Source organism: Aegilops tauschii, chromosome 1, assembly GCF_002575655.3.
Source record: "Aegilops tauschii subsp. strangulata cultivar AL8/78 chromosome 1, Aet v6.0, whole genome shotgun sequence".
NCBI classification, from domain to species: Eukaryota; Viridiplantae; Streptophyta; class Magnoliopsida; order Poales; family Poaceae; genus Aegilops; species Aegilops tauschii.
The window spans coordinates 501,443,275-501,515,363 of NC_053035.3; the positions used below are offsets into that span (position 1 = coordinate 501,443,275).

Consider the following 72,089-nt stretch of genomic DNA (forward strand, 5'->3'; position numbering starts at 1 on the left):
ATCGAGATGGGCTTGCAAACTCTCTGGTTCCTGTTGCAATTATTTCGGTCCTACCGAGATTTGTAATCGGCCTCACCGAGTTTGCTTGACCCACTCTCTGGTTAGCTTATTACCAAAATCGGTTCCACCGAGTTTGTGTAATCGGTCAAACCGAGATGAGGCTTTACCCTAACCCTAGCACATCGGTCCCATCGAGTTGATCATGTCGGTCCCACCGAAATGCCTAATGGTCACATTATGAACTAAATCGGTCTGACCGAGTTTTCTAATTCGGTCCCACCGAGTTTGGTAAATTGTGTGTAACAGTTAGATTTGTTGTGGAGGCTATATATACCCCTCCACCCACTCTTCATTCATGAGGAAAGCCATCAGAATGTGCCTACACTTCCAGCATACATTTTCTGAGAGAGAACCACCTACTCATGTGTTGAGATCAAGATATTCCATTCCAACCACATAAATCTTGATCTCTAGCCTTCCCCAAGTTGCTTTCCACTCAAATCATCTTTCCACCAAATCCAAATCTATGAGAGAGAGTTGAGTGTTGGGGAGACTATCAGTTGAAGCACAAGAGCAAGGAGTTCATCATCAACACACCATCTATTACCTTTTGGAGAGTGGTGTCACCTAGATTGGTTAGGTGTCACTTGGGAGCCTCTGTCAAGATTGTGGAGTTGAACCGAGGAGTTTGTACGGGCAAGGAGATCGCCTACTTCGTGAAGGTCTACCCTAGTGAGGCAAGTCCTTCGTGGGCAATGGCCATGGTGGGATAGACAAGGTTGCTTCTTCGTGGACCCTTCGTGGAATCATGCAACCGTTACCCTTCGTGGGTTGAAGTCTCCATCAACGTGGATGTGCGATAGCACCACCTATCGGAACCACGGAAAAAATCCTCGTGTCTCCAATTGCGTTTGCACACTCCAATCCCATCCCTTTACATTCTCGCAAATTGCATGCTTTACTTTTCGCTGCTCATATACTCTTGTCATGCTTGCTTAATATGTATTGTGAATGTTTAAACTTGTGCTAAAACTCCACCTTAACTTGAAGAAATTAAAAACTGCTACTTTTCTTTGCTAAGAGTCTATTCACCCCCCTCTAGACACCTCTTCTCGATCCTTTTAATTGGTATCAGAGCATTGGTCTCCATTGCTTTGGTTTAATCACCATTGGAGGAAGATGGATGAGTCTACATTGGGGAGTCTTAGACATAGAGTGCCTATACTTGATGGAGAGTACTTTCATGAGTGGAAAAATGAGATGCTTGTGATTTTCAATGAATATCATTTGAGCAAGTATATTACTAGACCTTGTGCACCTCATGTTGATCCTTTGCATCCTACCCTTGATGAGTCCATTGACATGATCCGCAACCTTAGAACTGTTAATCTTATCACTAGAGGTTTGCCTAGAAACTTGATTGGTTGCTTCCATACTCTTGATTGTGCTTACACTATATGGAGATTTCTTGAGGAACGATTTCCAAAGTATTCCTTGTAAACTTAGATGAAATTCTTCATAAGTCTATTGCTTTAAGTAAGATGAATTCCAATGATCCTAAGTTTGGTGATTGTCTATTTGAGCTTACTAATCTTATGTGTGCCAAAGGAGATGTTGGAATCATTAGCAATATCATCTCCGAAGCCATTAGAATTTATAAAGATGATTATTGTGATGATCATTTATCTAATGAATCGCTCTCTCTAGGAATTGATCCATCACAAGACGATGTTGAACATGGATACTATGATGAGGATGATGATAGTAACTTTGATCTCGATGAGTCGATGAGACACTTTGGTCTTATGGAAAATCTTCGCGGCTACATGGCTGGAGGAAAGGAATGGGTCCTTGATAGTGGATGTACCGATCACATGACCGGAGATAAGGATATGTTTCATGAGCTTGCTGAAAACGACGGCCCTCGAAAGTATGTCACTTTTGGTGATAACTCAAAGGGTAAGGTGGTTGGCCTTGGTAAGGTGGCCATCTCACATGATAGCTCCATACAAAATGTTATGCTCGTTGAATCTCTTGGGCACAATCTACTTTTCGTATCTAGACTTGCTAACTTTGGATTCAATGTCCTATTCACTGAAGTACATTGCCAAGTGTTTTGTAGAGATAATCATAATATGGTCTTTACCGGTATTCGTAGAGGTGATCTTTACATTGTTGATTTCACTAAAAAGGCTCAACCTAGAACTTGCTTAATTGCTAAATCTTCTAAAGGATGGTTGTGGCATAGAAGGTTAGGTCATGTGGGCATGCGAAATCTTGATAAGCTAATTAAAGGTGATCATATCCTTGGAGTAAAAGATTTTATATTTGACAAGGATAGATTGTGCAATGCTTGTCAAGCAGGAAAACATGTTGGAGGAAGTCACCCCGTGAAGAACATCATGACCACGAGAAAACTGCTCGAGCTACTTCATATGGATCTTTTTGGTCCCAATGCCTACAAGAGTCTCGGTGGAAACTCATTTGGTCTAGTCATAGTCGAGATTTTCAAGATTTACGTGGGTGTTCTTTCTTGATGATAAATCGCAGGTCCAAAAGATCTTCAAGAACTTCGCTAGGAGGGCCCAAAATAAATTTGAAGTGAAGATCAAGAAGGTTCGCAGCGACAATGGAACGGAGTTCAAGAACGCAAATGTGGATACCTTTCTTGACGAAGAGGGGATTTCACATGAGTTCTCGGCTACGTACACACCTCAACAAAATGGAGTTGTTGAGAGGAAGAACCGGACTCTTATTGAGATGGCGAGAACGATGCTTGATGAGTACAAAACTCCAAAACACTTTTAGGCAGAAGCGGTTGAGATGGCTTGTCATGCAACAAATCGCTTGTATCTTCACAAGCTACTCGGCAAGACGGCATACGAGCTCCTCACCAGTAACAAACCCCAAGTTGGATACCTTCAGGTATTCGGCTCAAAGTGCTACATTCTTGATAAGCATCATCGTTCTAAATTTGCTCCTAAATCTCATGAAGGTTTCCTACTTGGTTATGGCTCAAACTCTCACACTTACCGTGTCTACAACAATTTCACCCTAAAGGTTGAAGAGACGGTAGATGTGAAGTTTGATGAATCTAACGGCTCGCAAGTAGAGCAATTGCCAATTGATGTAGGAGACAAAGACCCTTCGGAAGCAATCCAGGACTTGTCTATTGGCAAGATTCGTCCAACGGAGGTGAAGGAGAGTACCTCGTCCGTCCAAGTGGAAGCTTCTACCTCACGACAAGGTGAACCAAGAGTTGACATGGAAGCATCCACAAGTGGGACACACCAAGATGAAGAAAACGAGGAAGTACACCAAGATGAACCTCATCAACCTCCTTCTCCACCACGACAAGAGAACGACAACATCAACAATGAAGAAGGCCAAGAAGAACAAGATGATGAAGAATATGTTCCACCCCGACCCAAGCAAAAGCGTTCACGAGTTCGAGCAAGAGTTTCAAGAGACCATCCCGTCGAACAAATCTTCAATGATATCCAAACCGAGAGAATCACTCGCTCTAAAACTCGTTTGGCTAATTTTTGTGAAAATTATTTCATCTCTAGCATTGAACCTATCAAGGTTGAAGAAGCATTGGAAGATCCGGATTGGATAAACGCCATGCATGAAGAGCTACACAACTTTGAGAGAAACCAAGTGTGGACATTGGTCGAGAAGCCCGACAACAACCACAACATCATCGGTACCAAATGGATGTTTCGCAACAAGCAAGACGAAGATGGACAAGTCGTTCGCAACAAAGCACGTCTCGTCGCCCAAATCTACACTCAAGTCGAAGGTATGGACTATGGTGAGACATATGCCCCCGTTGCTAGACTTGAGTCCATCCGCATCTTACTTGCCTATGCTAATCACCATGATATCACCTTGTACCAAATGGACATTAAAAGTGCCTTTTTAAATGGTGAAATTGAGGAGGAAGTTTATGTCAAACAACCTCCCGGCTTTGTTAATCCTAAGAAACCCGATCATGTTTACAAACTTCACAAAGCTCTTTATGGTCTTAAACAAGCTCCTAGAGCGTGGTATAAATGCTTGACCAAGTTCCTTATTGAGAAAGGCTTTGAGATTGGAAAGATTGATTCTACTCTTTTTACAAAAAGGGTTAATGGTGAATTATTTGTGTGCCAAATTTATGTTGATGATATCATATTTGGTTCGACTACCCTCATTTTAGTGAAAAGTTTGGAAAGCTAATGTCGAAGAAGTTTGAGATGTCTATGATGAGTGAACTCAAGTTCTTTCTTGGTTTGAAAATCAAGCAAACTAAGGAAGGCACCTTTGTTTCTCAAACAAAGTATACCAAGGACTTATTCAAGAAGTTCAACATGCAAGAAAGCAAAGGTATGAAAACACACATGCCTACTAGTGGACATCTTGACTTGACTAAGGATGGCAAATCAGTTGACCAAAAGGTTTACCGATCTATGATTGGTTCATTGTTATATCTATGTGCCTCCCGTCCCGATATTATGCTAAGTGTCTGCATGTGTGCACGATATCAAGCGGCCCCCAAAGAATGTCATCTTAAGGCTGTAAAAATGATAGTGAGATACTTAATCCATACACCAAATTTTGGCATTTGGTATCCTAAGAGGTCTTCTTTTGATCTTGTTGGCTACTCCGATTCGGACTATGACGGTGACAAGGTTGATAGAAAGTCCACTTCGGGTACTTGTCAATTTCTTGGTAGATCTCTTGTGTCTTGGTCCTCCAAGAAACAAAACTCGCTATCCTTATCCACCGTCGAAGCAGAATACATTGCCGCCGGTTCATGTTGTGCTCAATTACTTTGGATGACCCAAACTCTTAAGGATTATGGGATCAATGTGAAACATGTTCCATTGCTTTGTGACAATGAAAGTGCTATTAAGATTGCTCATAATCCCGTGCAACATTCTCGAACTAAGCATATTGAAGTTCGTCATCATTTCATTCGAGATCATGTTGCTAAAGGGGACATTGATCTTAAGCTTGTTCGTACCGATAAGCAATTGGCGGATATATTCACCAAACCGCTTGATGAGAAAGTATTTTGCCGTTTGAGAGGTGAATTGAACATCATTGATGCTTCAAACTTGGAGTAGAAACTCCATTTGGATACATGCAAGGCATGAGCCTTTGACTAATCCTTGATACTTCTCTTATGATGATGATCATATGTTTTGGATATATTTGCACCCTTGCATGCTATCTAACCCTTATAGGCACTTGGGTGAATCTAAATCTATGAGATTGCAACTCACTCACATCTTGAGCAATCTCTACATCACCAAGTCTCTACACCATGGTGGTTGAAGACAAGGAAGCATAAAATCCTTCAACATATCCTTTGACGATTTCATTTGGTATCAAATTTCATGATTGTCATTTTGGATACACAAGTGCTCTTCCTTGCAAGACTAACCCATTTAGGTAGAGGAACTCAAACTACAAGTGATGCTCCCAATTCTTGATGATCTACCTCACCCTTGAGCATCCCACACAAGTTCAACTACATGATCAAGTTCAACACCACCACCCAAGGTATGTTGTTCCATCTTAGAGAAGCTTTACCCCAAGTCATGGGTCAAAGCAGCTCAACAAGATGAGAATACATCAAATGCTTAAACGAAAAATGGTAACCCCATTTTGAGCTTAAACGATGAGTATGACCTATGATCAAGTGTTCTCACTTGACTCCTAAGTCAATATACTCTAACATAGGTGACTTGTCGCCGACCAATTCTAGATGAAGTTCTCTAGTGTTTCTCTATGTTCTTGCATTTGTCTCTTGCATACTTGTTTCCCTTCTTATATAAAAAAACTTCATCAAGATTTCTTTTCTTTGTTATGTTCTGCATTCCCTGCATCTAATTCATTGCAAATCCTTCAGTTAATTCCTTGCAAATCTTTGTCAGATCTTATTTGCCTAGTGAGATGAGGTGACAAAATGTTGTCTCTGTGTTGAACTCGGACACACCGGATTGCTACTTTCGGTCAAACCGAACCATCTCGGTGCCACCGAAGTAAACAACTCGGTGTTACCGATTTCAATGTTGAGAAGACTCTTTGCCACTTGCATCCTGCATATTTGTTCCAACTCCACTCGATGATTCTTGTCCTCTACCAGCATCACATTCTATATGCTGCTTTGCTCTATGACTCAAGGACCAAACCTATTTTGACTCACAATCCAGAAGATCCCTTCTTGGAAATTGATGTCAAAGGGGGAGAGAGAGATCACATCAAAGCTTAATCACTTCAAAAGGGGAGAGTAATTCAAAGGGGGAGAATGTTTATCAAACGGAGAAAGAGCCCCAGATGCTTGTTATTCAAGAGGAGAGAAGTCACATGTCTTTAGAGGGGAAAGACATGTTAGTTTGTGTTATGTTTTTGTGCTCTGATTTTGTTTTCCCTATATTCTCCCATTATCCAATATAAGATTCAGGGGGAGAAAGACTTCTAGGGAAGGAAATCTTTGAATTCTTTGCATATCTTTACCTTTGGGGACATGTCTATATTCAATAGGAGTACCTAGTACTCACTCTCTATATGTCATCCCAATCTTGGTACTCTTGTGGTTTGCAGTTCTTGCTCTGTTCAATAGATGTATCTGTGTTATCTAACCTTGTTTACTCATGTTCATCTCCTCCTAAGCCAGCTTAAGACCACAAGGTAAGTATATGCATCACATTCATGTGCATGATGACCTCTTGCTGATGTACATATTGTTTGCAAGAAGGAATCATGAACATGAAGTTACAATTTTTATATTAACATCATTTGCTCTGATGCATATAGCCAAGATACATTTAACTCATTGCTTTCTCTGTCATGCTTATGCACTCACCTGCTCTTATACTCTATATTTACATGATTGCATACATGTAGGGGGAGCCTATGCATGTTACATGTCTTTCCAAAGCTTTACCTGCTATTCTTTATATATCTATCTAAAGCTTTGATGTATGTTGTCATCAATTACCAAAAAGGGGGAGATTGAAAGCACAAGTGCTCCCTAGGTGATTTTGGTAATTAATGTCAACATATCTCTTGTTGGACTAACGTTTTCATCTAGTATATTTCAGATAAGTTCAACAAATGGAGTGGCGTGGACAAGAGGATGTGGAACCCCTGCAAGAGGCTAAGAACAAAGGATTGGCAAAAGCTCAAAAGCTCAAGACTCTACATTTTCATTTTAGTGATCCAAGATCACATTGAGTCCTTAAGAAAGCCAATACTATTAAAAGGGGATGAGGTGTTGCCTAATGGCTTGCTTGCTCAAAGTGCTTAGTGATATGCTCCAAAGCCCTCAACCACTTTCTCATTTCCACATATGTCCCAAACCAAAAGTCAAACCCGGCCCTACCGATTTGATCTATCCGGCGCCACCGAGTTCATTTGACATAGCCACTGCCAGAAATCCTAATCAGTTTGGTCTCACCGATGGGATCTCGGTCTCACTGAGATGGGCTTGCAAACTCTCTGGTTCCTGTTGCAATTATTTCAGTCTTACCGAGATTTGTAATCGGCCTCACCGAGTTTGCTTGACCAACTCTCTGGTTAGCTTATTACCAAAATCGGTCCCACCGAGTTTGTGTAATTGGTCAAACCGAGATGAGGTTTTACCCTAACCCTAGCACATCGGTCCCACCAAGTTGATCATGTCGGTCCCACCGAAATGCCTAACGGTCACATTATGAACTAAATCGGTCTGACCGAGTTTTCTGATTCGGTCCCACCGAGTTTGGTAAATTGTGTGTAACGGTTAGATTTGTTGTGGAGGCTATATATACCCCTCCACCCACTCTTCATTCGTGAGGAAAGCCATCAGAACGTGCCTACACTTCCAGCATACATTTTCTGAGAGAGAACCACCTACTCATGTGTTGAGATCAAGATATTCCATTCCAACCACATAAATCTTGATCTCTAGCCTTCCCCAAGTTGCTTTCCACTCAAATCATCTTTCCACCAAATCCAAATCTATGAGAGAGAGTTGAGTGTTGGGGAGACTATCAGTTGAAGCACAAGAGCAAGGAGTTCATCATCAACACACCATCTATTACCTTTTGGAGAGTGGTGTCACCTAGATTGGTTAGGTGTCACTTGGGAGCCTCCGTCGAGATTGTGGAGTTGAACCAAGGAGTTTCTACGGGCAAGGAGATCGCCTACTTCGTGAAGATCTACCCTAGTGAGGCAAGTCCTTCGTGGGCAATGGCCATGGTGGGATAGACAAGGTTGCTTCTTCATGGACCCTTCGTGGGTGGAGCCCTCCGTGGAATCATGCAACCGTTACCCTTCGTGGGTTGAAGTCTCCATCAACGTGGATGTATGATAGCACCACCTATCGGAACCACGGAAAAAATCCTTGTGTCTCCAATTGCGTTTGCACACTCCAATCCCATCCCTTTACATTCTCGCAAATTGCATGCTTTACTTTCCGCTGCTCATATACTCTTGTCATGCTTGCTTGATATGTATTGTGAATGTTTAAACTTGTGCTAGAACTCCACCTTAACTTGAAGAAATTAAAAACTGCTGCTTTTCTTTGCAAAGAGTCTATTCACCCCCTCTAGACACCTCTTCTCGATCCTTTCAGGACTCCTCTCCGATATCTTTTCATTCTAGTATTTTTTTATTTTCCAAAAATATTCTCCGTAAATTTTCAGGTCAATTGGACTCCGTTTGATATTCCATTTCTGCGAAACTCAAAAACAAGGAAAAAACAGAAACTGGCACTGGGATCTAGGTTAATAGGTTAGTCCCAAAAATCATAAAAAATAGCATATAAATGCATATAAAACATCCTAGATGGATAATATAATAGCATGGAATAATAATAAAATATAGATATGTTGGAGACGTATCAAAGATACCCCGAACAAACCCCTCAAAGGATGATTTTCCATAATGACAAGTGATAGTAAATTTCAGCACACTATAGAATTTTTTTCCTTACAAAGTTCCACTTACCAAAGGCAGTTCACTCCCCGGCAATGGCACCAGAAAAGAGTCTTGATGACCCACAAGTATAGGGGATCTATCGTAGTCCTTTCGATAAGTAAGAGTGTCGAACCCCACGAGGAGCAGAAGGAGATGACAAGCGGTTTTTAGCAAGGTATTCTCTGCAAGCACTGAAATTATCGATAACAGATAGTTTTGTGATAACATAATTCGTAATGGGTAACAAGTAACAAGTGTAAACAAGGTGCACCAAGGTGGCCCAATCCTTTTTGTAGCAAAGGACAAGCCTGGACAAACTCTTATATAAAGCAAAGCGCTCCCGAGGACACATGTGAATTGTTGTCAAGTTAGTTTTCATCATGCTCATATGATTCGCGTTTGTTACTTTGATAATTTGATATGTGGGTGGACCAGTGCTTGGGTGCTGTCCTTACTTGGACTAGCCTCCCACTTATGATTAACCACTCTCGCAAGTATCCGCAACTACGAAAGAAGAATTAAGATAAATCTAACCATAGCATGAAACATATGGATCCAAATCAGCCCCTTACAAAGCAACACATAAACTAGGGTTTAAGTTTCTGTCACTCTAGCAACCCATCATCTACTTATTACTTCCCAATGCCTTCCCTAGGCCCAAATCATGGTGAAGTGACATGTAGTCGATGTTCATATAACACCACTAGAGGAAAGACAACATACATCTCTTCAAAAATATCGAACGAATACTAAATTCACATGGTTAGTTATAACAAGACTTCTCCCATGTCCTCAGGAACAAACGTAACTACTCACAAAGCATGTCCATGTTCATAATCAGAGGGGTAATACATATCATTAAGTATCTGAACATATGATCTTCCACCGGATAAACCAACTAGCATCAACTACAAGGAGTAATCAACACTACTAGCAACCCACATGTACCAATCTGAGGTTTTGAGACAAAGATCGGATACAAGAGATGAACTAGGGTTTGACAGGAGATGGTGCCGGTGAAGATGTTGATGGAGATTGACCCCCTCTCGATGAGAGGATCGTTGGTGATGACGATGGCTTCGATTTCCCCCTCCCGGAGGGAAGTTTCCCCGGCAGAACAGCTCCGCCGGAGCCCTAGATTGCTTCTGCCCAGGTTCCGCCTCGAGACGGCGACGCTTCGTCCCAAAAGCTCTCTTCTGATTTTTTTTTCCAGGTCAAAAGCCACCATATAGTAGAAGATGGGCACCAGAGACCTACCAGGGGGCCCACAAGCCCTAGGGGCGCGCCCAGGGGGTAGGGCGCGCCCCCCAGGCTTGTGGCCACCTGGTGGGTCCCCTCTGGTATTTCTTCACCCAATATTTTTTATATATTCCAAAATAATTCTCCGCAAATTTTCAGGACTTTTGGAGTTGTGCAGAATAGGTCTCTCATATTTACTCCTTTCCGGTCCAGAATTCCAGCTGCCGGCATTCTCCCTCTTTGTGTAAACCTTGTAAAATAAAAGAGAAAAGGCATAACTATTGTACCATAATGTGTAATAGCAGCCCATAATGCAATAAATATCAATATAAAAGCATGATGCAAAATGGGCGTACCAGGGAAGTATCTCATGATCTCTTCATCATAAATCCTGAAGGTTACCTTCCCTTTTGCACAATCCAAAGTTGCACCTTCGGTATTAAAAAAATGATCTCTCAAGAATAATAGATTAGTTTTCGTCTACAGGCATACCAAGTATAATAAAGTCGGTAGGTATAATATGCCAAACCAATCTTAGAAGTACATCTTCGGCCAGTCCAATTGGCCTCTTCGTAGATTTGTCGGCCATCTGCAAAGTTATACCCGTAGGAACACATTCTCTCAAATTCAAATCGTGATAGAGAGTTAGGGGCATCGCACTGACCCATGCTCCAATATCGCAAAGAGCATTATTTATATCGATATTACCAATTGAACAAGAGATGGTAGGTATACCCGGGTCTCCTAATTTTGCCGGTATCTGATCCTCAAATGGGCATTCTGTTATCATAGCCACATGTTTCTTAAGATTGACACTTCTCTTATTGTTAACAATATCACACATGAACTTGGCAAAAGTGGGAATCTTCCATATATCAGTCACATGCAAAGGAGCTCTCAGATTTGCAATAGCTTGCAAGAAGGGCGAATAGAGTGCATCGTTTGAAGGTGGTCTAACAAATTTAGGGTAAGGAAGTTTTTTTGTTTTACCTTTATATTTAGTTTTTTCTTGATTTCTCGAAGTTTGACCATTTTCTCCACTGGTTGGATAGGGTGGTCTGGTTTCTTTCTCAACCCTTAGTTCTTTGGTTCTATCACCTGCTACTTGTGATAGTGTTGGGCTTTCCCTGAATAGGAAGGAATGAAATAGTATAGTAAATGATAGTATTTCTCTTTGTTAAGAACCAAGGTTTATCGAACCAATAGAAGACACCACACAAACAAGATAAACGGTACCTGCACATACACACAAAACAAATGCTTGGACCCAACGACATTAAGAGGGTTGTCAATCCCCTAGTTCTCGCCAATTGTAAGGATAAAATCCGGTAGTGGTTGATAGATAAAATAAAAAGGAAATAAAATTAAATAAAGTACAACAAGTATTTTTAGGGTTTTAGTAAATATAAAGTGAATGTACCTAGGGGCCATAGGTTCGCCAGAGGCATCTCTCTCATGAGCATAGCAATGGCGGGTGACACATTACTGTTGGGCAATTGATAGAAAAGCACATAGTTATGATGATTCTTCATGGCATGATCAATATATATGCATTACGTCCGAGACAAGTAGACCGAAAACTGTCAGCATCTACTACTATTACTTCACCCCTCGACCGTTATCCAGCATGCATCCTACGGTATTAAGTTCATAACAAACAGAGTAATGCTTGAAGCAAGATGACATAATGTAGACAAAGCAAGATCAACAATATGTTCGAGCCCCATCGTTTCACCCCTAGTAGCAACAATACAAAGACGTGCCTTGCAACTCCTCCTGTCACAGAGTAAGGACACCAAAAGATTGAACCTACCACCAAGCACCTCTCCCACTGAAGATAAATCAATCTAATTGGCCAAAAGAGATAGATAGATCAGAGAGAAATACAAGGCTATAAAACAACACATATATAAATACCATAAAAGAATCAAATACTTTTAATAATAATCTGACCATAAACCCACAATTCAACGGATCCCAACAAGCACACAACAAAAGGTACATCAAATAGGTCTCCGAAGAGATCATTGTATTGAAGATCAAAGAGAGAGAGAGAGAGAGAGATAGAGCCATCTAGCTACTACTATGGACCCGTAGGTCATGTAGGAACTATTCACACATCATCTTTGAGGCAACAAGGTTGATGAAGATGGCCTCCATGCTGGATTCCCCCCGATAAGTACCGTCGGAGGCCTCCAGATGGGATCGTGGAAGAATAGAGGCTTGAGGCAGCTATAAAATTGTTTGGGTCTCACTCTGGGGGTTTCTAGAATTTAGGGAATTTATAGCGCTGGAATTAGGTCAAACGGAGTCCCATGGGACCCACAAGCTCAGGCGGCGCCCCCACTGAGGGACGTGCCCCTTGAGCTTGTGGCCCACGAGCAGGTCTTCTGGCCTCCCCGAGGCTTCTAGGGTCTCTTCTAGTCCATAAAAATTCATCGTAAAGTTTCATCGTGTTTGGACTTTGTTCGGTATTTTTTTCTGCGAAACAAAGAAATAGGCAAAAAACAGGAAGTGGCACTTGGCACTAAGTTAATAGGTTAGTTCCCAAAAATGATATAAAATGGGATCTAAAGCATACACGGTTGATAATATAATAGCGTGAAACAATAAAAAACTATAGATACGTTGGAGACGTATCATCACCTTGGGGCACTGCTTCCTCTTCATTATTATCACCATCAACGGTTTCTGCATCAGGATCAACTTCTTTGTCAACCTCTTTTTCGGCTTCATTGTCTTGTGCATCTTGTTGGACCGGTTCTTCTTGTTCTTCTTCGCCAAATAGGAGTTCTTTGTCTTCTTGAGTTTGGCTCCGGCTTTCTCTTCTCTTTTTTTGCTCGTTCATTCTCATACCATGCAGGTCCTTCCAGGTCCTGCATTCTTTTACCACTACGGGTTTCAATTTAGTTAAAGGAAATAAGATTATCTTTATCTAATTGAAAAAGAATTAAAGATTGAGTTTCAGAAATTTGAGAGCATTGGGTTTCTATCGTGCAAGAGTGTCTATCGAGGTTCTTCAAATCATGAGACTCAACCCATCTACCTCTTCACAAACATAAATGATATGTCTCCGGTGTATCTATAATTTTTTTATTGTTTCATGCTATTGTATTATCAATCTTGGATGCTTTATATGCATTTATATGATATTTTATATCATTTTTTGGACTAACCTATTAACCCAGTGCCCGGTGCCAGTTCCTGTTGTTTTGCTTGTTTTTTTACTTTTAAGAAAATCAATACCAAACGAAGTCCAAACACGTTGAAACTTTATGGTGATTTTTTCTAGACTAGAAGGGACCCTAGAAGCTTTGGGAGGAGGCTAGAAGACTTACGGGAGAGTCACGAGCTCACCAGGCGCGCCCTGGGGGGGCTGAGCTCGTGACTCCCACGCAACTTTGTTTGACTTAATTACAGCTTTATAAATTATCAAATATTCCCAAACCAACAGAGAGCCACCCGAAACACTTTTTTCGCCACTGCAAGCTTCTTTTCTTCCGAGATCCCATCCGGAGGCCTTTTTTGGTACTCTGCCGGAGGGGGGAATCGATCACGAAGGGCTTCTATATAATCCTTGCTGCCTTCCAATGATGCATGAGTAGTTCACCACAGACCTACGGGTCCATAGCTAGTAGCTAGATGACTTCTTCTCTCTCTTTGATCTTCAATACGTTGTTCCCCTCGATCTTCTTGGAATTCATGTTTGTTGGGATCCGATGAATTGAGGGTTTATCATTGGAATATTCATTGAAAGTAATTGAGTATTTTTTGAACTTTATTATGCATGATTGTATAGCTTTGTATTTCTCTCTGATCTATCTGTTTGGTTTGGCCAACTAGATTGATTTATCTTTAGTGAGAGAGGTGCTTTGCGATGCTCTATATCCCAGTGACAGAAGGGGACAAGACACGTATTTGTATTGTTGCCATTAAGGGTAAAACGATAGGGTTTATTCATATTGATTGGGTTTACTTTGTCTACGTCATGTCATCTTGCTTGAAGCATTACTCTGTTTTTATGAACTTAATACCATAGATGCATGCTGGATAGCGATTGATTGGTGGAGTAATAGTAGTAGATGCAGGCAGGAGTCGTTCTACTTGTCTCGGACGTGATGCCTATATACATGATCATTGTCGTGAATACGCCATAACTATGCGCTTTTCTATCAATTGCCCAACAGTAATTTGTTTACTCACCGTAAGCTATGTGTTCGAGAGAGAAGCCTCTGGTGAAAACTATGACCCACCGGGTCTACTTTAATCATATTATAAAAACCAAAAATACCTTGATGCAATTTATTTACCTTTATTTCATTTTGCAATTTATGTATATACCTATACAAGATTTGATCCTTGCAAGTAACGAGTTCAAGGGGATTGACTGCCCGCGTTGGGTGCAAGTATTTGCTTTTGTGTGTGCAGGTGGTGTTCATGAGGCTTTATGTGATTCTCTTATTGGTTCGATAAACCTTGGTTCTCACTGAGGGAAATGTTTATCTCTACTGTACTGCATCTCCCTCCTCTTCGAGGAAAATCCCAACGCAGCCCACAAGTAGCAGGAAGAATTTCTGGCGCAGTTGCCGGGGAGACATCATCGAAACCTATAAAGTACCTTCACACAAACTATAATCTACTTGCTCTACTTTTTATTTGCCTTTGCCTCTCTTTTTCATCTCCCCCACTTCTCTTAAAAAAAATAAAAAACATAAAAATATTTTGTTTGCTTGCTTCTATTGTTTTCATGTCATGACACAAGAACATGAAGTAAAAGCAAAAATTAAAGATAACTACGAATCCAGTTAAAGTTTTATACTTGGATCATCTTTTTGTGCTCGTGCTGAAACCCCAACTAGTTTAGTTGAGGGAAAATCACGAGATGAGCATGCTTATTTTGCGCGTCACCATTTATCTCAAAAAGGGAAACTCTTGTAAAATCAATTAAATCGTTTGCTATGCTATGCTTGGAATCTATCTGAAATTTATGATTTTACTTGTTGCTCTAAGAATCCTAAAAACACCTTCCCTACCTATGTGAGTTTAATGATAATGAAATATTATCTTTTTATGCCAAGGGTGTTTATAGTTACTATGATATCGAATAAATTGAAGAATTTGTTGGTTTTAAGGGTGCTTATGATTCCTATTTGGAAATAATCCTATTCGACCCTTCTTTTAGTACAAACATTAACATATCATAGTATTATATTCCCTATATAAATTATTTGAATGAAGAAAAGGTAAATCTAAAAAAGAATTCACGAATTAAAAAAATGTTCATCGATTTGAAAAAGTTCATCAAAATTTAAAAAATTTGGTCAATTTTAAAAAAAATCATCGAGTTTGAATAAAAGTTCAGATTTGAAAAAAGTTCATCGAATTTGAAAAACATTCATCGGTTTAAAAAATCATCTTAAAATAAAAAATATTCATCAAAATGAAAAAAGTTCATTGAGTTAAAAACAATTTCATCAAATTTTCAAAAAAGTTCATCGAAAAATAAAAAAAGTTCATCAAATTCGATGAAAAAGGAAAAACCAAAAAATAGAAAAAAAATGAGAAAAAAAAATAAAAACACGAACAGAAAAATAATCTTTATATCTTTATACTATTTAAAAAAGAACGCAAGATTCCCATTTCACCTCTCTTTCGTCTAACCTTCCTTATATATGTCCCACTCTTTCCTTCTCTTTGATTTTTCACTCATCTTTGATTTTTCTCCCATCCACTCTCCCTAAAATAGAATCTATTGTCTCATGTTGTATTAACTTACCAAAAGTACACATTTTGTTTAGTAAGTAATTAAATTCTTACCAAAGTGCGTAACAATAAAATGGCAGGTAAATCAAGGCAATTGCATACAAAAATTTGCTAAGATTTTAGCGCATCAATATAATAATAGACGCACAGTCACGAGCTAATCTATTAGAATGTTTATATTCCAGCTGCAATGCGCGGGCAATTGTCTAGTAATAGGAAAAAAAAAGTAGTAGTGGTTACTGCTATTCTCACTTAACCGACAGGTCCTATGTTCGAATCCATCATGCGCTCACTTTTTTCCGGTTTTATCATACTCCCTCCGTTTCAAAATAGATGACCCAACTTTGTACTAAAATTAGTACAAAGTTGGGTCATCTATTTTCGAACGGAGGGAGTAGAAAACAAAACAAAATAGGTCGGCCAAGCATGGAGACAGGGGTGTGCGACCGATTGGAGAAACACTACAAACAGGCGCCTGAAGCGCTGTTTAGGAAATGCATGTTTCTCGCCGCTGCAGGTGCAAGCCCCGTGGGCGATCTAATTGAGTGTTTTTCTCTCGGTGCGTGGCCACTGGAACCCTAGCCACCGCCAAGAGAGCCCAGTCTTCAGGCATCGTCCCTCGGCGGCTCCCCCTGCAGACGACCTCTCTATCGTTGTATCAGGTAGGTTTAGTTTTAAGGGCCTAGTATCTTAAGCTTTGGGTTGTTCGACGTCTTGGTTTCAGTGGCAACCGCGAGGTAGTCGAGGAGCAGATGCAGGTGGTGATTTGCATCGAGACATTTGGAAGACGGCTCGTGTGGTGGGTTCATGGTTGGTTGCAGGCAGGTATGGTTTCCTCCTATGGGGTCTTAGTCGTGCAGGGGTGTCAGATCTGAAGTTTGATGGCGTGTCCGGTGTGTTGCCCGGTCTGATTCATTCAACAGCAATGGCTTCTCCTTTGGTGAACCATCTTGGAGGTCCGCAAAACTGCATATCAATGATGGAGCCGTGTTGAGCTCGGGGCAGGTGACCTGTCATTTTTTTTTCCTTTGGTGACTGCTGCTGTGGAGCCGAGGGCGGGTGACGACCGTTGGTGTCAAACTTAGGAGATTATTGGGTCTTGATTGTATTTTTCCTTTTTGACTGATGGTTCTTTATGCAAAGACTAGCGTTCCGTTGTCTTTTCAGTCTTGTAAGATCGGTGTCTACGTGGCTTATGCTATGATTTTTATAACATGAATGAGACATGTATTACCGCAAAAAAAAAAGTGCAAGCCCCGTCTTGGTGTCCCCACACCGCACTATACACCACAACAGAGGGTTACCAAAGGAGGACAACGCCATGAAAGCTGTATCCATCTGCCTATTACAGCTCCAGTTTGCTTGTGGTGATAGCAGGTGCACATCCTGTTGATGTGGAAGGTGCCGTTGTGGTTGCTACCGGCAGCGCAACCCGCTGCTCAAGGCTGGGATGTCATTTTTGAGATACCTTTGCTGCTCAAAGTTCAAAACTCCTATGACGTCGATGCGACCAGTGTGTTGGTGCCTACTCCTATGACAGTGGTTTCTGTAGTCGATGATGTCGTGTCGGTGGTCCCTCTGGTTGAGGACGTCGATGCGACCAGTGTGTTGGTGCCTGAGCGTCTTGGTTGACGATAGCTACACCAAGAAATTCAACGAGTTTTATGATTTCCTTGACAAATGGGTGGCTGATCAACCCCCAACTGGCAAGACAAGTGGTTGTCCCCTAAAGAAGAATCGAAGCAAGGAGAAATCAAGAAGGAACAAAAGTAAGAAGGGTAGCGCCATCCGAAAGGCGTCCACGATTCTATGATGGAGGATGCCCAATTCTTGTCATTGTCGGTGAGCTTGTCAGGAGTTCCGTTGAGTTGTGCAAGTGTCAAGGATTGTGATTGTTGTGTGTTTGATGTGTCACTTGGACGATTACAGTGTTTCATTCTTTGCGAGTAGTCCGCATTGGGTTGTTTGTATCGGTTTTCGCCCGGTTTTCCGTAAATTAACTGGGCAACTCTCTTCTTCTTAATTAATCGATGAGGCAAATGTTTTGCCTCCGTTTCAAAAAAAAAAGTTCAAAACTTGGGAGGCATAATTGGATGGATGTATAGACTTTGTGATGTACTCCATGAACAGATTTATGATCTTTGCATCTGAAGAACATGGATCTATCTGTACAAAATATGACTTCTTGTTAGGACTGGATGGAGGGAGCTTGGGTGCGTTGGCCAACTGTAGCCTCTGTTCTCTCCTCGAAGTCTCTGTTACCTGAGGGAACAGATGAGGAAACTTTGTGTACTCTGTTTCTGAAACTTGGTGATCTCGCTGTCAGGCTGATAGCTGGAATTAGTGGTGTTGGAAACACTACTCTGGCCTATAGAAATTTATCTAATGTGTGTCTCAATCCAGCCGTATCGATTACAGAAGCAGCAATCTTTCTGCATTTCTGATTTAAGGAGAAACGCAACATTTCTTGGTAATCATGCATATATCTGATCTTTTGCTCAGTTGTCTTCACTATGATCAAACATTAACCTCCTCTCAAAAGCAAAAATTCAAGATCACCTGTAGTTTCAGATTTCTTATCAACCTTTTCCCCATCAGGTCGATTAGATAGATCCAAGTAGCTTCTCCAACCAAAGTGATCTTTTCTAGAGTGGTAAATTTTTATTTGTCTCGAATTCTGAAGACAAAACAAAGATGGACCTAACTCTTAGCTAACCCTTCATGACAATCTGGGATCATGCAGCACGCGAAATCTGCCATCTAGTCTACTGAACAGTGTGTCACTCTTCCTATGATGTAGGACGGCATCAAAAGCAGAGTGGAGATGCAATCCGGTTGAGAATTTACTTTTGAATTATCAACTTGCTTCCTGTTAGGTAGGATGAACCATCCAATGCATTGCAAAACTTCTAGGTGCCCAGTGATAATTTTGGAAAGGTTTCCAAGGAACAGATCAACAATATGTTATCATGGGGCGCTCGCTGATGCAAAAGAAACCTGCATGGCAGAAATGTTCATGGCCCAGCCGGTGCCCTCACCCTTGAACGGACAAGCCAAAGACATTGTCGAACTTCCATGTTATAGATATATATATATCCAACCAAGGTGATCTTTTACATTGGTAAAAGCAACCTTACAAATTGTAGAGTGGTAAATTTTTCATTTGTATGGATTACTTCCACAGGGTTGAAGTAATGATATCAGCTCTAATGTTCATTGAGAACTTCCATATTACAGATATAGATCAAGTAGCTTCTCCAACCAAAGTGATCTTTTACAAATTGTAGAGTGGTAAATTTTTATTTGTACGGATTACTTTGCCAGGTTATCTTAAAGTAATGACATCAGCTCTAATGTTCATTGAGAACTTAAGTTGGCTCAATGCAAGTGAAAATAAGAAGTTTGTTTGTTTTTCTAACTTCTTATATTTTATTTACATACTACTGATATAATGTATATCATATATAAATATTTCTATTACATAGAGTAATAATAAAAATAATAATGCATAAACCACCAAAACCATATGGACATGCAAATCTCACAAAATAACTAGACAGATCAGTTAAGCATCATTACACAACGTCAGAGGATAGTCAAGGAAACAGAAAGGGAGGCGACCGGCAATTCTCAAAGACATCACTATCAACCGATTCTCCATTAGTCCATTGACAGTCTTCAGTGACAACCTTCAGCAGACAAGCACTTCTTCCCCCTGACCGATGCAATTCTTGTTACTCAATTCTTGTCCTCCCTGTTGAACAGCACCCAAGTTGTTTCCCCCCGCTTTATAGATGTTCCAGATTGCGTAGGCGCTTACGCCAGGGCTTAAGCACATCCAGAGAATATAGAGGCTATGTACTTTGCGAAGGTAACGCCTATATATCGTCCAGGTGAGATGCAACAAACATTTATTCATAGTAGTCATATAAATAAAAGATGAAAAACAACAGATGGCATGAATAACTTATAAAGAAAGAAAGAAAGAAAATATGTACTGTACCAGGCGATGCTTTGGGGCCTAGGTTTGATGTGCGCCGAGAGATGGTGCATGAGCTGGACGTTTGAGTAGCACATGGAGCCGTCGTTGCGCTTATAGCCGTGGCGCAGGATGAGGTCGTAGAGCCTCTCCTTCTTCTCTTGGATCTGCTCCAGGACCTCCCTCCCGGCTTCTTCTTTCCCGTGCGATGACAAGGCCTAGTTAGTTTGGCACACATCATGTATATTATCCTATTTTCATCATCATTAAGATTAAGAAAACGAAAAGAAGACTGGATAACTAGGGATTTCGAGATCGGACTACCACCTGCGTGAGATTCGGGCGGCCCAAGCCGGGAGCGGCGGGGCGAAGCCGGCTGAGCGCCGGCGGTAGAAGGTGGCCGCCACCGGCGAGCCTCCTTCCGGCGGCGCATCGGAGAGCCGCCATCGCCATCTTCGGTCAACGGCGACTATGGATCTTGGCTTGTTGGTCGTTGGTGCGGCTAGGGTTGGTTCTTGGCCCTCAGGAGGAGGAAGGAGGCCACGGCCGGCGCCGTATTTATTATATTATCACAATCCGCCAGGCCCGGCCCAAACTCCTCATCTTTCGTGGGGAGGAGGTAGGTAGTAGAGTTTATCACGATTGATTTTATGCTGAAGCCGTTCCGCTGATGGGCCGGCCCGGTAAGGCGCGACTGTTTTTCTTTTTTTTTTCATCCTTCTTGTTTTCCTTTTATTTTTCCGTTTAGATTTAGCCTTTTTGCCCTTTTCTTCCTTTGCCTTGTGATGACTGGTTTTATACTCCTATAAACACAAGGCATTCGCCTTTTTTCAAATCGGTTGCACACTGGGTATTATTCCAGGGCCACGCATGCATAACTTCCAATGACATCATCATGTCCTTTTCTTATTTCGGAGAGCGCACGTACGCACGCGGTTACTTGCAACTGCTCTTTTTCCTAATCATCACTTTCTGTATTCCATGACATGCATGCTTTATGTAACGTCGGCTTCTGCTAGGGGGGCAGTCAACCCAAATTTCATTTTGGGTCAATCGAATACATGAAGCGTTAGATAAAAAACAAACGCATCAGATTATCTCTTCTACCTTGAATTGTTTCTTCCTAAAAACAAAAAACAACCGTTCTATTCTGGTATACTTCTTACTCCCGCCGCCTTGCTGCCACCGGCCAGGCCGGCAAAGCCCGTCCTTCCTCCTACGCGCGATGGGGACGGCGCGGGCGCGGCGTGGCGGTGCGTGGCCGGCTGCGCGGTGGAGCGCACCTCGCCATGGCGGCCGGATCCGCCTGGGAGGTAGGGGAGCAGCTTGGACAGGGGCGGCGGAGCCGACGGCATGCCGGCTGCAGCACGAAGGCGGGAACTTTACGGGCCTTGGAGATCCCGGGCAGGCCTGTGCGGCCACGGGCCTGGTATGTTCCTGCTATTGCGTTCGGTCAGCTACCATCTTCGACGGTGGAGGTGGGGCCCTCCCGCGTGCCGACGGTGCTGCTGCCCTAGTCCCGGCTCCTCTTCTTCATTATGCAGACCATGTTCCACGGTGTCGTGGTGAGACAGCGTGGGAAGCTTCGTTACCGGGTTGGCGCAGGGTGAGGGTCTGTTTGGTGGCAAGCTCTGGAGTGCCTGAGTTGGAGGTTGGGATCGGGATAAATCCCTGTTGGCTTGGCCGACAACAACGTGGTGGCGCTTCTGGGTGCCGCCGGACCTTCCTGGAGGGCGTCGGGGCTACCCTTCCTCTCTCCTCATCGCGTACCGGGGGAAACCCTTGGCAGCAGCGTCGTCATCGTGGCGTCCCTTCTTGGAGGTGTTGATTGGTACCGGTGCTTCGGAGGCTCGGAGCTTGGTGGGCGATCTCCGGTGGGTGCAACGGCCACGAGGCTTCTTCGTTTCTTTGTCGATCCGCCGTTGTAGGCATTTGTTTTTTCTTTTTCTTTTCTTTTGGACGTGATTGTGCTGCTTCCGTCCCAGCACCTATCGTCGGATGTCTCGATTGGTTGCTTTGTATATATCGGTAAAGGAGAAAACGGAAAACACAGTAACGAAGCCATGCCTGGCGCAGGGGAATACGAGGAGATGGCCGCCGGCGTCCCTAGCCATGGGTTTGTTCCTACACACAGGCTATCTATCGAATGGCATCAGGAGACAATGAAGAGTCAAGCTACGCACCGGCGATGAAAGACGATACATCAATTCAGGGGAAGGACACACACTTCATTCCTTCAATAGTCTAATTATTGATTGTGTTTCTAAAAGAGTTAATTACATAAAACCACAACTTGAGGATAACTTATAACACCTTATCATAACATTTGAGTTTTTTAACACAAAACCACAACTTCGCGGCAACTTATAACACTTTGCCACAACTTTTGAGTTTTTTAATATAAAACCACAAATGTTGGACTAATTCTCAACATTGAGCCCAAATCTATCGATCAACTTCTTTTAACAGCCGTACAACAAGCGAGAGTGGGTCCACCAGCGTTTTGTTTCTCTAAGGGGCAACCGAGAGGCGATCGCGAAGGCGATCGGAAGGCGGCGCCTAGGGTTAGGGTTCCGAGCGCTGGGTGGTGTTCTTCAGGGCAGCGAGGACGTGGCGACGGTGTTGCGTCTCCGGCTGTGCCCTGCGTGTTGGTGCTCTTTCTCGACGGGTTGACTATGGCGTCATCCTCGAGCAAGGGAGAGAAGGCGCCTTCCGTGGCAGGAACCCCGATGAAGCGGACACCGCAGAAGACGGGGCAAACAGACGAAAAAGCGTGCCGGAGACTCTCAGAGTCGCCGGCCGATGGTAAGGCCACGGAGGAGGCGGCGTCCCTGTCGGCGAAGATGGGGGGGGTCTCGCGCTTACTGAGAAGGAGGCGGCGGGCTTTGTGTTTGAAGATCCTGATCCAAGGACAAAACGGGAGATCAAGTGGGCTGTCGTCGGAAAATCTTTCTCCCCGCGACCTCTGATCAAGCATGCGTTTGAGAGAGCCATGCAGCGAGCCTGGGGCCTCCACAGGGAAGCCCAATTCAAGTTGCTGGAGGGAATATGTTCATGATCAGATTTGGAAGCGAGGGAGACTGGAAGCATGTGCTCAATAATTGTCCATGGCAGTTTGACTTTAACGTGGTGGCTTTGAAGGAATATGACGGGGAGACTAGACCGTCTGAGATGATCTTCGATTCGATAGAGGCCTGGGTCAGAGTTGATGATCTTCCTTTGGACAAAAGATCGAAGGAGTTTGGAGAGGCTCTTGGTAATTGGCTGGGGCAGGTTGTGAGGGTAGATGTTGGAGATGATGGTTTTGCAAGAGGTACACAGGTGAGAGTGCGGGCCAGAATTGCACTTTATGAACCACTCGTTCGCGGGTTCTACCTGAAGAAGAAGCCAGATGATTTAGAGAAGACCTGGTTCGATTTTGCCTATGAAAAAGTTCCCCACTTCTGTTTTGATTGTGGTAGATTGGTACATGTTGGGGGGGTTTGTGACCCACCGGTGGATCCACTATCTCAGTGGGGTGAATGGATGCTTGCCTCCCCGGGTAGGGCCTCATCGAGCAACCAGGAAAAGAAGCAGTGGCAGGGAAACTCTAGCAAGAATTATAGCAGGGAGAGCTCAATGTCTAGTGGAGGAGAGACGGGCCAGAGAGGGCAAGCGTATGTTCAAGATCTCCCAACTCGCAGATCATTGTACAGAGACTATACTCCCTCGGCCGATTCCCACACTGGTGGGTCTAGGTATAAAGGGAAAGAACAGGAGGAGGTGGTGAGCCCGCAGAAAACGCACACTGGTGCGACGGGGGCAGCTGAGAATGATCTACGTCAGAATTTAGAAGAGAAGAGAGAGAAGGAGCTGAGGAACGAGCTTCATCAAAAAGTTAGAGAGGGTGTTATCTCCCCACGAAAGAACCAAGATTATAGAAGAAGGCAACAAGGGGAGGGGGTAGCAGCAAACAGGGAGCAGCATAGGAGGCCGGGGTATTACGTGCGGAAACCAAGAAGAGATGAGGGTTCCCCTCGACAGCGAGAGGAGCACTATTGGCACTTGCCTGGACAGAGAAAGAGGCCATCAAAACAAATATGGGTGCCGGTAGGAGATAATGGTCGGAAGGAGGGAGGTGATGCTCTAGTTGGTGAGAAGCGGCAGAAAGTGTCGTCAGTCTTCGAGTGCATCGGTGATCATGGAGTTAGATCGGCGGACCCCGAAAACCGGGCCCGCCGAGAACAATGAATATCCTCGTATGGAACTGTCGGGGGTTGGGGTTGGACCCGACAGTGGGCTAATTGAGGGACCTCATACGGCCATACAACCCAGCGGTGGTGTTTCTGAGCGAGACAAAGAAGTCGGCGAGAGCCATGGATAAAGTTAAATGGAGTTTGGGATTTCGGAATGGTGTTGCGGTGGGTTGTGCGGGGAGGAGTGGAGGCCTAGCTTTACTTTGGAGGGATCATTTATCAGTCATTGTGAGGCCGTGGTGCCAATATTACATTGATGCTGAAATAGCTTTTGAGGGAAGGACCGTTAGATTCACTGGAATCTACGGAGAACCTCGAACGGAGCACCAGCTGAAAACATGGGATGCCATCCGTTATCTGAAGAGACAGGATAATTTACCTTGGTTATGTGCAGGTGATTTCAATGAAATTATGTTTCAGACGGAGCAGCGTGGGGGAAATCTTAGGAGCTTCAACCAAATGGAGGATTTTCGGGAGTGCCTGGGTGATTGTGGTCTCGCGGATTTGGGTTTCACGGGATACCCTTTTACGTGGGACAATAAGCAAGATCAAGAAGCCAACATCCAAGTTCGTCTTGACAGATCTACGTGCAATGACGAGATCCTCAACATATTTTCGGAGACGGCAGTAGAACACATACTCACCGAAGAGTCGGACCATGCAGCGCTGTTCATTAGAGCGGCGGCATCACTGGATGCGGCAAGGGCGAAGAAACAGGGGGGTTTCGCTTTGAGGAAGCGTGGACAAGACATGAGGATTACGAGCAGATGTTCGCACGTGTGTGGGAGCAAACCAATCAACTACATGGGGCGTCGGCTAGCATGTGCACCAAGCTGGGCACGCTGTCCAAGGCCATGCAAACGTGGAGCCGAGAGGTCTTTGGCTCACTTCGTAGGCAGATTTCCAAGCTAAAAGGGCAGCTCAAGGATGCAAAAGAACGGTCGCTGGTGACCGGTTTTTTCCAGGAGGTGAAGGACATTGAAAGTCAGCTCCATGATCTCTACGAAAAGGAGGAAATCTACTACAAGCAGCGGTCTCGCATTGACTAGCTGCAATGGGGTGATCAGAATACCAAGTATTTTCAAAATCGGGCTTCTCATAGGAAAAGGAAAAAACACTGTGAAGGCGCTTCGTAGGGAGGATGGTACTCGGTGTACCTCTGATGAGGGGATGCGGGTCCTTGCTGCGAGTTTTTATGCTAACTTATTCCGATCTGAGGGCTCAAATGACGCGGAAAGAGTATTGCAACACATCGACTTGTTAGTCTCACCGGAGATGAACGAGAACCTCACAGCATTCATATCGGATCTGGAGATTGAGACATCTCTTTTCCAGATGGGCCCTACCAAGGCCCCGGGGCCGGATGGTTTTCCGGCCTTGTTCTACCAACGACACTGGTCGGTGGTCAAGGACGATGTCTGCAACGCGGTGAGGAATTTCCTATATGGAGCTGGGACACATGAAGGTTTCAATGATACGATTATTGTGATGATACCTAAAGTCAATTCACCGGAGTTGTTGTCTCAGTTTAGACCTATAAGCCTCTGTAATGTGCTTTACAAGATGGCAACAAAGGTACTTGCTAATAGACTGAAAGGTATCCTCCCACTGTTGATCTCAGAGGAGCAAAGTGCTTTTGTGCCTGGACGACTCATCACGGATAATGTCTTGGTGGCTTATGAGTGTGTCCATGCGATAAGAAAGAGGAGTAGAAGGAAACCATTATGCGCTGTCAAGCTAGATATGATGAAGGCATATGATAGAGTTGAGTGGGCTTTCCTGGAAAGGGTGATGGTGAGGCTCGGTTTTAATGCAGTATGGATCCAGATGATAATGAGATGTGTGACCTCAGCACGCTTTAGGGTGAAGCTTAATGGGGGGATATCAGATTCCTTCTTACCTTCGAGGGGTCTCCGCCAAGGTGACCCCTTGTCACCGTACCTCTTTCTGTTCTGCGCCGAAGGCTTTTTAGCGTTGCTGAAAAATGCACAAGATGTGGGTGAATTACGAGGGGTTTCTTTTGGGAGCACTGGCCCCATGGTTACCCATGTTCTTTTTGCGGATGATAGTATTGTGTTCCTTGAAGGGTCGGAGAGTAATCTGCTAACCCTGAAAGAAATCTTAAGGGACTATGAGATGGCTTCAGGATAGAAAGTTAACATGCAAAAGTCGTCCATATTTTTTGGGAAGGGGAGCACGGAGGAGAGTAAAGATCAGCTCAAGGTGGTCATTGGCATCCAGTCAGAAGCACTCAGCGAGAAATATTTGGGTTTGCCTACCGCTGTGGGGAGATCAAAGGAAGGTACGTTTAAATATGCCCGAGAGAGTGCCAAAGGAAAGGTCACAGGATGGAAGGGGCAAGGTTTATCGAAGAAGGCTCGGGAGGTGTTGGTTAATCGGGGCTCCAGTCTACCCCAACTTTCACCATGAGTTGCTTCCAACTCACCAAAAAATTGTGCGGGAATCTGACATCTATCTCTTCTAACTTTTGGTGGGGTGAAGCTGACGGTGAGAAAAAGGTACACTGGATCGCTTGGCAGAAAATGTGTGCGAGCAAACGCGAGGGTGGAATGGGTTTTCGGGATATGGAGGTTTTTAATCAAGCGTTATTGGCAAAGCAAGCGTGGAGGTTTTTGCAAGTCCCCTCCTCTCTTTGTGCACGTGTTCTCAAAGCATGTTATTTTGATCATGGAACAATCCTTAACGCAACTTGTCCGAGTGTTGGCTCTTACACTTTCAGGAGCATTTTGTTTGGTCGTGACTTGTTGCTGGAGGGGCTGATTTGGAGAGTGGGGGATGGCTCGAGCATACGCATACACCATGATAACTGGATACCACGCAAAGGCAGTCTTCGCCCACTGGGCCAAGTGTTTATGCCAGGAATGACGCGAGTGAGCGACTTCCTAAATGCGGATGGTACAGGATGGAATCACCAAAAGCTGGAAGCGATGTTCTCACAGGGAGATATTGAAGTATTGTGCAGATTTGTGTTGGGGGGCCGGGAATAGAAGATACCCTGGCTTGGAACTTCACAAGAAATGGTCATTTCCCGGTCAAGTCAGCTTATCTCCTAGGGATGGAAAAGAAACGAGCGAGAGTGGGACAGCCCGGCTCATCCTCGTCGGTCTTGACACATAAAAGCTAGCTGGCGCTTTGGGGCGCAAGTGCACCAGGGAAGGCGATCATTCATGTTTGGCGGTTGATTAGAAACGGTCTAGCGGTCGGCTCGGAGCTTCTCCGTAGGAAAATCAAACCGGGTGTATTTTGCCCGGCTTGCGGACGCGAAGAAACATTGTATCACAGGTTCTGGGGTTGTTATCATTCCATGTGTTTCTGGAAGGAGTTGGGTTCGGTATTGGGTGCGAGGGTGGCGGTCCCACCTCGTTCGTCTTGCACCCAGAGCTCACTTGCATCCTGGATGCTTCAGTGGTTGGCGGAGGCCTCAGAAGAAGACAAGTCCGCGATGATCCAGGGCCTATATGGCCTGTGGCTGGCAAGGAATGACACACGGGATGGTAAGCGGATCGAGGACGCGGGCCTGGTGGCGAGGAGGGTGGCTGCTCTCATGGACAAGTGGAAGAGGGTGCGCGCTCGAACGGAGTCCTCCACAAGACTGGCTCAACATGCGATATGGGAACCACTGGAGTCGGGCTGGCTCAAAGCTAACGTCGATGGTGCTACTTCTCGGACGGGACACGATGGAGGTGCGGGAGTTGTATTCAGAGACGACACAGGCGCATTCAGGGGGGCGGCATCCTTTTTTCTGCCTGGCTTAGCGCAGGCTGAGACCACTGAGCTGATGGCATGTAAACGAGGAGTGGAAATCGCGCTGCAATGACAAACTCCAAAACTGCATGTGGAAACTGATTGTCTTGGGGTAGCCAGGATGCTGAATGGGCATGAGAGAAACCTGTCGGCGGTGGGTATTGTGGTGGAAGAAATCAAGACGATGGCCAGGAACTTGGATGAGTTCAAGACCACCTGGGTCCGGAGGAATGCGAATAAAGCGGCTCATGAATTAGCTCGTTTTGGTTTGTGTAATGCTGTTTTGGTTTTCTAGGATTTAGCTCCTCCAGATTGTATTCTCAGTATTGTATCAGATGAACTACCTGATCTAGTTTAATAAAGTGGGGAAGTAACTTTCAAAAAAAAACTTCTTTTAACAGCCAATCTAAATGATTGGGCCTACATGTCAGACTCTAGGCGACAAGTTCCCTCCTACATGGCGCTAACTGAATATGTGTAACATATCAGTGTGCATACGACATTGCCGTCTCCTCGACGACGCGTTCACCTGCAGCTTGTACGCCATCTACCTCGAAAAAGAAAAAAAATATCCACCGTCTTCACCTTCTTTGTCTGGCACACTCTGCCCAACCATGTTGTCGTCTGGACAGCCGCAGCTAGCACAGCACTATACCACGTCGTGCATAGACAAGGCTCCTCCCTTGTGCTCCACCGCCGTAGAGACACACTCGTCCTCCCTAGGGCCTCTTTGTCTAGTTCGCGCGCCCTGCCCGACCATGCCATAGTCCGAACAGGCGCTGCCAGCACATCCTTGCCGCCACGTTGTGCACAATCAGAGCTGCCACCTCATGCTTAACGACCACTGCAATGTGCTCGTCCTCACTGATTACGACGTCGAGATCATTTGGAACTCCACCACCAACAACAGTGACATGTAGGCACGGCTTTGCGACGCTAGGAACCTCACCATCGAGAACGCTCGGAGGAAATGGTAGGCCATATCGGAGATGCGCACATGCCACCTTTTTCCTGCTTAGGTCCTAACATGTGGGCCCAACCTATCAGATTGTCTATTAAAAGAAGTTGACTGATAGATTTGGGCTCAATGTTGAGAATTAGTTCAGAAGTTGTGGTTTTGTGTTAAAAAACTCAAAATTTATGGTGAAGTGTTATAAGTTGATCTGAAGTTGTGGTTTTTTGTTAAAAGATTCAAAAGTTATGATAAAGTGTTATAAGTTACCCTGAAGTTGTGGTCTTGTGTAATTAACTCTTTCCAAAACCATCCATGACGAGGCGCGTCAGCGGAAACGACGGCTGCGTCGCGCGAGGCGGGCCAATGCGGCATACGGCGGCAAACGGCTACGTTAATTCCGACAGGACGCGCAAGCTAAGGCTGGCGACGCGACCGGAGCGGAGGCAGCAATGGCAGCCCGCGAGGCAACGGCCATGGCGCGGTCTTCCCGGCCAGCGTAACACCCCCTCCCCACCTTTCCTTCCCCGGCGTGGCATCCCTCGGTACGGCTGCCCGCGGGATCGCTGGTGACCGCGCACTTCTCCCTATACACCGACGCGGAGGCGGGTCCTTTTCCCCGGCGAGGCCTAGGCGGCCACGACCACGACATATTACTTGTGGACTAGTCATTGCATACATACATATTATGGCATGATTAAAATTGCACTAAAGTGGTCTGTAGAACGATCATATAAACTAATTTACTAGTGTTATTATTAGTATATTTGCAAAGCCCATCATACTACGTTTTTGGAGTTTATCATAACAGATTCTTCAGAAACTAAAACTGCCCCCGCGTCGTCTGGTCGGGCGACACGGGTGGCGATCGAGATCCATTTTTTCCGCGTTCCTCTCTGATGTCTCTTTCCTCGCCGTCGCTGGGCAAAGCCCAAGCAGCCGACGGTAGCGGCGGGCCCCGGGTGGTTCGGCCTCGGTGATTCAAGCAAGCAGCGGAGGCAACTCGAAGCGCGAGCGGCGGCAGGTAGCACGACGGCCCCGTGACGATCTATGAACGGCGGTGGCAACGCCCGGCAACGGCTGTAGCCGTAGTGCTCGTATCAGCGGCCACAACATGGCACATCGGTGGCAGCGGCGCTCTCTGTCCAGCAGCAGTGCACAATGCGCAACAACAACGGCGGTGATGCGTGCTCTAGAGGCAGAACGTTTCCGCAGTTTTGAGAGCTTCGTCTGCGGCCTAGTGGCGGCAACCACCTTGGCCTGGATCCTTCGGTCATGCAGAAGGCATGGCTACCAGTAGTTGTTCAGTTCTGGTTGCAGTGGCACCGGCCGGCCATTTGAGTTGCATATTGCAATGGTCATCGAAGGATTTTTGTGAGGATTTATCTCTTCAGATCTGGTGGTTGCGGCCGGCGGCTCACACCGGCAAGGTAGTGGGATGCAACTGAAAGGCTTCTTTATGAGTTTTGGCGGCTCTCACTACTGCAGTTTACCTTCAGTGGTGCTATGGATGACGGCTTGACGCAGAGGGTATGGTTGTGCAGCGACAGCTGTGGGATTTCTAGCCCAACGCATGTCGTTGCTAGGATGGTGAAAAAGTGGTGGCGACGATACATGACTTCGATTTGATGGTGCTTTTCAAGTACCCGGTCTCGAGCTCCGGGGTGAAAACCCTAGGTCAGGCCCCATTGGTTATACCTAGCAATGGCGATGTTTCTGCGTCGTTACCTTGTTGAAGGCATTGCTCGGACTTGTTCTTCGAGGTGAAAACCTATAATCTCAGCTTTGACGGTTGGATTCGGTGATGGCGGCGCTTGATCGTCCTTCCTCTTCATGAAGACGTTGTTGTTGAAGAATTTTCTCGTTGTCCTTGTGGCGTCAAGAGATGGTTAGTGCGGATATGGTCGTTGTCCTACTTTGTCGATCGTTGTTTTGATTGCTTCTGTTTTTTCTTTTTCTCGCACATGCATAGCTTAGGTCTTATATGACTTTGCTATTTGCTGGCGTGCTTATTTAAGTGTGTGTGTGTTGGTGTTGACTGTGTGCATCTTAGTTATGCAGAGGCCAAGTGTATACTTATCATGTTTGTATTCTCTTGATGCTTCATTTTGAGTCAATAAAATTCATCCTTTATCAAAAAAAATCATACTATGTTTTTTCTAGAAACTACCACATGTTCATTATTAAGCAAACAAATTACAATGAGTACATATGTGGTCACTCCATGAGACAAACAAATTACAATGAGTACATGTTCATGATCACCGCGGCCACCGGAGAAAAACGTGAGCAACCTTCACACCAAAATCTGGAAGAACTCCATTGCGGACTACGCTGCTTTGTGAACCGATTAAACGGCCCGCCAGAGACGACGAACCGAATCTTTGTGACACGTCGGTCGGGGATCATCCCGAGTCTGCCAGAATCCTGACGGCGTGGTCTTCATCCAAAGTGACCAGAGAAGAATAATGCCGCCGCAAGCCGCCATCCACACACCACACTTCAAGACACATGCATACTCTGCACTAGCCGACGTTGTTGCCCAGCCACCACAACCTAACATCATCAAAACCAAAGTCCTATGAGACACAAAGGCTGCCTGCTTCCCGGCGCTGCCGATTGAAGCATCACCAGGATGGGGAAGAAGCAGAGCCAATTTATTCTGATTCTGGCGTGACGTTGATTCCACCACCAATGCAACACCTCCGAGAAAAACTAAACATATCCTAGTAGAAGCCAGAGCAAAGTTGCCGGGGTCCCCAGCCCGTCGGGCAGCCGAAGGGGTCGAGGACCCGCAGCCATGCCGGCGAAAAAAAGGAGGCAGAGAAGGTCGCCTCCTGATCGCCTGTGCGAGGCGCGGTTCGCGAGCGATAAGTTAGAACTGCTACTAAGCTTTTCCTTGGGGCAAGCTAAAGTTGCTCAACTTGTTGTCCCAATCTTAGTGGTACGTTGACTTGGCGTATGTTGGCCCAATCTCCTGCTCATTTTTTTGCGATATCCAGTTGCATCCACGTTATGTGTGGTCAAATGAGCATATGGATTTCTCATTTTATAACCACATGTCAACATACGTTTGGGAATATTAGAAACAGAGGCCTAAAATCACTAAAATCGGAGAAGTCTTGGAAGATCACACATGTTGATAAGTTAAATTAGTGTGCACTAACTTGGAGCATTACATTTTTTTATTTTTTATTTAATTTTTAGCTCGTGATTTTTTTAAACTAGTGAGCATTTTGAAGTTCAGATTTTTTTCTCAAATCCGTGATCATTATTTGCATTTTTATAAAAATATCTTGAATATTTTTGGTACATTTTTTAGATTCGCCAAAATTTTCAAATTTTTGAATATATTTTGAATTCATGAGAATTTTTAACTCTATGATATCTTAACACTAGATTTTTTTTTCAAAATACAAGGTTCTTTCACCAAAAAATGTTGATTTTTTATGAACATTAAAACGAATTTTGAACATTTTTAAAAAACCACTAGTATTTTGCATATTTTTAAAGAAGTACAAAACATTTTTTCACAATTCTAGAAAATTATTTAAAATTCATGTAGCTATAAAATGGCTACAAACAGGTAAGGAAATCCTGTAGCTTTAATAGCCCTGCTATCCCATCCCGGGAAAAAACCAAAGGAATCGCAAAAACCAGTAAATGGATGGGCACACGATGCACCGGGTGAATCAAACATATTAGGCCAAATGAAAAAACATGATGATTTATAGGTGTTGGCTAAATTACCTGTTTTAGGGATTTTTGGATAAATAAAATACTGAAAGACAAAATATTTCTACAAAAACTGGTAGCTAAAAGTTGTTTTTTTTTACATAACTGGTAGCTAAAAGCTAAAATAAAATTATAAAAACGAAAAATGAAAAAAATTGTCCGAAAGCAGTGGTTGAGGCCCACAAGGGGAGCCCGGTAGGGCTTGTCGCTCGGGTATGTAAAAATCGGGCTTCTTATAGGAAAAGGAAAAAACACTGTGAAGGCGCTTCGTAGGGAGGATGGTACTCGGTGTACCTCTGATGAGGGGATGCGGGTCCTTGCTGCGAGTTTTTATGCTAACTTGTTTCGATCTGAGGGCTCAAATGACGCGGAAAGAGTATTGCAACACATCGACTTGTTAGTCTCACCGGAGATGAACGAGAACCTCACAGCATTCATATCGGATCTGGAGATTGAGACATCTCTTTTCCAGATGGGCCCTACCAAGGCCCCAGGGCCGGATGGTTTTCCGGCCTTGTTCTACCAACGACACTGGTCGGTGGTCAAGGACGATGTCTGCAACGCGGTGAGGAATTTCCTATATGGAGCTGGGACACATGAAGGTTTCAATGATACGATTATTGTGATGATACCTAAAGTCAATTCACCGGAGTTGTTGTCTCAGTTTAGACCTATAAGCCTCTGTAATGTGCTTTACAAGATGGCAACAAAGGTACTTGCTAATAGACTGAAAGGTATCCTCCCACTGTTGATCTCAGAGGAGCAAAGTGCTTTTGTGCCTGGACGACTCATCACGGATAATGTCTTGGTGGCTTATGAGTGTGTCCATGCGATAAGAAAGAGGAGTAGAAGGAAACCATTATGCGCTGTCAAGCTAGATATGATGAAGGCATATGATAGAGTTGAGTGGGCTTTCCTGGAAAGGGTGATGGTGAGGCTCGGTTTTAATGCAGTATGGATCCAGATGATAATGAGATGTGTGACCTCAGCACGCTTTAGGGTGAAGCTTAATGGGGGGATATCAGATTCCTTCTTACCTTCAAGGGGTCTCCGCCAAGGTGACCCCTTGTCACCGTACCTCTTTCTGTTCGCCGAAGGCTTTTTAGCGTTGCTGAAAAATGCACAAGATGTGGGTGAATTACGAGGGGTTTCTTTTGGGAGCACTGGCCCCATGGTTACCCATGTTCTTTTTGCGGATGATAGTATTGTGTTCCTTGAAGGGTCGGAGAGTAATCTGCTAACCCTGAAAGAAATCTTAAGGGACTATGAGATGGCTTCAGGATAGAAAGTTAACATGCAAAAGTCGTCCATATTTTTTGGGAAGGGGAGCACGGAGAAGAGTAAAGATCAGCTCAAGGCGGTCATTGGCATCCAGTCAGAAGCACTCAGCGAGAAATATTTGGGTTTGCCTACCGCTGTGGGGAGATCAAAGGAAGGTACGTTTAAATATGCCCGAGAGAGTGCCAAAGGAAAGGTCACGGGATGGAAGGGGCAAGGTTTATCGAAGAAGGCTCGGGAGGTGTTGGTTAATCGGGGCTCCAGTCTACCCCAACTTTCACCATGAGTTGCTTCCAACTCACCAAAAAATTGTGCGGGAATCTGACATCTATCTCTTCTAACTTTTGGTGGGGTGAAGCTGACGGTGAGAAAAAGGTACACTGGATCGCTTGGCAGAAAATGTGTGCGAGCAAACGCGAGGGTGGAATGGGTTTTCGGGATATGGAGGTTTTTAATCAAGCGTTATTGGCAAAGCAAGCGTGGAGGTTTTTGCAAGTCCCCTCCTCTCTTTGTGCACGTGTTCTCAAAGCATGTTATTTTGATCATGGAACAATCCTTAACGCAACTTGTCCGAGTGTTGGCTCTTACACTTTCAGGAGCATTTTGTTTGGTCGTGACTTGTTGCTGGAGGGGCTGATTTGGAGAGTGGGGGATGGCTCGAGCATACGCATACACCATGATAACTAGATACCACGCAAAGGCAGTCTTCGCCCACTGGGCCAAGTGTTTATGCCAGGAATGACGCGAGTGAGCGACTTCCTAAATGCGGATGGTACAGGATGGAATCACCAAAAGCTGGAAGCGATGTTCTCACAGGGAGATATTGAAGTATTGTGCAGATTTGTGTTGGGGGCCGGGAATAGAAGATACCCTGGCTTGGAACTTCACAAGAAATGGTCATTTCCCGGTCAAGTCAGCTTATCTCCTAGGGATGGAAAAGAAACGAGCGAGAGTGGGACAGCCCGGCTCATCCTCGTCGGTCTTGACACATAAAAGCTGGCTGGCGCTTTGGGGCGCAAGTGCACCAGGGAAGGCGATCATTCATGTTTGGCGGTTGATCAGAAACGGTCTAGCGGTCGGCTCGGAGCTTCTCCGTAGGAAAATCAAACCGGGTGTCTTTTAACCGGCTTGCGGACAAGAAGAAACATTGTATCACAGGTTCTGGGGTTGTTATCATTCCATGTGTTTCTGGAAGGAGTTGGGTTCGGTATTGGGTGCGAGGGTGGCGGTCCCACCTCGTTCGTCTTGCACCCAGAGCTCACTTGCATCCTGGATGCTTCAATGGTTGGCGGAGGCCTCAGAAGAAGACAAGTCCGCGATGATCCAGGGCCTATATGGCCTGTGGCTGGCAAGGAATGACACACGGGATGGTAAGCGGATCGAGGACGCGGGCCTGGTGGCGAGGAGGGTGGCTGCTCTCATGGACAAGTGGAAGAGGGTGCGCGCTCGAACGGAGTCCTCCACAAGACTGGCTCAACATGCGATATGGGAACCACTGGAGTCGGGCTGGCTCAAAGCTAACGTCGATGGTGCTACTTCTCGGACGGGACACGATGGAGGTGCGGGAGTTGTATTCAGAGACGACACAGGCGCATTCAGGGGGGCGACATCCTTTTTTCTGCCTGGCTTAGCGCAGGCTGAGACCACTGAGCTGATGGCATGTAAACGAGGAGTGGAAATCGCGCTGCAATGACAAACTCCAAAACTGCATGTGGAAACTGATTGTCTTGGGGTAGCCAGGATGCTGAATGGGCATGAGAGAAACCTGTCGGCGGTGGGTATTGTGGTGGAAGAAATCAAGACGATGGCCAGGAACTTGGATGAGTTCAAGACCACCTGGGTCCGGAGGAATGCGAATAAAGCGGCTCATGAATTAGCTCGTTTTGGTTTGTGTAATGCTGTTTCGGTTTTCTGGGATTTAGCTCCTCCATATTGTATTCTCAGTATTGTATCAGATGAACTACCTGATCTAGTTTAATAAAGTGGGGAAGTAACTTTCAAAAAAAACTTCTTTTAACAGCCAATCTAAATGATTGGGCCTACATGTCAGACTCTAGGCGACAAGTTCCCTCCTACATGGCGCTAACTGAATATGTGTAACATATCAGTGTGCATACGACATTGCCGTCTCCTCGACGACGCGTTCACCTGCAGCTTGTACGCCATCTACCTCGAAAAAGAAAAAAAAAATATCCACCGTCTTCACCTTCTTTGTCTGGCACACTCTGCCCAACCATGTTGTCGTCTGGACAGCCGCAGCTAGCACAGCACTATACCACGTCGTGCATAGACAAGGCTCCTCCCTTGTGCTCCACCGCCGTAGAGACACACTCGTCCTCCCCAGGACCTCTTTGTCTAGTTCGCGCGCCCTGCCCGACCATGCCATAGTCCGAACAGGCGCTGCCAGCACATCCTTGCCGCCACGTTGTGCACAATCAGAGCTGCCACCTCATGCTTAACGACCACTGCAATGTGCTCGTCCTCACTGATTACGACGTCGAGATCATTTGGAACTCCACCACCAACAACAGTGACATGTAGGCACGGCTTTGCGACGCTAGGAACCTCACCATCGAGAACGCTCGGAGGAAATGGTAGGCCATATCGGAGATGCGCACATGCCACCTTTTTCCTGCTTAGGTCCTAACATGTGGGCCCAACCTATCAGATTGTCTATTAAAAGAAGTTGACTGATAGATTTGGGCTCAATGTTGAGAATTAGTTCAGAAGTTGTGGTTTTGTGTTAAAAAACTCAAAATTTATGGTGAAGTGTTATAAGTTGATCTGAAGTTGTGGTTTTTTGTTAAAAGATTCAAAAGTTATGATAAAGTGTTATAAGTTACCCTGAAGTTGTGGTCTTGTGTAATTAACTCTTTCCAAAACCATCCATGACGAGGCGCGTCAGCGGAAACGACGGCTGCGTCGCGCGAGGCGGGCCAATGCGGCATACGGCGGCAAACGGCTACGTTAATTCCGACAGGACGCGCAAGCTAAGGCTGGCGACGCGACCGGAGCGGAGGCAGCAATGGCAGCCCGCGAGGCAACGGCCATGGCGCGGTCTTCCCGGCCAGCGTAACACCCCCTCCCCACCTTTCCTTCCCCGGCGTGGCATCCCTCGGTACGGCTGCCCGCGGGATCGCTGGTGACCGCGCACTTCTCCCTATACACCGACGCGGAGGCGGGTCCTTTTCCCCGGCGAGGCCTAGGCGGCCACGACCACGACATATTACTTGTGGACTAGTCATTGCATACATACATATTATGGCATGATTAAAATTGCACTAAAGTGGTCTGTAGAACGATCATATAAACTAATTTACTAGTGTTATTATTAGTATATTTGCAAAGCCCATCATACTACGTTTTTGGAGTTTATCATAACAGATTCTTCAGAAACTAAAACTGCCCCCGCGTCGTCTGGTCGGGCGACACGGGTGGCGATCGAGATCCATTTTTTCCGCGTTCCTCTCCGATGTCTCTTTCCTCGCCGTCGCTGGGCAAAGCCCAAGCAGCCGACGGTAGCGGCGGGCCCCGGGTGGTTCGGCCTCGGTGATTCAAGCAAGTAGCGGAGGCAACTCGAAGCGCGAGCGGCGGCAGGTAGCACGACGGCCCCGTGACGATCTATGAACGGCGGTGGCAACGCCCGGCAACGGCTGTAGCCGTAGTGCTCGTATCAGCGGCCACAACATGGCACATCGGTGGCAGCGGCGCTCTCTGTCCAGCAGCAGTGCACAATGCGCAACAACAACGGCGGTGATGCGTGCTCTAGAGGCAGAACGTTTCCGCAGTTTTGAGAGCTTCGTCTGCGGCCTAGTGGCGGCAACCACCTTGGCCTGGATCCTTCGGTCATGCAGAAGGCATGGCTACCAGTAGTTGTTCAGTTCTGGTTGCAGTGGCACCGGCCGGCCATTTGAGTTGCAGATTGCAATGGTCATCGAAGGATTTTTGTGAGGATTTATCTCTTCAGATCTGGTGGTTGCGGCCGGCGGCTCACACCGGCAAGGTAGTGGGATGCAACTGAAAGGCTTCTTTATGAGTTTTGGCGGCTCTCACTACTGCAGTTTACCTTCAGTGGTGCTATGGATGACGGCTTGACGCAGAGGGTATGGTTGTGCAGCGACAGCTGTGGGATTTCTAGCCCAACGCATGTCGTTGCTAGGATGGTGAAAAAGTGGTGGCGACGATACATGACTTCGATTTGATGGTGCTTTTCAAGTACCCGGTCTCGAGCTCCGGGGTGAAAACCCTAGGTCAGGCCCCATTGGTTATACCTAGCAATGGCGATGTTTCTGCGTCGTTACCTTGTTGAAGGCATTGCTCGGACTTGTTCTTCGAGGTGAAAACCTATAATCTCAGCTTTGACGGTTGGATTCGGTGATGGCGGCGCTTGATCGTCCTTCCTCTTCATGAAGACGTTGTTGTTGAAGAATTTTCTCGTTGTCCTTGTGGCGTCAAGAGATGGTTGGTGCGGATATGGTCGTTGTCCTAGTTTGTCGATCGTTGTTTTGATTGCTTCTGTTTTTTCTTTTTCTCGCACATGCATAGCTTAGGTCTTATATGACTTTGCTATTTGCTGGCGTGCTTATTTAAGTGTGTGTGTGTTGGTGTTGACTGTGTGCATCTTAGTTATGCAGAGGCCAAGTGTATACTTATTATGTTTGTATTCTCTTGATGCTTCATTTTGAGTCAATAAAATTCATCCTTTATAAAAAAAAATCATACTATGTTTTTTCTAGAAACTACCACATGTTCATTATTAAGCAAACAAATTACAATGAGTACATATGTGGTCACTCCATGAGACAAACAAATTACAATGAGTACATGTTCATGATCACCGCGGCCACCGGAGAAAAACGTGAGCAACCTTCACACCAAAATCTGGAAGAACTCCATTGCGGACTACGCTGCTTTGTGAACCGATTAAACGGCCCGCCAGAGACGACGAACCGAATCTTTGTGACACGTCGGTCGGGGATCATCCCGAGTCTGCCAGAATCCTGACGGCGTGGTCTTCATCCAAAGTGACCAGAGAAGAATAATGCCGCCGCAAGCCGCCATCCACACACCACACTTCAAGACACATGCATACTCTGCACTAGCCGACGTTGTTGCCCAGCCACCACAACCTAACATCATCAAAACCAAAGTCCTATGAGACACAAAGGCTGCCTGCTTCCCGGCGCTACCGATTGAAGCATCATCAGGATGGGGAAGAAGCAGAGCCAATTTATTCTGATTCTGGCGTGACGTTGATTCCACCATCAATGCAATACCTCCGAGAAAAACTAAACATATCCTAGTAGAAGCCAGAGCAAAGTTGCCGGGGTCCCCAGCCCGTCGGGCAGCCGAAGGGGCCGAGGACCCGCAGCCATGCCGGCGAAAAAAAGGAGGCAGAGAAGGTCGCCTCCTGATCGCCTGTGCGAGGCGCGGTTCGCGAGCGATAAGTTAGAACTGCTACTACGCTTTTCCTTGGGGCAAGCTAAAGTTGCTCAACTTGTTGTCCCAATCTTAGTGGTACGTTGACTTGGCGTATGTTGGCCCAATCTCCTGCTCATTTTTTGCGATATCCAGTTGCATCCACGTTATGTGTGGTCAAATGAGCATATGGATTTCTCATTTTATAACCACATGTCAACATACGATTGGGAATATTAGAAACAGAGGCCTAAAATCACTAAAATCGGAGAAGTCTTGGAAGATCACACATGTTGATAAGTTAAATTAGTGTGCACTAACTTGGAGCAGCAGCGGCATGCAATTTTTTATTTTTTTATTTAATTTTTAGCTCGTGATTTTTTTAAACTAGTGAGCATTTTGAAGTTCAGATTTTTTTCTCAAATCCGTGATCATTATTTGCATTTTTATAAAAATATCTTGAATATTTTTGGTACATTTTTTAGATTCGCGAACTTTTTCAAATTTTTGAATATATTTTGAATTCGTGAGAATTTTTAAATCTATGATATCTTAACACTAGATTTTTTTTCAAAATATAAGGTTCTTTCACCAAAAAATGTTGATTTTTTATGAACATTAAAACGAATTTTGAACATTTTTAAAAAACCACTAGTATTTTGCATATTTTTAAAGAAGTACAAAACATTTTTTCACAATTCTAGAAAATTATTTAAAATTCATGTAGCTATAAAATGGCTACAAACAGGTCAGGAAATCCTGTAGCTATAATAGCCCTGCTATCCCATCCCGGGAAAAAACCAAAGGAATCGCAAAAACCAGTAAATGGATGGGCACACGATGCACCGGGTGAATCAAACATATTAGGCCAAATGAAAAAACATGATGATTTATAGGTGTTGGCTAAATTACCTGTTTTAGGGATTTTTGGATAAATAAAATACTGAAAGAAAAAATATTTCTACAAAAACTGGTAGCTAAAAGTTGTTTTTTTTTACATAACTGGTAGCTAAAAGCTAAAATAAAATTATAAAAACGAAAAATGAAAAAAATTGTCCGAAAGCAGTGGTTGAGGCCCACAAGGGGAGCCCGGTAGGGCTTGTCGCTCGGGTATGTAAAAATCGGTGTGGAGCCATCGTCTGTTTCCTCTCCTCTTCTGTCTCTCGAGTCTCGATTTGCGCCGGCGGCGGAAACAATTCATCTCCATGGCGGCGACCGCGCTCCGGACCATCTGCCAGCGGATCGGCGGCCGCGCCCTCCGGCCATCTCTGGCCGCGCAGCAGAACCAGCCTACCACCTGTCGCCTCTTTCACAGCACGGTACCCCCCCTCCCCTCCCCTCCACGTCCGAACGCAGTTGACGGCGGCCATAGATCGGTTTCCTCCCGATTTGCCATATTTTCGCCCCTTGTTTGCTCCCATCGTAGGAACCCTAACCCTAGTAATGCGGATTCTCCCCTGCTGGCCTGTGAATGCCGGTGACTCTCTTCTATTCTGCAAGGATGCTTGGGAACAAGATGGCTTGCTGATGGACCGATAGGAGCACCTCTTTTGCTGTTTAGGAGGATCTCTCAGTCCAGCAATTCATGGATCCTCGAGACCATCTGCACAACTTTCACCAGCCTCCATCCTTGGAGGTCTGGAAGAGCTTCAGGACCTCCAAATCAAATTGAACAGTGTGCGGCTCGAGCCTTGGAGTCCTGATGATTGGATCCTATATTGGGGGGGATGTACGATACTGGCCAAATAAGTGGATAGATTCTGCTTCAGGCAAATACAACCCTCCCCTGTTCAGACCAGCATATGGAAATCCAAGTGCATCATGAAACAAAAGTTTTCGCTTGGTTATGTTCATGGATAGACTGAACACTAGGAATATGCTTAAGAGCAGGCACTTTGATATTGGAGAGGATTCGTTCTTGCCTCTATCAAGTATGATGATGACGTGGAAGAAACCACCATACACCTATTCTTTGCTTGCACATTCAGTGCTGCTTGTTGGAATACCATTCATATTACCTGGGACCCCTCCCCACAAGGGGTCTACCTGAGATGATGACGCTGAGCTATGCTGCTACTGCCTGGCCGCATATAAATTGTTCAAACAAATTGTGTACCTGGCTGCCTGGAATATCTGGAAGCAAAGAAACAGGAAATACTTCTGGTTTGACTCCTAGTACATTGGAAGCGTGGGCTGCTGTGCTTAAGGAGGATTTAAATCAACTTAAGTTCAGGGTCTCCCCTGATCTATCCGACTTCCTAACCTCTTCTGTAAATTCCATTGTACTCTGCATGTTTAATTAGCAACCTAGCGCTTCCTTCTCGTTTACCAAATGCTACAATCTGAATCTGAAAGAAGGGCATAATAATCCTGGAGTCCGAATTTGCTTGATATGCTGCTGGTCTCCATTTACTTGCATGCTTGACTGAATTTAGCTGGGCGCTAGTGCTGTCAGACTCTAGTGCTGAATGGCATAAACATTGCATTGTTTGCCAATTGATTGATTGCATGCCTCTTGGAATCTTTTTGAGTGCTACTGCTGTCATAAAGCATATGTATACCTCCTCTACTTCTGAGATAAACATCGATATTGATCTGTTCCGGATTTGGGTTAATGCGGATTCTCCCTGTCTTGCTGTCAATAACAATGCAGACCAAGATGCAGAAGGCAGACGCAACTCCTTCGGCTGAGATCCAGCAGGTCAAAGAAGAGCTCTACCGCATGATGTCTGAAAACAGGGAGAAGATAGGAAACCAGAAGGGCCTGATCAAGCACCTTTCATCCCATGTGGAGCCTAAACCTGAGGACCCCGTCTGGTATGATTTGAGCCCGGTATTGTTCTATATGCCTGTTACAGTCTTGGTTTACATGGGCTCTGATCTCTCATGAACTGCCCTGCAGGCGCTTCTATCGCAGGGCAAAATGGTACCATTTAGTCATGATGTATAGCCCAGCATTCCTTTATGGCTACATGTCTATGTTGGATGTGCCTGATGGCAAGAAGGAGATGACGCCAGCTGAGAAGAATGATTTTAACAAGAGGATGGCCGCGTTGATGCCCAATGTAGAACTTTGAGGACAGCTAGTTGCATAGCGACTAACCCCAGCACTTTATGTAGTTGCCATTGCTCTGTTTGGACACTGCGGCTTTGTTAGACTAAATTATCCGTCATGTTTAGTGCGGTTGTAAGTTATGGTAAGGCTGAACTAGCTGCGATGCTTGGTGAAAAGTGCTATCTTATATGTTAAGACTGAGTTATCAGTGAGAATGTTGTCTCAAGTGGTATAGTACTATGTTGATGTTATTTTGGTGTCTCTTGGCAAGTTGTTTGTTTGTTTGTTTGTTCAAGGATGTGGGAGCTATTTGCTCACCCTGTTCTTCATTTGTCTCATGCCATGGCGCAGAGAAGTACTCTGCTCAAGATAGAAAGAACTGAATCCTAGTAGTCACTTTCTTTACGGGAGATAAATTTTTTAGCTGATGTGCTGTGTGATACCTCGTAAATAAGAAGTGGTGCAATGCAGTTTAGCACTATGTTACAAGCGAAGGCATATCAGGGTCCAATCCTGACGATTCTTATTCATACTTTTGTTGGGGAATTATTCTTATTCATATTTTGCTTGTGTTGGGGTACAAGAATGTACACATTTCTTGCAATCCACTGTATGCATATATGATTTTCTGCATTTTTTCGAAAATGTTCAAGTTTGAAGCAAAAATTTGAAATTGCCAGCTAAAAAACAATTTTTTTGTCGAAACCCACTGGACGGAACCGGCTGCTAGATGTATGACCACGCCATGAACTTCTTTTTTTAGCAACCAAAACAGCAGGAGAGGCTCCTACTGTTATATATAAAATGAAAACAGAGTTATTTACAAGAATATGGGGCATTGTAAATAACAGAGGCAATAAACGGGTCTAGAAAGTGTGAGAGCTCAGAGGAGACTCTGTATTTGAGTGGCTTCAAATCCTCCTTGAATTGAGTGGCGCAAGCAGGCAGACTTGGGTTGATGCCATCAAAATGTTTTCTGTTTCTCTGCTTCCATATGTTCCATGCAGCAAGATAAACAATTTCCTTGAAAGCTTTATGTGGCCAAGCAGAAGAGGCCCTGTGAAACATTTCATCCAGCCCTGGGCTTGTGTCCCAAGATATGTTGATAGAGCTCCAGCAACTATTGCTAAATGAGCATCCAAAGATAAGATGGATGTTAGTTTCTTCCACTGTCGAGCACAACAGACAAGAGAAGTCTTTTCCAATGTTGTACTGCCGTCTTTTAAGGATGTTTCTTGCATTAAGTCTGTCCATAAAGAGCAGCCCTAATGCATTTAGTTCTCCAAATAGAAGTGAGTGAAGGCTGCAGCAATCTGAAACAAAACCTATAGAACTTACTTGGTTTGAACTTGGTTCTCCCCAACATAAGATCCAATCATATCTGCTTAGTGGATCGATTCCAGTACCAGATCAAGCAATTCATCCCTAGCCTCAAGGGGCAGAGGTAAGTGAAAGTTATTAGCAATATTATCAGCCTGCAAGAATTGCTGGATCGATAAATCCTCTTCTCGTACAAAAGAAAAGAGGTGGGCATGGGTTTCGGATAGCAACTCTTGGTTCCGTAGATCTTTACAGAACAAGATCGTGTCACCAGCGTTTACCAGACAGGTTGTGATTCCTCTGTAGGCATCTACAAGAGAGAAGACGTCTTTCCACCAGAAGGAGGTTGAAGGCTTGGTGGCATGGGTTGGATGGTCATTGTAGTGCTTGAACCACATCAGCATGACCCAAGGAATATCCTCTTTGTGCATGAATTTGTGAATGTATTTGAGCAGCATGGCTTGGTTTTGTATTTTCAAATCAACAACACCCAAACCTTCTTTGCATTTCAGTCTGCAGACCAAGTGCCAGGCCGCAAGAGAGTTTGCATGAGCATCCCTGTCTTTCACTTTTCTCCATAAGCAATTCCTTCTTGGTTTATCAATGAGATCTATCGTTCTGTCTTCTGGCAACTTAAGCACACACATGGCATGAGTGACAAGTGCTGATAGATCAATGAGATCATTTGCTTTGTCTTCTAGGACATTGATTGGAATAAGCTGGGATTTGTGATAATTTATTTTCAGAGCTGTTGCCTTGGCATAAGAATCCAGTAGTCCTAACAGTATGTAGCTCAGTAGTTTCTGCGGGCAAGATCAAGATTGTGTCGTCGGCGTACTGTATTACAGGGAATCCCTCCGAGGCAGGTTGCTCGATTGGAAGATGAATATGACCTTCCCGCCAAGCCTGGTTGACCATGGACTGCAAAAGGTCCGCTGCCAAAACGAAAAGGAGAGGGGACAGTGGGCCGCCTTGACGGACACCTTTTCGACACTTAAATTCAGTTCCCGGCACCCCATTCAGTAAAACCGAGGATGAGCCCGAATCCAGTAACTTATTCATCCACATGATCCATCGATCATCAAAGCCCATGTATTTAAGGATTGCAATGATTGATGAGTGTTCAATCGTATCCAAGGTCTCTTGAAGTCGAGCTTCAGAGTGACCACCTCTCTTCCTGATTTCTTTCATTGTGACAGATATTCAAACGCCCACCCAAGACAGTCCTGCAAAGTACGTCCAGAGATGAAGCCATATTGATTTCTGTGGACGATTTTGAGGACCCATTTCTGTAAACGTTCAGCCAAAAATCTTTGTGATAACCTTTCGTACACAATTAAGCAAGGAGATTGGATGGAAATCATTGACTGTCTCAGGACTAGGTTTTTTGGGGATCAACGTAATCAGAGAGTTATTCAGGGCCTCCAGACTGATATTGCCTTCCCAAAAGTCCATACAGAGTTGATAGAAATCTGGAGCTATGAGGTGCCAACACACTTTCAGAAATTGGCCCGTAAATCCATCTGGTCCCGGAGCCCGATCCGCAGGTATGATTTTATCAATCTCCTCTGTCATGAAAGGAGCTGACAGGTCTACCAGACCGGGAACACGCCTGATCACTTGAGAGAGATCAAAATCAAATACAGGTACATTCTGAACTCCCATTCTGTTTTTAAAACATGCATGGAATGCAGCAGCTTTTTCTGCATGATCCTCAATTGTCCGTCCATCCTCCAACCTCAGAGTAGGGATTGTGTTTCTGCGATATCTTTCCGTAGCTCGAGCATGGAAATATTTAGTGTTCTCTTCGCCTAACGTGACATGACGAAAAGTACAACGTTGCGCCAATACTCATTCTAGTACTTGAGCAATTTAAGCAGGCGGTGTTTTAGGATTTTTCTCAAGTTGTCTTCAGGCGTAGACAATAGTCTCAGTTCTTCCAATTCATCAAGCTGTGCTAGAATTCTGTTTGAGTTGGCAATGAGAAGGCCCAACTAAGAAATAGACTTGCTCCATTTCTTTAAGGCATACCTAGGACGTCGTTTCAGCTTAGCAGCAATTCGAGTGGCACTAGATGAAGAGTACAAAGGCTTTGACTAGGAGGTGCTAACAACATCTAGTAAACCAGGATGGAGAGGCCAGAAACTCTCAAACCGGAATAAATTGCATTTGGGGATAGCCGTCGACTACACATAGAGTATGATCAGAGATAGGTTGAGCCAGAGGGTTTACCAGTGTATTGGGGAAAACAGAAATCCATTCTGGAGAAGCGAAAAACCAATCTATTTGCTCCAAAAGAGGTTGGTCTTGCATGTCACTCCATGTATACTGCCGTCCTCTCAGAGGAATTTCCAGAAACAGCATGCTGACCTATTATATCATTGAAAGTTGCCATATCCTCAATATTACCACCTGGTCTGTTACGATTTTCCACTGATCAAATAAAATTAAAATCACCCAAAAATAGCCACAAAACATCAAGCTCAATGAGATGAGATGAAAACCACTCCACAAAATCAGCCTTCTCGGCCCATTGCACGGCCCACACACATTGGACAGAAAGAACTCTCTGTTGATTTGCAGAGACTGAAATTTAATCGCCAGCACAAAAGATGCCGCGTGTATGACCATGCCAGAAAACACATTACTGCACCAGATGATAACCAGGCCGCCTGAGGCCCCCCAAAGATGGCACGTATTCGAATTGATCAAAACGGCGAGGACAACATGAGCGAATAAAAGAGTGATCAAAGTCACCCTTTTTTGTCTCCTAAAGACATAGAATCGAACAAGCACATTCATCGATTTTATTACGAAGAGCAAGACGTTTAGGTTCTGAATTCAAACCACGGATGTTCCAACACAAAATGTTCCAGGAGTGCAGAGCCATGACCCTCGCCGTTTTCTTCAGAAGGCAGTGCAGTCAACTTCTTATTGGAGATCTCCTCGGGAGCAATTCCACATTCGGCCTCCCATTGCTGCAGACGAGAAATAGCAGTTGGCGCTGGAACTTCTACTTCAGATATCACCTGGTTAACATAGACAAACGGGGCGCGTCGGGCTTTAACATGGCTTGCTCTTTTCGGCTGATCAGACATACAAGGAAGCTTAAATCCATTGAACCGCATAGATCTAGTGCTACGGCCAACTTCCAAGTGTCCACAGCTACATGAGTTTTGTTTCTCTTCCTACTTCCTAGACGTGGCAGTGTCGACTCCAGTATCATGCTGACGGAAGAGGAAATCTGACAAGTGGCCGAAGAAGTACAGTTCAGAGAAAAACCGAGATCAGCAGAGTCAACTATAGTCATGTCTGAACAATCCATAGCACTTGAAAGTGAGCGGACAAGCTCCAGTTGGTTCTGAATCATAACAGAGGAAACTAAACTCCAAACTGGGGCCGTCCAAACAGTAAAGCTAGTGCCAGGTGTGAATGGAGAAAACGGGAATAAACTGAAACATGCCACAGCAATCAGCTCTTTCAAGAACCTTTGCGACTTCTCCACCCACAGCAGAAGAAGCAACTCCAAATCAGAACTCTGTTGGCCCCAAGTTAAACGAGGCATGTGAACCCCAGCATAAAAGTGAGCAATGAACTCCAACAGAGAGAATTCGGCAGAGTGACTAGCATGGCAGCATCTTGACCTATAGCCCTAACAAAAACAATTTGACCTGGAGCAGCACCCTCAACTATTTCATCTGCAGCCAGCCCGACCTGACCATCATCAGTTATATTTTCAGCAGTCTGAACTCTATCCATAACTGACGGACCGTCTTGCTCCTTCGATGGCATGGAACCCATGGGCTGACTTTTCCTTCTCCAGGCTTTGGGTTCAGAACAAAATTTTCCCTTTGACCCGCCACATTGTGTGGCGTAAGGGGTAAGACTTATGCTTAACTAAAAGTACTGTTTTGTTTTGTAGTTAAAAAATACTCCCTCCGTCTTAAAATTCTTGTCTTAGATTTGTCTAGATACGGATGTATCTAATACTAAAACGTGACTTGATACATTCATATTTAGACAAATCTAAAACAAGAATTTTGGGACGGAGGAAGTAATAATTAAAGAGTACTCCTTGCAAAGATCACTCACACCTTGTAAGGTTGCGATATGTGACGCACTGCATGTGCGTCACTTGTGGCAACCTATGAGTTTTTTTTTAAAGTGTAGATTCGGTTATTCAAAATATTTCATCTCTTAAATAGTGCGTCCAAATTTCAAACCGTTTTCGCCGTTGGATTTCTCGCGTCGAGATCTTCCATGTTGATAGGTTTTGATGAACATTTTTTCATAAAAAAACTAAACAAAAAAGCCAAACTGGGAGCACTTTTTTCCATGTTCCGGAGAGGCGCATGTTTTTCCCTTTCCGCGAGACACCACCGCGCCTCTCGTGAAAGCAAATCCATACCTCAATGCAAAGTAAATCTGTGCCTCTCGCGGAAGCATATCCGTGCCTTCACGAGAAGTAAATCTATGCCTCTCGTGGAAGAAAAAAAAACACGTTTTTCCCCTTTCCGAGAGGCTCGTGGAAGTAAATTCTTGCCTCCATGCGAAGTAAATCTGTGCCTCTTGTGGAGGCACGACTGTGGTAACAAATTCATGCCTTCACGATGAGTAAATATGTGCCTCTCCCGGAAAGAAAAAGAAAACATGTTTTTTCCTTTTCCGAGAAGCATGACCATGCCTCTCGTGGAAGTAAATTCGTGTCTCCACGTGAATTAAATCTGTGCCTCTCGCGGGAAAAAAAAAGAAAACACGTTTTCCCTCTTTCCAAGAGGCTCGTGGAAGTAAATTCATGCCTCCACGCGAAGTAAATCTGTGCCTGTCACGGAAGAAAGAAAAAAGAAAACGAGTTTCTTTTTCTTTTTTCGAGAGGCACGCCCGTGCCTCTCGTGGAAACTAATCCATGCCTTCATGGGAGTAAATCTGTGACTCTCGTGGAAAGAAAAAGAAAACACATTTTTTTCCTTTTCCGAGACGCATGGCCGTGCCTCTCGTGGAAGCAAATTCGTGCCTCAACGCGAATTAAATATGTGCCTCCCGTGGAGAAAAAATAAAACGAGTTTTTTCCCTTTCTGTGAGGCACGACCGTGGCTTTCGTGGAAGCAAATCCGTGCCTCCACGAAGAGTAAATCTGTGCCTCTCGTGAAAAAACACGTTTTTTCCTCTTTCCGAGAGGCATGACCATGTCTCTCGCGAAAGCAAATCCATGCCTCCACGAGAAGTAAATCTGTGCCTCTCGCAGAAGAAAAAAAAGAAAATGAGTTTTCTTTTCCCTTTCCGAGAGGCACGACCATGCCTCTCGTCGAAGGAAAAAAACACGTTTGTTCCCTTTCCAAGAGGCACAACTCGCACCAACTTTTGGTGGATGGAAGGCCAAGTTCATCCATGACATCACCTTGCACTCCCATAGGATGAAGGATTCAATCAAGCCTCTGCTCCTTCAATGGATCAAAGCTCTGCCAGGATCCAAGTGACATGGATGATTCTTGTATATTTGTAAATATCTTGTTGTATTATGGTAGGTAGGACTTCTAAACACCTAGCTAGCTTTTACTTTATGTTTTCTTTCCTACAAGACTTGGGGCCTTGTTTTAATAAATGGCTGTGGGGCTTTTGCCGCACAGTGTTCAGTAAAAAAAATGTGCCTCTCGCGAAAGTAATCCGTGTCTCTGCGAGAAGTAAATCTGTGTCTCTCGCGTGAAAGAAAGAAAAGAAAACGTGTTTTTGCCTTTTCAAGCGGAAGCAAATCCGTACCTCCACGTAAAGTAACTATGTGCCTCTCGTGGAAGAAGAAAAATAAAACGCGTTTGTTCCCCTTTCCAAGAGGCACAAATCAATTGGAATGCGAGTAAACTACATATTTTATTTTCTATTGTGAGTGTAGCCCTGCAGATTGCGCCGGCCATCATACTAGTTGCTCATACACTATTGATTCACTTAAAAAGCTAAGTTGTTACAAAGAAGTAAATAGCCCTTTTTAAACTTCAATATTTTTGTTGTGACACCATTATCTCATTTTAAAATTGTTGTCATAGTTTGCCCATTTCTTCTCATTTCTAATACAGATACCGTTATTTGAATTATCCCTCAAATTTGTTGCCACCTAGGTTATCATGTATATGTTCATCCGTTGTCGTAATTTTGATTCATGACATTTCATCTGCCATAAAGCTAGATAAAAGGCGGTTTGAATAAAAAAAATTGCTCAAATTTGTACATTCGCCACCATCATTAATCAAGTAATCAAACACTTGTTTACCATACATTTATCACTTGGTATGAAAAATCAAACACATTTTATGAATGCAACAATGGACACATTAAGGAATATTGCTTTGGTTGAAAAACTTTGCTTAAATTTTCGTAGGGGTCGTGCATGGAAAACCAAAAAAAAAAATCGCATCTACACCAACAACCAAGATCTAGCTAAGGAGATTCAGATAAAAAAACTTGATCTTTTGAATCTTACCAACGTCTGAAGCGGAAGAACATGGTGAAGAATCTGATCTCGACGTTTGTTCCCGTGCGAGGATTACAAGCTTAATCCCCCCGCCAGTATCCACGCATACGGTCCTTCAATCTTTCCAGAGTTCCGCCGTCCAGGGACTCATTTAGCAAAAATCCTCAAATTTTACTTAATTTAGTAATACATGTGCCACAAATTGCTCTATTTTTTTCCCGGGTAGTTGTTTTATTATTTTTAGTTACCGAGAGGGTTCGGTTTTTGGGCTCTATCACTAATCACGAGTAATGCTAGACATACGAAGTAATGCTAGACATGCCTTTTTAGTGAAGGAGATCAAGGATAATCTGGAGGGACGTAGTTCTTGTATTACTCCCTTCGTTTTTTTAGTCTGCATATAAGGTTTGGTCAAAGTCAAGCTTTGTAAAGTTTGACCAACTTTATATTAAAAAATATCATCATTCACAATATGAAATAAATATTATCAGATGCACCATGAAATGTATTTTCGTACTATATAGTTTTAATATTATAGATGTTCATATTTTTTCATATAAATTTGGTCAAACATTGTGTAGTTTGACTTTGACTAAATTTTATACGCGGGGTAAAAAGAAACGGAGGGAGTACTTGTATACGACGTAGTCAAAACCTAGTACAACTATTACAGTAGTTGGCATTTTTTGGAGCCGTTCGTTTGTCTCGATCTAACGGCGCATACATACGTAGTACTCGAAAGTACGCGGATGAAAGTACTCGAAAGTACTATTAGTCTAGGGGCATTTTAGTCCTAGGAAATATATGACAAGGTGGGGCCCTCTCGTCCAATGCAAAAACGCCGCCCCTCTCCTCCAATGCAAAACTGCCGCCCCTCTCATCCAATGCAAAGCCGCCGCCGTGCTCCTTCCCCTCTTCCATCACCATTGCAACCGCGGCCATCTCCTAGCCTTCTCCTTCTTCTCGCGGCCGCAACTTTGCTCTTCTCATCTTCCACATCCACCCCCCTCTTCCATCCACGCAAGATCCTCGATGGAGCACATCGGCGGCGGCGAGAACGCCGACTTCGTGGAGATCGCCGGCGGCGACCAGGTCAAGATGGCCAGGTTGACGGAGATCCGTTCTTGGTTTCACAACATATTGCAGATGAACTAGACGGCAATGGCCACTTTGAAGCAAATGACGAGGAGGGAGAGGGCAAAGCTCCCCCCACCCGCACAACCGATGCACAAGGTCGAGATCCTTCTCTGGGCGATGGAGCAGGCCGATTCGTCCAGCCCGTAGACCAGGCGGAGGTGGTGGGCGTTCAGATCCAGGGTAGAGCATCCACTAGATCAGGAACCCACGGTGCACGAGGTGCCATTGTAGATTGTGGAGCCTCCAACTGAGTCGGAGATGACTCCGAAGCGCAAGAGGAGGAGGACAGTGGTCGCGACATCACTTCCCCGCCGTTCTCCACGCTTCCCTCGCCGCTCTCCTCGTCTGAATGGCGGCCGTAGCTATGTTTAGGGTAAGATTGCTGAATTTCATTCATCATTACTTGCCACTTGCTTAATTTGATTCTCTGCAATATGTTCTTGCTACCTGTGTACTTGAATCCGTAGCCTCTGGATGGCAGCTTAGTTTGACGACGAGCCTGGAATGAGTCTAGGCATATAGCATTGCTATGTTTACTTGCTATGTTTTGATGTGCTGGAGTGGTATCCATGATCGGAAATTTTGTCTGTCACCTCAAGAGTTGTGTTCAAATTACGTGATGCAATCTGTGTAAATTGAACTTGCAATATTTTGGCTGCAAGAAGTGCCTCCAGACAAGTTCAGTACACAGTTTAGAGTGATAGACTCTGGGTTGACACTGAAATATTTCAATACTGCAAGTTTAGTAGATAGTTATAGGCATTGAAATATTTCAGTACTGACCGGTTCACACTGAAATATTTGTGTAGTGCAATTGCAGTACACACGGGTACACACTGAAAAATTTCAGTAGTGCAATGCAATTTCAGTACACACGGGTAGACATTGAAATATTTCAGTACTGCAGTTTCAGTACACGCACGCAACCCCTGAAATATTTCGGTGTAGCAGTTTCAGTACACGCGCGTAGCCACTGAAATATTTCAGTGGTGCTGTTTCAGTACAAGCACGTAGCCTCTGAAATATTTCAGTGGTGCACTTTCAGTACACGCACGTACCCACTGAAATATTTCAGTGGTTCACTTTCAGTACACGCATGTACGAAATGAAATATTTCAGTGGTGCTGTTTCTGTACATGCATGTAGCAACTGAAATATTTCAGTGGTGCTGTTTCAGTACACACATGTAGCCACTGAAATATTTCAGTAATGCACTTTCAGTACAGAGATGTAGACACTGAAATATTTCAGTAGTGCCCTGTCGGTGATCTTGCATCCAAATATTTAGGGCTTCCTAATGATTCAGCAAAAAAATAGACATAAGCAGTGAAATAATTTTTGTAGGGATATTGGCTTACTCATGTTGCCGTGCTGTACAACCTTTTGCTTCACTTCCTGTAAGTGCTTCTTGCATGTGCTATGGCCTACATGCTGTTTACTCTCATCACAACAGTGATTTTGCATCTTGCAAAGGTCTACAAAGGTCTTATTAATTCAACATTGACTTCTATGAACTTTGTATTCAAATTCGTATCCTCCTACAGTTGTTGTGACAGATTTCCTTGGCATCTTCAAATTACCGTACTGTCATTTTTCCAATACCAACTATATTCAATCTGAAACTTTCAGTTACTTATATGCTACAGGTGGAATCATAGATAGGTTGCTGAAGATGCTGCGCCTCACAATAAAAGTCCCTTGCTCAACCCAACATCACAAGCTTTTTTGCATTTCTAGTTGTCTCAGTATTTCATGTGATGTATTTGAATACCAGAAGTTGTTATGCATTACAAGTTCAATCTAATAATTATAGTACCTGCAGTCTGTGTGTTATCTGTTTTGTATGTGTGGGATCAAAATCTAATACGGTTCTGATTCCTGTTTTCATGGCCTTGATGCTAAGTTAAGTACATGCTGGTCAGAGTGATCAGAGGGAAGGGTGGTGCTGGTGGGAAATATTTTAGGGTTTTATCGTCGTGATAACCCTAGAAAATTAACAAAAATGTCGAAAATCAATGGAACTAGTCATGGGTGCTTCTCATGTTGGTACAAGGGTGAAGAAAGAATATAGGTCCATTTGAAGCAAGTCGAGAAAAACCCGTCCTTCCACACGGACCCTTAACTCCTACCGGAACGGCCGTCGGTGAAGGATCGACAACGTGCGCTTCTCGCGTCACCTCCGAGAAGTATTCTAAGCATTTAATCGTATTAGAAAATCCATACAAATGCCGACAACCTTACCAAACTAGTCATGCTTCCTTCTCATCTTGATACAAAGAAGTGGAAATTTTTTGGGTCCATTTACATCATGTCCGACAAGTATTTTAAGCAGTATAAATTCAAAAAAATATAAAACCTTGGAAACCTAGCTTTGTTTGTGCAATAGATCATGTGTGCCAAAATTTCGGTGATTTGGAGGTGGTCAAAAAAATCACCGCATTCCGCAGGGACCATTTGGTCTACTTAAGCCATTTTTTGAACAACGGTGATTTTTTCCACCACCTCCAAATCACCCAAATTTTCTTCTACACGGTGACCCACATGTGCCAAACATGTCTATGAAAGAAAATTTGGAAAAATATATTTTACAATGCCCCCTAAAGGTATAGACCGATGTTTTGATCAGTCAGTCTAGAGGGCAGTATAAATTCAAAAAAAAATTCAAAAAAATATAAAACCTTGGAAACCTAGCTTTGTTTGTGCAAGAGATCATGTGTGCCAATTTTGGGTGATTTGGAGGTGGTCGAAAAAATCACCGCATTCCGAAGGGACCATAACTTAAGCCATTTTTTGAACAAGAGTGATTTTTTCCACCACCTCCAAATCACCCAAATTTTCTATGACACGGTGATCCAGATGTGCCAAACATGTCTATGAAAGAAAATTTGGAAAAAATATATTTTACAATACCCCCTTGAGGTATAGACCGATGTTATGATCAGTCAGTCTAGAGAGCAGTATAAATTCAAAAAAATATAAAACCTTGGAAACCTAGTTTTGTTTGTGCAAGATATCATGTGTGCCAAATTTTGGGTGATTTGGAGGTGGTCGAAAAAATCACCGCATTCCGGAGGGACCATTTGGTCACTTAAGCCATTTTTTGAACAAAGGTGATTTTTCCCACCACCTCCAAATCACCCAAAATTTTCTTTTACACTGTAACCCACATGTGCCAAACATGTCCATGAAAGAAAATTTGGAAAAAAAATATATTTTACAATGCCCCCTTGAGGTATAGACCGATGTTTTGATCAGTTAGTCTAGAGGGTAGTATAAATTCAAAAAAGTTCAAAAAAATATAAAACCTTGGAAACCTAGCTTTGTTTGTGCAAGAGATCATGTGTGCCAAAATTGAGGTGATTTGGAGGTGGTCGAAAAAATCACCGCATTCCGGAGGGACCATTTGGTCTAACTTAAGCCATTTTTTGAACAAAGGTGATTTTTTCCACCACCTCCAAATCACCCAAATTTTCTTTTACACGGTGACCCACATGTGCCAAACATGTCCATGAAAGAAAATTTGGAAAAATATATTTTACAATGCCCCCTTGAGGTATAGACTGATGTTTTGATCAGTCAGTCTAGAGGGCAGTATAAATTCAAAAAAAAAATTCAAAAAACTATAAAACCTTGGCAACCTAGCTTTGTTTGTGCAATAGATCATGTGTGCCAAAATTTGGGTGATTTGGAGGTGGTCGAAAAAATCACCGCATTCCGGAGGGACCATTTGGTCTTACTTAATTAAGTGTTGCCTTACTAGAAAATCAATGGAACTAGTCATGGATGCTTCTCATGTTGGTACAAGGGTGTAGAAAGAATATAGGTCCATTTGAAGCAAGTCGAGAAAAACCCGTCCTTCCACACGGACCCTTACCTCCTACCCGAACGGCCGCCGGTGAAGGAGGTGAATTTTTGGCCATGTTAAGAATAATTTTTCCTTGTTGTGGGCATGGCCACCCAAGTGGATCGACAACGTGCTCTTCTCGTGTCACCTCCGAGAAGTATTTTAAGCATTTAATCGTATTAGAAAATCCATACAAATGCCGACAACCTTACCAAATTAGTGATGCTTCCTTCTCATGTTTTGAATCCAAGAAGTAGAAATTTTTTGGGTCCATTTACATCATGTCCGGCAAGTTTGTTTGTACGTGTTCTCCGTGTGTGTGAATGACATGTAGGATCCACATGTAAAAACCCCATACGCAAAAAGAGGCCCAACCAAACTGCCCGACGGAGTTTCGAACCTAGGGCATTAGTTTGTGACGGGGAGGGTGTTACCGCTGGGCTGATGATGCATTTTCATACAAATTACATGCCCTCATATTTAAGAAATTCATTTACCATACCTATCATGTGTAACCACTGCTGGTGTCCACGTGTCAGCAGTTTGAAGGGCGGCACGGGGCATAGCGCACGCGAGGTGCACGGCGCGGGGCAAACCCCATGCGTCCACACTGTGGAAGGCCCTGGTAGGTGAGACAAATCACCCCCCTCGACCCCTCGGTAACTCCAAGAGGTAGCCGCATTCATTTTCTTCCCCAATTCGGGTAAAAACCCTCGTCCTCTCCCACTCTAGACATACCACCTCGTCCTCTCCCAAACCCTCCTGGCTTCCTCAGCAATCCACTCCTCCTCCTCGTCTCATCGACCGCCGATGAAGCGCGGCCGACGAGCCGGAGGCAACCATCGGTGGAGAGCAGTCTGCTGCCGTGGCTGCCGCCGCGGTTGCAGCGGCTGAGTCTGCCGTAGTGGCAATGGCTGGCGGTGCAGCAACTGCTGTGCCTCCTCCCGCTGCCATCCCAGCCGTCGAGCTACCAGTCGGAGAGCGTGTGCACGAGAAGGTGGGGGAAGATCTGGACAAGGAGACGGCGAGGCTCCGTGAGAGAATCGAGGAGTTCTACGGGGGGGGGGGCACTGTGGACGAGATAGAGTTCGAGATGGCTGTGGATCCCAGGAAGGGCAGCGACTTCGACGAGGATGTCATCGACGAGCTGTCGGGGGTACTACTCTGATTTTTTGAGTATTTTTCCTTCATGTACTCTGTTTTTTCATGGCATTGGGGTTTTTCTTGTTAAGTACATGAGAATCAAATTCATATGGGCGTGCTAGTTGAAAGGATCTAGCATAGATTTTCTTGCATAATGAATGGTGGTTTTTGAATCTGAATCATTTTCTTAAAGTATTGATGAGGTATTTCTACTCATGTACTGGCCCCTCCATAATGTTTGCGTACATGTAGGATTGTAGGGATCTAGCATAGATTTTCTTGTTGGATGGTGATTTTAGAATCTGATTCATTTTCTGTTCGAATAGACAGAAGAAAAAAACCACTAGTATAGCTAAAACTCCATCAAGCAGGCAGATGATGCATTTGCAATACAATGGCAATTTACTGAATTGACACAGAGTTGCCATACTGATCTCTTAAAACACCACCCGTCGACTCATGTCCTTCTTAACTATCATATGATGCATCTACATTCAGTTTTAATTGGTAAGAATCCTGTTCTGACCACTTGATTATTTCTTTGACACCATTTCCTGTTTTGGCAATTGGTTTGCCTTGTTGCATGAGGACAGAACCAATACCTTGACCTGATGCATCTGTTTAAAAAGTAAATGGTAGGGTCAAATAAGGCAAAGCCATAACAAGAGCTGTGACCAGACAATTCTTCAATGTTGTGAAGGCCTCAATTTGAGCATCTGACCACTGGAATGAATCTTTTTTTAAACAACATGCCCTAAATACTCAACTTGTATTTGTAAAACTAGAATTCAATTTCTGAATCTTTTTTTAGACCACTGGAATGAATCTTTTTTAGCATATATTTGTAAAACTAGAATTCAATTTCTGATTCCAATAAATAGACAATGACAACATTTCCTGTTCCAAGTTAAGTTGCTCCAAAGTATTTTCCTCACCGGTATCATCAGAGTCACAAGATAAGGGATAAAGATAGTAGCCCATAGCTCCTTTGTAACTACCAACGACTAGACAGTTGGATTTAACCCTAACTAATTGCATATACCAATTGATGAGAGGCGTCGTAGCAAGGCATTGCATTCCACTGTGATAAAGCTTGGTCTATTTTGACATTTTGATTATGTCGTAAATCTAGTATCGACGCATCACTTGACGAGCACACTGACATCAGTTTAATGTCAAGTTAGTCGTACGAAATGACAAAACAATCTCTCTCTCTCTCTCTCTCTCAGATAGATGAAATCGAGCTGTATGGGCTGTAGCATAGTTCTGCATTATGCGTTGACTTGTCAGTGTGCTCTTGGCATTTTCGTCCATACTAACAATGTTGGAGAATTAGTATTGCTGCTCTCAGAAAGAATAATGGTTTCTTGATTCCAGTAGATAGAAGAAACCCCCGAAGCCTTTTTTCTGATTCCAATCAGAATTACACCTGTAACAATTATCAAGTATCATTAAACCAAGCCACATTATGAATTCTTTCATGTGTTAATTATGTACTTCTTGTGCACTAATCTATCAATGCAACTATTCCATAGTCCATATTTATGCATGCCAAATTATTTGGGTCAATTATGTATGTGCATATACGCCTTATTTCAAGCAAATAGATAGTTGTCATGTTACACGTCTGTACTTTTCAAACATTCTAATTAAGAGCAATGTAGCAGAATAGATTAACTGAGTTATTCTTTGTGTACTAATTCACAAGAGGATGACGATGATGTGGGGTATGACATGGACAGCAGGCACAGCAAGAGCCGCTACATCATGAGGCAGCTGATTGCTGGAAAATTCAAGTACCATTCCTATGGAAAGCTTGGCTGCCCCTTCTGTGGCAAGGCTATCAAGGGCAGCATAGATGGCTTGATGCAGCATGCCGTCTCCACTGGCAACTCCTACAGGTGGAAGCAAAAGGCCAGTACTCTGGCAAAACATGCGGCCTACGGGCGCTTCCTCAAGATTGTCAAAGTCAGTGAGCCCTACTACATCCCGCCGCACCGCCGCTGAACAAGGGAGACAAGTGATGTGCTGCTAGACTGCCGCTGCTGCCCCAGGACCGCCGTGTCCTTTTATGTTATCGGTATTCGCTGGTCGACTCTAAAACTTATGGTCTATGGTGTGTAAGAACTTATGTCCTATGGTCTATGGTGGGTGTGAACTTATGGTGTGCGGTCTGCCGTTTAACTAAGTGTTTGCTGCTAATCTGCTTAAGTGTGGTCTAAGTTGTTATTAGTACTATTTTGCTGATGCATGTTAGGCATTGTACAATGGTAGATGCTAAGGGTGATGCTTAGAAAAATAAACCGGTTTTTTCTGAAGCACCATTGCCTATTCCTACAGGACAGACGCCTAGTTAAGCGTCTACCCTGTACAAATAAGCACCGGTGCTTAAGAAAAGCCTGGTTTATCTCTCTAAACACCTCGCCTAATCACCTTGCATTGTACAAGGCCATAGCAACTCAAGTATCGTACGGTGGTCTATGTTATGTTCGTTGTGTTATTCTTCCGTTCTAGAATCGTACGGTGATGCATGCTAGGAACTCTACTACGATGACTATGGTAGTTATAGCTTGGCATGATTATGTTCAGTTTATAACTCAGGATGTTCTAGCCATATCTATGACCAGTTACAATTGAACTATGCATTAGTTTTTGCCAAAAGTAAAGCATGCAAATGATTGCCAATTCTACCTATTGCCATTTGAAGCTTTGTACTGAGGATGCATTAGTTATTGCAATAAGTAGAGGATGCTCATGTTTCCCAGAAGTGCCTGTTTCCACTTTCTGGTAAGAACTGAACATGTATCAAATTATGCTAAAAGTAGACCATGAGCATGAACATGTATCAATTGCTGCTTCCTATTTGTGTTTGAATGGGCTCAACATATTTGGTGATGGTTTAGGGTCTCTGCGTGACCGTGATGATAACTCAAGATGTTCCAGCCATATCTGACCAGTTATAACTCAACTATGCATTAGTTCTTGCCAAAAGTAAAGCATGCAAATGATTGCCAATACAACCGTATTGCCTGTTCAATTTTTGTACTGAGGATGCATTAGTTATAGCAGTAAGTAGAGAATGTTCATGATTGCCAAAAGTACATATATCCACTTTATGATAAGAACTGAACATGTATGAAATGATGCTAAAAGTAGAGCATGAGCAAGATCATGTATCAATTGATGCTACCTATTTGTGTTTGAATGGGCTCAACATTTGTTTGGCTATGGTCTTGCAGTCAAATTTAAGTGGATCATTTAACATATGATCCACTTATGAGTTTAAGCACACAACCTATTTGGTCATGCATAAAATAAGCGCAGTTTAACAAGGGTATCCAATTGCTTAACCACGTGAAGTTGTGCAAACCCTATGAGGGTTCAACTACTAAAAGAGCGGCCAACAACGATTAAAAAAAAGCAACGATCAGGAAATACCTTCTCTCGGAGATGTCGGCGCCAAGTTGATGGCCGCGGATAGTGCGTGGCAAACTAGAAGTGCCCGTATAGCGCGGTAGACGGCGGCAAGGATATACGGCGCGTTCACGCGAGGACGGGGCGGCGAGAAGAACACTGAAGTCCGACCCCTCATGGCGGTGGGCGGTGGCCGGCAACTCCTGTAATCCGTGTGAGCCCGGGTCTCCGATCTGATCTTGCAGCGGTCGTGGGAGCTACGGATGGCACGGCCGGGTGGTTAGAATGAGGCGCTGTAATCACGGGATTTAGGGAGGGGTGGGCCGCGTTGAGTTATGTGAGATTTCAGTAATATCACAATGATATCCCAAAAGATCTAGAAAATATTGTCCTTGCTTTTTTAGTATTAACAATGGTTTCTTCATGTCGCTTATGCCCGAAAAACACCATACATGACAAAACTTGCAATACATGTTGAAAATGGTCGACATTGTACTAATGAACGAAAAAATCACGCATGTGACGAAACTTCCAAAATTTGTTGAAGATGGTTGATTTGGAGATGTTCTACAATTTCACTGCAATATTACATATTTATTTTATAATTAAAACTCAATGATGCAAGGTTTTACATGTTTTTCAATTTTTTTCAAACTTAAACTTTTTACACATGTCCAAGAAAGGCAATGTGGCAAGGTTTTACATGTTTTTCATTGTTATCAAACTTAAACTTGTCACATAAGACACGTGTACCTAAAAAAAGGAAGTGTTATTTTAGTATAAGGCAAAATGTCTCATAGGAAAAAAGATTTGATAGAAAAAAAGCCCACCTACCTAACATGATATTTCACACACCACATCCCGCATACGACTACAAACCCAGTGATATGGGCAGGATGCAGGCCCGTGGTGGGACTAAACTCAGACGCACGCGCACCCAGCAGTGCATAGAGCGCGGTTGCCACGACGGACTGCAACTGCGCTGTCGGCGTTCTGGGAACGGGGGTCCCCAGACTTGCCTGCCTGCGGCCCACGGCGTGGCTAAGCTAGCAGGCCGTACGGCCCATTTTCATCGACAAAGCATACAAGACACTCGCGAGGGGCCAAGCCTCGCGAGGCGGACGACACAAGACCTCCTCGGGAGTGGCCTAGTCAGGCAGGCTCACGAGGAGCGGAGATATCAAGGCGGGGCAAACCTCACGAGGCTCTCGTGACGTGAGCCATGACGATCGGCACCAGGCGGGCGCCAGGCGGGCGTCAGCGCGCGCAGCGTCCTTGTTTCCTCTTTGGTGCTAAGGAGGCATCATGCAAAGGTTGCCATATCGGTGCAACGAGACCAAGACCAGAAGGACAGCAAGACGGAGGTCATCGTGGACCCAAGACGGCGTCACCACCAGAGCTTTTCACAGGCGAAGACCACTTTTGTCAAGATACCTTGTACTAGCTGTGCCCCTTCAAATTTGCCCGCCGTTGTTGGCTCCCTTCCCGCTCAATATTTGGGGAGAGGACCAGGGCCTATATAAGTAGAGCTAGCCACCACAGTAGGGGCATCGGATCTTAGCTTGATCCAACCCGATCGGGCAGTTCATCCAGCTCTCACCCGCTAGTCACCAAGCACAAGAACACCTCAACCTCAGGAGGCTGTTCTTTCTCTTGTACTGTTCTACATCAGCCCAAGAGGCAATCCACCACCACACACTGGAGTAGGGTATTACACCACAATGGTGGCCCGAACCAGTATAAATCTCGTGTCTCTTTGTGTTGTGAGTTCGTCCGCGAGATCTTAGCGAGCTAGGGCGTAGATCGGTAGGAGGAAAGACTTCGCGCGCACCCCAGTGTTTGAACCTTAAGGGTTTGCCGGAACCCCACATCCGACATTTGGCGCGCCAGGTAGGGGTGCGCCGTAGCTTCCCTCTCATCGATCAGACGATCCATCGCTCCGTCGTCTCCATGGTGGACGCTCGCCGTGCTCGAGCTGAGCGCCGGTCTGCCCTCACCACCCGCGTTGCTCAGACGGCTCCCGTCGGCGGGCCACCTCGTTGCTCTCCGTCTCCCGCCACCAACGCCGCCACCGGCTCGGCGGGGAACGAGCAGCAGGCGTCCTCGCTGCATCCATCGGTGCGGCAGGACGGCCGCACCGCCTCTCCGTCGCTGACCCCGGCCGGTTCTTCGTCCCACGCACGCCGTGCTCCCATGGAGGCGCGGGCCGCGCTCCTCCCAACGAACGAGCTCCTGCGTTACCGCCCAATCGACGACCTCTACGAGGAGTGGCTCGATCGCGTCGCCGAGCTCGTCCGCGCCGCAGGGGGCTCTCCGGCGCCGTTCCTCTCTCTGCCTCACCCTCAGCCAGCCACGGGCGACGAGGCTCGTGGAACGCCTCCACCACCTCTGCCCCAAGACGGTGCCTTAGCACCGAGGCATGCGGTTCCACGGCGTGATCCACCACGCCCGGTGCCCGCGCGCGAAGAGAGAAGCTGCCAAGAAGTCCCACGTCCGCGAGAAGCTGCACCCACGCTGCCTCGTCAAGACCACGCACCGCCCGCAGCGGCGCCGCGTGGACCTCGTCAAGACCAAGTTCCACCTCCGAAGCGGGCCCCAGCAACCATGGCTGGCTGCCGTGCCTTCACCCCCGAGCTGCGTAGCGTCGCCTGGCCAGGCAAGTTCAAGCCGGATCTGCCTCCTCGCTACGACGGCACCGCCGACGCCGCGGAGTTCCTGCAGCTCTATGAGCTGAGCATCAAAGAGGCCAACGGCGATGAGAAAGTCATGGCGAACTGGTTTCCCATGGCTCTCAAGGATGGAGCCCGCTCTTGGCTCCTGAACCTGCTGCACGGCTTGATTTCCTCCTGGGACGAGATGCGCGACCGCTTCGTCGCAAACTTCCAGGGCACTCGCGACCGCCCGCCGGCCACGGGCGACCTGCGCCGCATCAAGCAACAACCAGGAGAGACCCTCCAGAAGTAGATCAAGTGCTTCAACACACTCGCCTCAAGATCCCCAAGGTCACGGACGAGGCCATCATCTCCGCGTTCTCCGATGGCGTCCGTGACGTCAAGATGTTAGGAAGAGCTCGCTATCCATGAGGAGCTGTGCACATCTCAGGAGCTGTTCAACCTGGCGACCAAGTGCGCAAGAGTTGAGGAGGGGCGCCTCTCCCTCCTTGAGCTGCCAGCTGCGGGAGCGGAGGAGAAGAAAGCCAAGGCCAAGGACGTGAAGCGCAAGGAAGCGGCAGTGCTCGCAGCAGAGCCCGACACCAAGCGGGGCAGAGATCAGCCCGAGTCATCCAAGAACAGCCGACCGTTCTGCGCCTTCCACAACCTGAACACCCACAACACCAGTGAATGTCAAGAGCTCAGAGCCATACGAGAAGGACGCTTCGGTCGACGCCCCGAGCGTAGCCACCGGGGCTACGGCCGTGGAGGAGGACGTGGAGGCGGACGTTGGGACGACCGTGGCCCGCGCCAGGAGTGGCACGATAGGCCTCGTGAGGACCGCTGGCAGGACCATCCTCGCGAGGGCGCCTAGAGGGACCAGCCTCGAGAGGATCGCCCCCAAGGCAACGCCGGTCTTCCCCCGCTGCCGCCACCAAGAAGGAACGACGACCACCATCAGGACAGGGGGGGGGGGGCTGGGGCTTCCAGGAGCCGCGTGCAACTGCCTGCATCTTGGGCGGCGCCCAGGCCCCAGCCTCTCAGCGCATCTTCAAACAGTTCGCTCGCGAGGTGAGCGCGGTGCTCCCCAAGCTCGAGGCCACGCGCCCGCTCAAGTGGTCCCAATGCGCCATCACTTTCAACTCGGCAGATGAGCTCAAGTGCGCGGCCACCGCTGGCGCCCTCCCGATGCTGTGCTCTCCAGTCATCACCAATGTGCAGGTTACCAAGACCCTCATCGACGGCTGTGCAGGGCTCAACGTCTTGTCCGTCGACACGTTCGACAACCTCCAAGTGCCATATGAGCTGCTCCAGCCTACAAAGCCTTTCTCAGGGGTGACCGACGGTTCCACCACACCGATAGGGCAGGTCCGCCTGCCTGTCACCTTCGGAGAGCGCAAGAACTACCGCACCGAGCTCATCGACTTCGACGTCGCGCACATCCGCCTGCCGTACAACGCCATCCTCGGGTATCCAGCCCTGGCCAAGTTCATGGCAGTCACCCATCACGGCTACAACGTCCTCAAGATGCCGGGAAGCGGCAGAATCATCACGATCCCATGTGAAGAAAGAGATGCAGTGTGCTCCCTCGAGCGCGCTTTCCAGGCCGCAGCAATCAATGACCCGACAGCAGAAGTGAGGGCCCTCCGGAGGCCATCCCCAAGAAGAAGCAGCCGCGCCGTGCGGGACCTCAGGAGGATGGCTTCGCATCTGGTGCCTCGTCAGGGTCAGCGCTCGCTCCAGGGGCACGTCCCTCCATCGCATAGAAAGGCGCGCCCGGCGCCCTCCTTGGGCAGGGCTCGGGGGCTCTCTTCTGGAGGGCCACAGACCTTGCCAACCTCACGAGGAAGGCACTTGGGCACCACTTGGAGGCGTGTTTCGTGGCATGTTTCCCTCAGGAGAACCCAGGCAAGGAGTGCCCACCACTCAGGAGTTCATCGCCAAGACCACTCAGGAGCTGCAAGACGCAAGAGCCATGCGCGGCGACGGCCGCTCACGAGGCGCAGCTCCCCATCCAGGCGAGGATGCTGGGCTGCGTGTCTGCATCGACGTCCCAGGGCTCAATAGGGCCGCATCTCAGGAGCGTTTCTGGCCTTCGCGTGTGGGCCGTTGCGAGGGCCCGCCACACAGCTACGTTCACATGCCCTTCGGCTTGCCGAGCGTGGCGTCAGCCTACCAGCGCAACATGCGGCGTGTCCTGGCGGCTCAGGAGGCCAGGTACCACACCGTCCTGGAAGAAATGGAGACGGTCCTCAGGGAACCTCCTGAGTCCCCAAAGCCTCCCGAGGCTCAGGGCCCTGGTGGTTCGTGAGGAGCCACTCCTTCGACGCACGCCTTCAGCTGCACCAACTCTACTTCGTCTACAGAACCAGGTGACATCTTCCAAGCTCGTTTAGCTGGGAGCGCCCCTCGGGCTGCATTATTCCCAGGCCGCATGGGCCCGTCCATGTGGCATGTATCCCTTTTGCTTCTGTCTTTAGCTTACCTTGCTGGGGGCGCCCCTCGGGCTGCATTATCCCCAAGCCGCTTGGGCCAGACCCAGTGGCATGTATCTTCCTGCATTTACCCAAGCTGATCTGCTTTCGATGCTTAACCTGCCTGTGGCTATCGCCTGCTCGATCATCGCCTCCCACGGAGCCTACTCACAGGCACGGCGCTGGTGCATGGGTCCGTCCCTGCCACGTCGACAAGTCTGAGCGGTCGAGCTCTGCCTCGCGGCACGCCCCGCGCACGTCACCTCACCAGGCCCTCGGTGCCTTCACTTCATCCAGAGCAACCAGCGGCAGGCTGGCAGCTATAACGACAAACCGTGTTTCTTCTTGTGCGTGTTCACAGGGATCCCATGGGGAGGATAGCAGGCGGCACCGCGAGTCTCCTTTTCTCTCGTGCAATTCGCTTGCGCGTTAAAAGGGGGGCTCCTGAGCATCGCGACTCAGGAGCTCTTACTGGCTCTCCAGCCCTCACCCCCTGGCCTTGACCATGGCATACCAGCGGCGGCTGAGCTCACTCGAGGGCCGGGACCTGAGGACATAGAGCACTAAGGAGAGCACGGGGGGAGGGAAACTCGTATGGGCTGGCCTAGCTATGCCGCACGAGTTGGCGCGCAGGCCTAGCGCACCATCAGGAATCGCCGCGAAGTCAACGAGATAAGTCCCGCTCTCGGATCGGCTGAATGTTGAGGCCTAATGGTCATCTTCGCCTTGCCACAACCCCGTTGCGGCCACGTCAACTCCCTTTCTCGCCTTTCCATGGCCGCTTGAGCGCTAAGGGGGACCTCCTGAGCATTGCGCCTCAGGGGCTCTTACTGGACCTCGGGCCGCACACCTCCTGGCCTTGACCACGGCACGCGACCTGGCATACCAGCGACGGCTGTAGCCTGCCTTGGGACCGGGACCTGTCAGCGTAGAGCAACAAGCTATCGCAAGGAAAGAAAGGGGGGACCGAGCCTTAACGGGACATGCGCTCACCAAATTCTCATAACAAGGAAGATAAGCACAAAAGACATTACAGACCCTTACATGCCCCCACGGGGTAATTCATGATTCTTCGCAGGGAACAAAAGCTAAAACTAAGGGGATCTGGAGCGAGGCGAGGAAGAAGCAATGAAGGCCAATACTGCCTGCGCCAGCCTTTTGTCAGGACAAGCAGTTGCCGAGGCAGCGTGGGGAAGTGGAGACGCCCATGTCCAATCAACCGCCACGCGTCAACCGAGGCCGCAGGCTTTTGGGGCCCGTGGCGCTCCGAACTTGACCCTTGGCTTCGCCGCGAAGCCAAGCCCGAGCGCACCTTGGGCCCGGGGGCTACTGTCGGCGTTCTGGGAACGGGGGTCCCCTGACTTGCCTGCCTGCGGCCCACGGCGTGGCTAAGCCAGCAGGTCGTATGACCCATCTTCATCGACAAAGCATACAAGACCCTCGCGAGGGGCCAAGCCTCGCGAGGCGGACGACGCAAGACCTCCTCAGGAGTGGCCTAGTCAGGCAGGCTCACGAGGAGCGGAGATATCAAGGCGGGGCAAACCTCACGAGGCTCTCGTGACGTGAGCCATGACGATCGGCACCAGGTGGGCGCCAGCGCGCGCAGCGTCCTTGTTTTCTCTTTGGTGCTAAGGAGGCCAGCGCAGGCGAGGACTACCGAGGCATCAAGCAAAGGTTGCCATATCTGTGCAACGAGACCAAGACCAGAAGGACGGCAAGATGGAGGTCATCGTGGAGCCCAAGATGGCGTCACCACCAGAGCTTTTCGCAGGCGAAGACCACTTTTGTCAGGATAGCTTGTACTAGCTGCCCCCCCTTCAAATTTGCCCGCTGTTGTTGGTTCCCTTCCCGCTCAATATTTGGGGAGAGGACCAGGGCGTATGTAAGTAGAGCTAGCCACCACAGTAGGGGCATCGGATCTTAGCTTGATCCAACCCGATCGGGCAGTTCATCCAGCTCTCACCCGCTAGTCACCAAGCACAAGAACACCTCAACCTCAAGAGGCTGTTCTTTCTCTTGTACTGTTCTACATCAGCCCAAGAGGCAATCCATCACCACACACTGGAGTAGGGTATTACACCACAACGGTGTCCCGAACCAGTATAAATCTCGTGTCTCTCTGTGTTGTGAGTTCGTCGAGTTCCTCCACGAGATCTTAGCGAGCTAGGGCGTAGATCGGTAGGAGGGAAAGACTTCGCGCGCACCCCAGTGTTCGAACCTTAAGGGTTTCCCGGAACCCCACATCCGACATGCGCCCCACCACAACTACCCCCACTTCCTAGATGAACCGCCTCCCCCATGTCCCCATCCAAGGCGTGAAAAAGCCCCAAATCGACTACATCACTGCCTCATTCCGAGAACCTCCATTGCCGCTTCCATCTCTTCTGCAAACAACCCACAAACATCTCTCTTCGAAGCCCGCAGTCGCAGGAGGAGGGCAATGGCGGAGGAAGCGTCTGCCTAGCGTCATTGTGGCCAGACGTCCTACCAGAGCGGCAACCTCGACGTCGTTCACGTGCCCGGTCAGAAGCACGAGTACACCGTAACCCTCACAGGAGGGTTGAGCTCCACGACACGGAGACGCTGGAGGTCGTCTGCACCAGCGAACCAGACAAGGCCGATGAGATGATCTCTAGGATCAGGGGGAGCGCCTGCGGCTCGTACCCCCACATCATGGGCGTTGATGTGGAGTTTACCAAAGATGATGAACCTCCGCAGATGGCAGCAGTTCTGCAGATCAGCGTGGAGGGTCTCTGTCTCGTGTACCACATCGCTGCGGCCACAAAATGGTGAAGTATCCTACTCATTCACCCTCTTCCATTCATTAATACTGCTCCCTTGAAATTTCATTAGACTAGTTTCATACTAGATGTACTAGTGTAGTTTGTGAAAATGGATGCACTAGTGCAGTTCCTCAAAGTAGATGCACTAGAATATATTTTGACCCTGATGCACTTGATTAGTATCTGAAACTGTTGCATAAGATTAATTTGTGAGGTTGATGTACCAGTGTAGTTTCTCATCTTGATTCATTAATGTAGTTTCTGAACTTGATGTAGTGAAGTAGTTTCTGAACTTGGTCTGGTGTTATTTTCACCACCAAAAAAACTTAAGAACTTGGTGAAGCAGAGGTATATGTTATTTTATTCAAAATAATAAAACTAAACTGGCACTAAGAAAGCAAATAGATCATTGACTCAACTATATATTCCGAAAAGAAAAATAACATGGTGTACTTGATTTTAATTTCAGAACTTTGTGTACTAGTTTCTGAACTACATTCATCCATGACTTATACTGTATAAGCATCTACTCCATGTATTATTCACTTGTAAACCGTAAAAAACAGAAGATTAAATCTTGAAAAATAAACACTAGTACTCCATGTATTCATCACTTGTCTCTCCCCTAGCAGGCCAAAGCGCCTCAAAGAGCTCCTATAGGAGGAGAAGTTGTTCACCTTTGCCGGTTTCAGCATTAAAAATGACAGGGACAAGCTGAAGTTGTCTGGTTTGGAGATAAACCCCAACAAGCACATCAACATTCAGCGCAACTGGAGAGTTCCATACAACGGAAAACCGTACGACTCCTTGGCTGATGTTGCAGCCAGCGTCATCCACCCATTCTATAGAAAGATGAAGAAGAAGATCGACAGGGAGGCAGACCATAAACTATGGGGGGACAACCCACTGCCAAATTACCTCATCGAGTACGCAGCAATAGATGCGTACGCCACCTACAAGTTGTGGAAGATAATCGACAACATCAAAAGAGGTCTGGAAATTTCAAAAGAGCAGGAAGCGGACCCCTACTACCACTGCCACTATGCAGGATGAGGAGACATCAAAGTCTGCCTTCGTGTTGCTTGTGCTTGTGCTTGTCCTTTATCTTGTTGTTTGAAATTTTTAGTTTGCTTTTCTTGGGTTAAACTAGCTTGCTTATGTCATGTGTGTCAGAGTTGAACCAGTTTGACTATGTCCCGTTTGTCAGGGTTGAACAAGTTTGCTTATGTCATCAAGTACATAGTTTGCTTATCTCGTTAAATAAGTTTGCTAGCTTCCTATTTTGTTTATCCATCAAAACAAAAATTCAAGTAAATTGTGAATGGAACTTTGTGGCTGCTCTTCAATACTCCCTACGTAAACTAATATAAGAGCGTTTAGATCACTATTTTAGTAATCTAAACGCTCTTATATTAGTTTACAGAGGGAGTACTAGTTATCAATGGAACTAATCACAGAAGGTTGTGCCATGTGTAGTTTTGGTTCAGAATTGTATAAAAGAAAATATTAGTAAAATTAGAACTAAACTCCATTAACCGAACCTACGAAAAATGGTCCCCCAACCCCCCCCCCCCCCCAGCTTTATACTATAAAGCAACAACACCAAGCATCCAACAACAAGTCAAGACAGATTCAAGTTCAAGGAAGTCTCACATAACCACTGGGGCAACAACAAAACAAGCCCCAAACATAACAAGTTCATTTCACAGCGATGCATGGCCCATTTACTGAACCTAGATATGTATAGATAGGTACGGTAATACACGACAAGTACTCGGAAACAAGAGCTAACATACCCAGCCAGTTCTAAATGAGGTTGATGGTGATCATCATCCTCCAGTCACGGCGACGGGTGTTCGCAACAGTGAGTAGGATGCCCTGACCTACCCAAAGATTCTTGCCATGAAGGAACTTCTTCCACCCCGCCCGGTTGAAGACAGTGCGACCGTCCGTGTCCACTGCATAGGCATAGGTGGTGATGGAGCCCGTTCTGGTAAGGCGTAGTCCAGCAGCCATGCCTTCTTCATGCGGCTCGATGCCACAGCTAACAGATAACCTCTTAGGTAATTTCTGAAAATAGTTGATATGATATATGAGCATGTCACGTGCAATTATCAGCAAATCATACACTTGAAGACACATATATCATTGGATTCAACACTGAGCATATATATCATCACTTCACTACACTAGACGCTAATCATCAAATTACTACAGTAATTAAGCATATCACTAGTTTACTACGCACACTAACCATATCATCGCATATTACTACACTACATAAGGATATATCGCATTACTACAACACATGCATACCATAAAAAATTCTGCACTAAATGAATTCTACACATGGCATATCATCACAGTACTACAACATGCATATCATATCAACTAGTACACTTATATTAAGCATGCATATCATGTAACTACCACAGTAAGTAACATACCATGAGATGCTGTTTAACATTCGTCCTTGTGAGGCGGGTCACGAATGGCATCCCGACGTAGTCTTCACGTAGCGGAAGCATGTCCCAGAGGTTGCACGTTTCATCGCCGCTCAGCCTCAGTCTTTGGGCATAGAGTGCTTCATCAAGTGGGTTCTCATCATCATTTGAATCCTCACCATCGTCCTCCTCATGAACTTCATCCTCACTATCGGAAATCAAATTCAGATAGATAACAGAAATCCTGGGCCTTTCTCCTCTGAAGGAGAAGCTGATCAATCACTAAGACGCAAGCGGGCGATGAAACGATCCCATTCATCTCCTCCAATCTGGGTTATCGTTCGCCCCTTATCGACCTGCATAGTGTACGCCCCCCCAAGAGCGTCGAAGGTCACGGTGTCTCCGACGATCTCATTGAATGCCAATCTCACATTGCATGGGACGATCTGTGCAAGATAAAAACAAATAACAAACACAATGCATTAGTGGAAATAGCAATAAAAACAAAATTAATGAACTGTCAGAAGGTTCATATAAATTGTTATCGCTGCAAAAACAAAAATAGGCTGGCAGTAGATGCCGAACAGCGTGGCAGTACAAAGGCTGGTCCGGCACCATGACTTGCACCGTCGACACGGCGCTTCCTCCATTCTACACAGAACATGTTGAACTCTAAGTTGAATTGTACGCTACCATAATACAATACAAAGATCATACATATAATAAATCATAGTGATAACCTAAAATGCAATGCCTATTAAATCTGTTTACTATCATCTACCTAAAAAAGCAATGCCAATGACAATGGCAATGCCAGTATCATCTACCTAATAAATCCCAATCAGATCCAATCCAATGTCAGTACTACATACTATAGTGAAGAACGGATGAATTATTTTGATTTATTTTTTCACACATAGGGCCTCATTTTGATTTCTACAGGGCCTCTCTTTTCCCTGGTACGGCTTAGATCCTACACTACGACATCCATCAATCTATCAAAGAACCATCATATCCATCAACAAATCATCTAACACATGTATCAAATAAAATTTCTGGATCAGATCCGCGCCCGGAGGGAGACGCATGCGGTTTGGGAAGGGAAGAAGATTCGCGAGGGGGATGAGGGGAGATCTCACCTACTTGCCAGAGTTGGCGGCGGCCGCGCAGATCCGACGGCGAAGAGAGGCGGCGTCGGGAGCTGGCGGCGGCGGCGCTTATCGAGAAGGGGACGAAGAAGTTGAATATGATGTGGAGTACTAGGTGCACTTAGCCAAATGTGGTACATGTGGTGGCGCGTTTGTGTGGATGACAAGGGGACCCCACGTGTCGGTATCCATAGAAAAAATTGGCATTTCCAACTGCCTCACGGGGATTCGAACCAGGGCCATGCGGGTGTGAGGTAAAGGGTCTAGCCAGTTCGGCTGATGTAGTGTGTTCGGCCGAACCAATTTGCCTCTCCTTAAGACATTTATCCAGACACAGACACACGAAAAAAAACATGCACCGAGGCTGTGCTCCATGTGTGGCATAAGTGGTCCTGTGAAGCTGCAACTAGGACCAATGTTGATATATGTTGTTATTAGCTAGGGTACCAACACTATATAATGGCTTATGTGATCCTTGCTAGTAAGAAAACCATTATCCATGTTGGCCCAAGTGGCACGTTTGAGTGCAACGTGTCAATATTGGTGCATTTGGCCCTTATGGCATCCGTGAGTCCAAAGAGACCATGATTAGTGAAAACACATGAAGATTGCTACATGACGGGCCGTTGGCGTGTCTTGGTATGCACTGTGCGTGCAATGTGACTACAAAAAGTTGTTGCATGTCGAGACGTAGTTTATCGGTGCATGTGGATCCTATAGGCTTATTTGTTCCTTGTTTGTGGGCATGGTGCGTGTTGGCCCAAGTGACATGTGTCAGTGCATTGTGAAATCTATTGGTGCATCTGGCCCTTATACCAATTATTTGTGCAAAGAGATCAAGATTGATACATGTCGGTCCATTGTCGCATCTTGGAGTGGAATGTGACTAGAATAATT

At 45.7% G+C, this 72,089-nt stretch overlaps 2 protein-coding genes and 1 long non-coding RNA gene across 3 annotated transcripts; 2 read left to right on the forward strand and 1 right to left on the reverse strand.

The window, feature by feature from the left end:
* Nucleotides 1–19,481: 19,481 nt before the first annotated feature.
* On the reverse strand, nucleotides 19,482–20,505 carry LOC109766449 (uncharacterized). The gene is made up of 3 exons (XR_012188510.1): nucleotides 20,261–20,505; nucleotides 19,958–20,151; nucleotides 19,482–19,832 (listed from the first exon to the last, which is right to left on the reverse strand). It is a non-coding gene; the product is annotated as an uncharacterized lncRNA (long non-coding RNA).
* A 19,916-nt stretch (nucleotides 20,506–40,421) lies between these two features.
* Nucleotides 40,422–42,622, forward strand: LOC109766448 (uncharacterized). Its single transcript, XM_020325211.3, has 3 exons — nucleotides 40,422–40,635; nucleotides 41,970–42,133; nucleotides 42,219–42,622. Exons 1-3 carry the CDS (start codon nucleotides 40,522–40,524, stop codon nucleotides 42,391–42,393), a joined length of 453 nt encoding a protein of 150 aa, XP_020180800.1. The 5' UTR covers nucleotides 40,422–40,521; the 3' UTR covers nucleotides 42,394–42,622.
* Nucleotides 42,623–67,257: 24,635 nt separating this feature from the next.
* Nucleotides 67,258–68,653, forward strand: LOC141039219 (uncharacterized). The gene is made up of 3 exons (XM_073506552.1): nucleotides 67,258–67,271; nucleotides 67,373–67,606; nucleotides 68,308–68,653. Exons 1-3 carry the CDS (start codon nucleotides 67,258–67,260, stop codon nucleotides 68,651–68,653), a joined length of 594 nt encoding a protein of 197 aa, XP_073362653.1.
* The last annotated feature ends 3,436 nt before the right edge of the window (nucleotides 68,654–72,089 follow it).

Bases quoted from the DNA above. Each gene is read 5' to 3' on its own strand.
- LOC109766448 (XM_020325211.3), top strand. From the start codon at position 40,522: ATGGCGGCGACCGCGCTCCGGACCATCTGCCAGCGGATCGGCGGCCGC. The intron at 40,636-41,969 runs GTACCCCCCCTC...ATAACAATGCAG, and splicing joins GTCGCCTCTTTCACAGCACG to ACCAAGATGCAGAAGGCAGA. The intron at 42,134-42,218 runs GTATGATTTGAG...ACTGCCCTGCAG, and splicing joins AAACCTGAGGACCCCGTCTG to GCGCTTCTATCGCAGGGCAA.
- LOC141039219 (XM_073506552.1), top strand. The intron at 67,607-68,307 runs GTGAAGTATCCT...TAAAAATGACAG, and splicing joins ATCGCTGCGGCCACAAAATG to GGACAAGCTGAAGTTGTCTG.